Here is a 72,089-nt window from a genome sequence, read left to right as displayed (position 1 = left end):
TGTGCGAGCATTGATTCGAAAAAACTTCATTTGTACGGTCGGTTTTCCCTTCTGGAACGAATGGATGGTTCAGATCATTCATATGAGCTCATCTTGATGGCCCACCAATCATTATAGCATCCGCAAGGTGCGGACACTGCCTGTTTGCAAAAAACACTTGGGTCAAGCGTGTTTGATCGGAACGGCTGGCCCGATGCACGTCCAGCGCACGTACGCACTGGGCACGCTCAAGTGCATGTGGGATCCATGTGATGTATATACGGAATCCGCTCCGTCCATTCATTTATTCACATAATTTAAGGTATTGAGACCGAAATTGAAGCATTTCTAGATACCAGGCGAGCCCCAAATCAGGATTTTAAGGCTGATCTGTCAATTTTGCCACTTTCATGGGAATCCAAGAGTTGAAATTTGACATGTACGGTTAATTTATGGTCCTCAGGCCAGATATGAAGTTTCAAGTCGAGCAGATGGTGGGAACCCTATGATCTTGCATTCTGGCTAATTTTCAGGCTTCTTGAGCTTTAGTTTCTCAGTTTTCTTAGATCTTTGGCATGCAAATCCGTCAATCTTGGTCTCCTGGGGTCCGTCCCATACTTTGGTGAATTCTGAGCACTAAATCTCAGCTTTTAGCACCTTGTTTTGATCCAAGCTCGCATATGTACCTTGCATCACAAACACGATGAAAATAGGCCATTAAACAGTATCATGTTCGTAAACCCAGGTAATAACTGGGGTCTGATATGCAATATTTGACCCTCAACACTATTCATCTTAGCGACCGAGGTCCTGAGTAGGGGCTTTAAACATCTTATGTTAGGAGGAATTTGTCTACCATTTAAGACCTGTAGAGATTACCCTCTGATCTCTCATCTCCTCTTCGCTGACGATACGATTCTATTTCCGAATGGTAACGGTGAATCATTGAAGGCTATATATCCATGTTTCTCAGGCGTTATGAGAGGGAATTAAGCCAGAAAATCAACAAGGATAAGAGTTTCTTCATTCCTTCTTCATCGATATCAGAGGCTCCCACCAGATCTGCCAGAAGAATCATAGGCTTTCGTGAGGAGGTAGCCCCATTCACATATCTTGGCATCCTGATCTTCCAAGGTAGGGTGAAGAAAGTGTACTTTCAAAGTTTGGTTGAAAAAATTCAACAAAAAAATGCAGATTAGAAGAGAAGAATTATTTCCCAGGCAGGTAGGCTGACCTTAATAAATCATGTCCTATCTAGTGTGCCGGTTCATACCTTAGCAGCCATGGACGTTCTAGCTAGCATTCTCGACGATCTTGAGAGGGCGTTCTCGGATTTTTTTGGGGGATGGGAAGGAAATAGAAAGAAATGTAACTGGCTCAGCTGGAAAAAGTTGTCCCTCCCAAAATCTGAAGGAGGGCTGGGAGTTAGAAATCTAAAATAGGTTCTTCAGACTTTCAGGATGAAGTTTGTCTAGATGGTCAGGTTTAGGGGCATTCATAGTTGCTGGTGTCAATTTGAGAGAGCAAAGTATAATGTGGACGTTAGCTCTTCTATTTCGAAGTCCAGCCATCTTGTTTCAGCATCCCCATTCTGGAAACAGGTGAGCAGAGTTGTCCTTGCAGTGGCTGAGTGCACAAGGTGGCTTATCGGCAGAGGTAATATCAGGTTTTGGGAAGATGATTGGTCAAGGCTGGGCCCCCTCAACACGTATAACTTGCGTCTGGTTCCTGTAGGGCACGCTGCTGCTGAGGTTAAAGATTTCATCGAGCCATCTGGTTGGAAGTCTCTAGAAGTTGTTAAGAGTATTCTCCCTCAGCGGGTGATGGAACACATTTTGAAGGAAGGCTTTTATAAATCCTCCACAGATTCAAATAATGGAGAACTAGCTGTGGGTTAAGTGTGGTAGTCCATAAGGCTAAGAGTGGACAAGAAAATCTGGGCTAAATGGGTTAGGCATGCTAAGCTTTCGCCTAAAATATCCTTATTATCCTAGATGATTCTCTATGGCGTTGTCCCGGTTGAGGTGGCTATGAAGAAAAAAGGAGTCAGCCTAGCATCAAGGTGTGTTTGTTGCCCTCTTTCCCCACTACTCAAATCGGTGGACCACCTTTTTACAAATAGTCAGATGGCTATCCAAGTTTGGGGCTTCTTCAATAGGGCCTGTAACGTACGTGCTATGGGGCCAACCTCCTCCCCTTCCATTGCTACTCATTGGTGGGCATCCTCGCCAAGATCGAGGTCTCTCCCCCACCTTAAAGGGCTGATCCCGTCCTTCATCCTCTAGGAGTTGTGCATAGCTAGAAACAAGGATCGTTTTGATGATCAAGGAATGTTGGTGTCCAGGATCATCAGAAACGTGCTCCAATGGATCAGGCTTACAGCAGATGGCCTCCCGAGGAAAAAATCCTTAATTCTACCTATGCACTTCTCGCTCGAGATTCTTGGGATCAACATCCCCATGCCCAAATAGCCCGCTCCTTCTATTGCCAAGTGGTAGAGGCCTCCTCGGGGTTAGGTCAAGTGAACATTGATGGATCGGTGAGGGGGAACCTAGAACCTTCTAGGGGAGGTGGAGTGGGAAGAGACTGTAATGGAGATTTCCTTTCTATGTTCGCTTTTAAGTATGAGAGCAGTTCTAACACAAAGGCAGAGCTTAGGGCGATTCTGTATGGCATATAATAGTGTGCCCACTTTAGGTACTCGAGAGTAGAGATATCCTGTAAGACTCGTATCCTAGACCGTACCGTTCCGTAGACTTCCGCGGTCTTTCCGGTCAAATTTTGGCAACCTTAGACCCTTAACCGGTATTTACGCGTGACCCTGAGTTACACGCCTTCAACCCCAGTCGACTTAACCCAAGACTTGTACCCTAGCGACCACACCATCGCCACAGTTCCGATGCCGCGTCTCGCGCGCCGAGGCGATACCCAAGCCAGGAGATGTGAGCCCGCATTCGATTTGAGGAAAACGTCGCGCATTACAAAACCCAAGAGAATCTCTACAACATGTCACCTCAATCCATCAATCAATCCCATCAAGGGTTAAGTACATGTCAAGTACACATCACCTCTCACCCTTCCCCAAGCAACCCCCTAAAGTCAAAAGTTTCTTACACACCCCATACGCATCTTACACAAAATACCACAAAAGTCAAAAAGTCTCTTACACATCCATCACCCATCTTTCTCTCTTTACAACCCTCTCTCTCTCATTTTCATTTCTCATACTCTCTTTCCCAAGCAAGAAAACACCACACATCCAAGCTCTTTCTCCTCCAAGAGAGCTTTGTGTATGGCCCACTTCCCACCCTCTCATCTCCCATCTCAACCATCCAAACTCCATCTCCTCCGTTAGGATCGGAGCTAAGGAGCAAAGGAAGCCAAGAGAGCAAGAAGAAGGCAGTGGATGATCTTGGATTTTTGTCTTTCATTTTTTTTAATTTAAGGGTCCATATATGTGGGACCCACCTTGATGTATGCTTTGTAACATGAGGAGCCCATAGTGGCGGAGCCCCTCCACCACCACCGATATCTCTCTATCTCTCTCTCTCTCCCTTATTTCTCCCTCTTTCTCATGTATTATGGCCCCCACTGTGATGTATGATCCACGCCATCCCATCCATAGGGCTCACCTTGCTGACCGTCTATGTGTGGGCCTGGAAGTGGGAGAAACACAAATATCATATTGATCCAAATCTGGTGGGCCACATCCAAGTGAGACCCACCATGATGCCTATGTTCTATCCACACTATCCAGCGTCCAGGGACGCTAGACGTGTGTTAGAGAGAAGTGTGAACTGACGGTTTGTGTACCGTCCAACCACTGAAAACACAAATATCACTTTGAATGTAAACTTTATGGTGGGTTGCTCATGCAGGCCCCACCTTAAGGGATGGTTTTGATCCACTCCGTCCATCTTGTTTCCCACCTCATTTTAGGCGTTGAGCCGAAAAATGAGGCCAAAACGACTTACTGGTGGGCCATAGCATAGCAATTGTGTCCTTGCCATTGAAAACCATCTTGATGTTTCTGTACCTTGAAACATGCTCAATATTGGGCTCATTGTTTTTGTTATGGGCTGTAGGATCTAATGGGTGGGGTGAATTTTACTAATGTGGACCCCACCTAAGAAAAACCACAAGAAAACTTCTTTTCAAATATATATATATATATATATATATATAAACATAGCAGCTGACATTGCTGCTGTCAGAAGCGCAGGTAGCGCTTGCTGAGTGCGACGGGCAGACGGACGGGCAGTGGCCCACGGGCCCAGCCATGGGCCCCACCATGATGTGGTTTTGATATCCACATCGTGCATTTGGTAGGGCCCCTTAGGGCAGAGGGTCACCCGAAAAATTAGCCTAATCCGAAGCTCAGGTGGCCCACACGGCAAGAAACAGTGGGATTGAGTGGCTGCCATTGAAACCCTTTTTGAGTTCTCATTCTCAGCAGATTAGATGGAAAATAAACATTACGGTGGGCCCCATGTGGGGCTACACCTGATATGGGTGCTGTTCAGGCCGTCTAGGGCCTGGACATGGATATACTATATTATATTATATATAGTATACATTATATTATATTTATATATTATATTATACAATATATACATGATGGTGGGCCCTACGTGGGATCCATCTCTACCTTTCTATGTAGCAACTGCATGTATAATAGTTATACAGCAGCCCCTTCTTGACGGCAGCAAGCCTGCAGGCCCCACATTAATGTATGTATTTTACACCATTCATTGTTTGAATGGTGGGGTCCACCATGATGCATACATTGTATCCAAACCATCCAACCACATTGAGCTATCATTTTCATGGCATGAGCAAAAGGTTAGGTTAGATCTAAAGTTCAAAGTGCACCGTGACATCCACCGTTCAACTTCTAAGGGCAACAATAGTTTCCAATTTAGTTGATATTTGTTTTCATTTCATCTATCTCTATGTTAACTTGTGAATAGGTCGGATCCCAAAAATATATGAGGGTGGGCTCGATTTGATATACATGAGGCCCATTTGACTTGGCCCAATTGATTCAACCCATTTAATCGGCTCATTTGATGTATATGAGGCCCAATGAGACGTATGTGAGGCCTTTGTGTGGGTCGAGTGCAATTTATATGAGGCCTAGTGCGACGTGAGATTCTACCATGATGTGTGTGATGATGTTTTTTTATGGTCATGCCTTGGGAGCAATGATGGTTTGACGTCCACATTGTAAGAGGGAGCAATGATGGTTTGACGTCCACATTGTAAGAGTAATGTGGTTAAATGTCCGCATTATAACTCTCCCGAGGGCCCATTGTTAGGCCTATACTTGTAGTGTGTAGGCCATCTAGGCCCATCTTCGTTGTGAACAGAGTCCATCACCATATATAACATGTTTAGAATAGTTCCATGATTCATGATCATACGCATCATATGTATGCTTGATATGAGGAGTGACTGATCATAGCATATGCCTTCAGGTAATTTGTTTATGGGCTCCCAGATAGGCAGTGATGCCCCACATGAGTGCACGATACACGCAGGATTACTACATGACTGGATAGTGTGATCCATGCATTTCACATTGTGTGACATGGTTACTATATACCCTAGTGACATCAGGGTCGTAACCTCCACAGGAGTATCGTGGTTGGCAGGATTGGATACTGAAAATCTTGTTCTACATGGGGTGCTATAGATATCCCTAGGTGAAAGTCCCTAAACCCTAATGGTACCAGGAGATTGCTCTAATGTCTAGACCGAGTGGTGCATGATCATCGAGTGCCGATTACCAGAAGGCTACGCTTTCCACTGTGTTGTGGTCGGTTGGAGGGAGGTGCGGCCTTACCTGCCCGAGATGAGGGGGCAAAGCTAGGCTGAGTTTGACCAGTTTAAGGAATGGGTCCGCTATCGACGAGCCTAGTCCAATATTAGCAGGTGGATAGTGAGGTCTTTTCCACTCACCTTGTTGCGTGTGATGGGGCGGTAATCTGGTTGGAATGTACCAAACCCCGATGATATTTCAGATTTAAACTGTATTGATATATGGACTCAGATGAGGATTTGTATGCTTGGGTTGCATCTTGCATCACATGGCCTTGGTTTGGCCAACATCATTCATGCTTTGCTTCGCATAGCCTTGGTACGGCTCATGGTATTCATGAATTCATCAGCATATTCCGCATTACTCTGATACTACATAACTGTATTACTACCTTGCGCACATACTTTCATCACCATCTAAGCTTTCTATAAGTTTATGCACGACCGTTGCGTGTAGGTGACGTTGGACCGCAATAGCACTAAGGCAGGAGCGCATAGCAGATCATCTTAGAGCTTTTGTCTACTATTATTATATTTCCCTTTATGTTTATTGTACTTATAAAGTTTTTAATCATAGTGGAAATGTGATGGAGTTTTTTGTTATTGTTTGTGAGTTATGCCTTTGGTTATGCTTATTATGAATCAAACTAACGTTGAAAATCCTCCTCGTAGCACCTAGGATCAGAACCTGGCGAATGGCGTTGGGAGCCAAGAATGGGGTACTATAGAGGCTGTTGGTGTCGGATTCGGCGATCGGGAATTTTGTGAGCTCAGTTTTCGAGTTTGGGACGTGACATATCCAGCGACTCAAGTACGGCGGTTGCGGCCCTCACTAAGGAGGTGATTGGGTCTTGGGCTTTATAGTACTAGAGGAGAAGAATTGATGCTCTTAGATCTACATTGGAGGTTCGTATCTGCCACATGCCTAGGAAAGCCAACATGGTGGCGGATGGTCTAGGGAGTGAGTCCCAATTAGGGACGATTTTAAGATCCAAGGAGTCCCTTCCCACTACCATCAAGGGTAACATGTTTCTCGATAGAGTAGGTTTGGGCTACCTAAGGGAGGTCTAGTCCTCTCAGGTTGTCATTTCTTTCATTTGCTCACAGGATAGGCAGGCCTTCCCCTTTTTGTCGATGGCTTGGCCCAAATTAGTTCTAGCACTGTATAGCCTTGGGGTTTTGTTGATATGCAATACAAGCTTTCCTTATTGAAAAAAAAAAAAAGAGCTCCAAGGGGACATCTTCTTTAGGTAGGTGTTGGATCTCCCTCCCCATATTAGAGGGCTATTTTTGTTAGATAAAGTGGGGCTAGGATATATTAGAGAATCTCTCATAGGGAAGTAACCTTTTTTTTATGGCTCGGCCCTCATCGCTATGTATAGGGTTCCGAAAAGATAGGCCGCACTTGGGTCAGCCCGAATGTATATTGTATTCTATAGTTTTCCCCCATGATCTGAAAATCTATTTAAAAAAAAAAAAAAAAAAAAAAAAAAAAAACAGAGAGAGAGAGAGAGAGAGATCATTCCACCTATTTTATGGCTTCAAATCACCAGCACATCTCCCCATGGCACTAATACACAATGGTGCTCAGTATGATAGGTGGACCTACTTCATTTTGTTAGCCTTTTTTTTTTTGTTCAATGTTTTTCTTTGCTTTTATGATAGGTGTGCCTGCTTCATTTTATTAATGGGCCAATCAAAATTAGCTTGTTGTATGGCTTCTTTTTGAAATGGAAAGTTACAAATTTATTAATTAAAAAAAAAAAAGTTGAGTTAAGAAAAAAAGAAACAAAAAAATGGTGCTCAGTAAATCACGAACGTCCATCCTATGGGCAATATTTTGGATGGCCCATTGTTCAGTAATCATTGTGAAAGAACATGATCCTAACCATTGATTTGTTGAGTCAAATGGGAGCCATCATAAATTTTCTTTTTGATGGTCCACGATCACATATACATACAATGATTAGAAGGGTTCATTCAAGATGAGTTTCCTACCGTATCGCATTTTTGGTAGCATCCAAAATATGGTTGGTTCTGATCATCCAGCCAAATTTTCATGGGGCCACAATAAAGCGACACATGTTGTGGTTTTTTAGTCCTAATGTACGCAAAATGAAACAAGGTGTCACTACAACAAAGTTGGGCATTCCCAACATTTGGGGAGACCCTTTGCCGACGCTACCTAAAACCGAGCACTGGCAGCGGGTCTATATAAAAGCAAAAAACAAAAAAAACAAAAAAACAAAAAAAGAACTATTCATCTCATTCGACCCTTTCCCTCTCCCCACCGCCGACTCTCTCTCTCTCTCTCTCTCTCTCTCTCTCTGCGCCTCTCCCTCTTTGCTCGAGCTATCTCTCTACGCCTCTCTCTCTCCCTCTCTCTCTACACCTCTCCCTCTCTGCTCGATCTACCTCTCAGCCTCTCCCTCTCTGCTCGATCTCTCTCTCTCTCTCCCTCTTCACTCTCGAACCCTCCCCTCTCCCTCTCTACTCGATCTACCTCTCCCTCTCTCTCCCTCTTTTATTTCTTCTTTTCTTTGGTCGAGCAGATTAAGGATCGTTATGCCATATCAGGTCTCTCTCTCTCTCTCTCTCTCTCTCTCCCATCTATTCATATCAATTTGGGGATATTTTTGGCACTTTCTAATCCTTAAAGTAACATTGTGTAATGATTTGTGTTTTAGGAATTTTTGAGTTTCAAATCCCTAATTAGGGATTTGTAGTGTTGATTCCCTAATTATGGATTATAGAGTTAAAATAAAATAAAATAAAAAAACTGAAAATCCCTAATTAGTGGAATTTTCTTTAGAACTATGAAATGTTGTGTTTACCTCAAGAGTAGCTAGATTGGGAAAATACTGAAACCATTAGCTTCTATGCGATTTCCCCAAGCACATGCATTAGTGTGCGCATACAGCTTACAAGAATAGCCCTTGAGTGTGACCAGTGAATCTGGACCAGCTAGACCCTTAACAAATCCTATCAGGACACAATCAGGTGGGCCATCACAAATCCCATTAGGACCAACATGCATGTAAAACAACAGTCAATTGAGAACGTAGAGACGGGCTTCTATTACATCTGTATAACTGGGTCGTTTATACTTTTGAGGCAATTTACAACAGAGTGATTACAATGACAAGAACAAATACACTAGCTGCAACAACAGCAACAAACAACAAACAACAAACAAACGACACAGATTACAGATTCTCAATCACCCATTACGATCGCATCACCGCCTTCATAAGAATGTGGAATTTAGAAGGAAAAAAAAGAGAAAAAGAATAGATAATCCTCCTGTAAAAGGTTGAGAATGAGGGAAATGTCATGCCCTTAAATAATAGTACATAAGCAACCCTTCTTCAACATCTCATCCAGGTCCTTATCTGTGCTCATTAAGAAGAAAAAAAAAGGGTTACATCAGTAGATAAATTAGAATGTGACTGCATAATTGCTGTGAGTGCCTCGAAAGAATAAGAGAAAACTTCGGTACTCTGGCAGAGTGTGATGGATGATACACAGGTACTTAGATATTACTTATACATAGCATAAGTGGCATAAAATGAATTCAAATTAAGCTGCCCAAATTATGGGCTCTAGTTCAGATGCATCAAGAACAAAAATGACACCCATCTGAGTATCCGAAAATGAAATTTGTGGACATCTATTGGATGGTAAAAGAATTTGTGGACATCTATTGGATGGTAAAAGGGACCGGTGACTTTACAGGTAGTGCTACTGTTGTTACGACAGACCCAAGTAAGCCCAGAAGAGTATACCCACCTAACCTTTCTTCGATGTAAAGAAAATTAGAGAATTAACACATTTTTCTCTATTTCTTCTTGGGTTGTTTACAGGCCCTCCAGGCACCTCTTGTGTCTTTCCATCAAGTGGCAGGTATGTTTGTTAGTCTCCTTTTCTTTGGTGAGTTAGGTGTTCCATTTCTATTTATTTAATTTTTGGAGAGTAAGCATTTCCCCTTTCTTTCTGATTGAAAAATGGCCTTTTGTGAGATGAAATTGCTAGATCTTCAATCTTCTATAAAGTCATATTTCATACAACAACAGCCTGCCAAGTGGGAGCTGTAGATACTAGAAGACCCTGTGGCCAGGTAATCTCACAGGTGGCCTATTGGGTTTGTCACGACAGGATTTGTTCGTGGAAGGTTTGCATTTCCTTCTGGTGTCATTCCTTCCGAATTCCTTATTATGAACTCGAGTTACTAGAAATAATTTTTGTATTCTTGTTTAAACATCTTAATATTATGCCATGTGCATCTATTGTATGTGGCTGCAGCACCAAGCCAGTGGCGAAAGCCTTCTGTGAGGCGACATTGCTTGCTCAGCTGAGAGGAGAGCGGTGGAGTGAGATGCAAGAGAAGGGCCGGGAGGCCTGAGATTTTTGTGTTGGTAAAGAATATGAGGTATGCCGCCTATCGGCTTGCCCTTGCAACCATTGTAGTGGAATAGCAAGCGAAAGACATGGAGTTCACGTAAGCTATTGCATCTCTATTTATCCAAGTCCCTAGTTCATATCCTAATTTAGAGAACATTCTTATATCGTTTAGATGGGAAAATATCTTAAAATCACTGTACTGATTGGTTCGGGTGGATATGGCCAGACCTCTTCAGATGGTGCAGAGAGGTCTAACATTTTTGGAGCGGGTTAGGAACTATTTCTGGGTTCTGCTTGCTTCTACAGGCCATGTTTCATAGCCATGTTTATGAAACACAAATGGAGGTGCATTTGTGAGTAATTTCATTTACTTCATTTTGTGGCATGAAGCCCTTAAATCTCAGTCAGAATGATTGACTCTTTACAACTCATCCTATCCTGATTTGTAGATGTTGGAAACATTGAGAACCCGACAAAATTCCAGCATTTTTTTTTTCCAAAAATGGTGATTTCATTCATATATGAAATGGATTTACAACCTACACCTCTCTGGAAGACATTCCATCCCCCCCCCTCCCTACAAAATAATCAAGGGGACCTATCGTAAGGGGTCTCACCTATATACAAGAGAGGCTTGAAGAGCAAAAGAAACCTTCACATAGAAAGTTACCACTACAAGAAAACCTACTTTTACCGATGAAAATTTTCATCGCTAAAAGTGATTTTTTCGTAGGTAAAATGTTTTACCGATGAAAATTTTTGTCGGTAAATTTGTTGATAAAACGATGAAAATTTCAATCGTCGGAAATGGCAAGATTTTTACCAACAAATTTTTTCATCGGTGAAAAATAAATAAAAAACTTTTACCGATGATCTTTTTTGTAGTTAAAAATATTTACAAAACTTTTACTGACGAATTTTTCATTGGTAAAAAATAAATGTAAAACTTTTATCGACGATTTTTTTCGTAAGTAAAACTATTTACAAACCTTTTATCGATGAATTTTTTCGTTGCGAAAAAATAAGTGTAAAACTTTTACCAATGATTTTTTTTCGTAGGTAAAAATATTTACAAAACTTTTACCAACGATTTTTTTCGTCGATAAAAGTTAAGTAAAAAACTTTTACCGACGATATTTTTCGTAGGAAAAAATATTTTAAAAACTTTTACCAACGAAATTGTTCGTCGGTAAAAAATAATTGAAAAACTTTTCCCGATGATCATTTTCATAGGTAAAAATATTTTAATAACTTATACCGATGAATTGTTTCGTCGGTAAAAAAATAGCTGAAAAACTGTTACCTACGAAAATCTTCGTAGGTAAAAATATTTACAAAAATTTTACCTACGAAAATTTTTGTAAGTAAAAGTCTTTTTTTTCACTATTCCAACACAAAATTCCTGATATACTCTTGTTACAATATATTTCATCATATTCTTCCTGATATACACCTGTTATCATATTCACATTCACATTCGTCTAAACCCAAACTAGTAAATTCATCCAAACATAAACTACATTCATTCAAACACAAACAATCTTATCCACATCACAATCATTCACGCATAAATACATATAAGTTTAACATCATAAATAAAAATACAAAAAATCACAAAGATGAAGGCGGAGGTGGTGGGGCATCAGTGGGTAAGTGTTGAGGGTCAAATATTGCATATCAAACCTCAGTTATTCCCTAGATTTACGAACATAATACTGTTTAACGGCCTGTTTTAATCGTGTTTATGTTGCAAGGTGGATTTATAAGTGTGGACTGAAAAGGGTGGTAAAAGTATGGATTTAACATTTCGTCATCACCAAGGCAAAGGATGGACCCCAGGGGACTGAGATTGAAGAATTTACATGCCAATGATCCGAGGAAATCACACCATTCACGTTAAACAGGCCTAAAAACTGTCCAGAATGTAAGATCATAAGGTTCTCACCATCTGTTCGGCTCAAAACTTTATATATGGCATGAGAGCTATAATTTAACCATACAAATTAAATTTCATCCATTGGATCCTTGTGGAAGTTCCCCAACGGATAGATCAGCCTACAAATCAATGATTTGGGGCCCACATGATATCTGGATATACTTCAATTTTGGTCTCAACCCCTTAAATGAGGTGGTAAAATGGATGGATGGAGAAAATTTCATATATACATCACGAGTGGACCCCAATGGCAGCGCCAGTGCACAGTGCACAAGTGCACTCGATGTGCATTGGACCAAGATAACCGGTCAGCGCCCGCTCACCCAATCCGTCTCACACACGGAGATAGCGGATGGACACTGTCTGTCCGGTATTGTGTAGTGGGCCTCACCCTTCTCATATTTCAATGATCTAAACCGTTCATTCATCCCGGGAGGAGGCCTCAACGCTCTCTAAGGTGATTTTTTGACCAATTAAAATGTACAAATGTGTTAACTGCGATCACACGTAAGATGGACGGTAGAATGAAATATCTTGTGGGCCACACCAAAATCAACCCAGTCTCGCCCTTACCAGAAGGTCTTTCATTGGGAATCTAATGGTCGGCGTGGATTTATCCATCACCATCAATCTGGGACCCACCGACCATCACAGCGCGAAGCCAGAAGCTCTGTTCGCAAACGGAATCTGTGGACGAGCCTGGTGGGCCACCATCAAGGTCTCACGTGTCTGATCCGGACTGTCTATCTTGTTTGGGGCATATTTCAATACAAAACCACAAGTTTTGGAGAATTCATGCAAGATGCAGCGTGCACAGGATAAATCGCAAGGGAAACCGATTCCTTTTGAAACTGGAGGATCTTGGTTGTTCTGTGATCAGCGGGCCACTTTCTGGTGTGATCAAGATCGTGAAAGCTTATCCCAGGGGACAACCGACCAAGACCAAGAAGCCTGACTGGTCGGATCATGCATCGAGTTCTCTGTTTGCCAAGATAAAACTTTGCACTCTAGTCGAGTGCGTTTCTGTCTGCTGCGTAAGTTGTTTCGCACTGACCCTCACCACCGCCTCTAGACTCCTATAAAAGAAAGAGGGAACGTGAGATCAGGGGGGAGATCCAATCTCGGCGGAGAGCATCAGATCTGCTTGGAGCGTGGGAAGAAAGAGAGAGAGATAGGTGGTTTCTTCATTTTCTTTATGTTTAATTGAGATTAGCCTCATTATGTTTATGTGTGGCTAAACCTCTTAGCTAGGGTTAAGAGGTGAAGCTTGTAACATGATGGGAGACTTTACTTTATGCCTTTGATTTAATTTGTGAACCAAACTTGATATTAGTTTGATTATTAAGGGAATTTTTTTTAGTTTTTAATGGTCTATTGTGACTAAAATTACAATGGGTCTGCGATAACTTTGATCACGTTCCTTTCCTTTTTATGTTTATGACGTCGGGAAGCTCTGTTGTTCACCATCGTTTCCTAGGCATGGTCGGATGATGGTACCCTTCCTAACCTTCATATCATGTTGATTGGTTTTTAATTAGTTTAATTCTGTTGTTTACTTTGTCTCCTGGGCATGGTTTGGTGATGGAATCCATTCTAATTCATATACCTTTCATCTCTTGAAAACTATATCAAAGGAAGTTCAGTTAATTTTCATGGTTATACCCTTCAACTGGATGAAGATGAGACTCTAAGTCTAGTTGAGTTCTTAAAATAGGCATAAGATCTCTCTAATCTCTACAAGTAGATCCTTTGAATCCCTAGTTTCCTACATCTAAATTTCTTAAGTTTTACATTAATATTTCACCATTATTCCTCAAATTATAATCAATTTAGATTTCATTTTAGTCTAGTTCTAATTCTACCTAGTTTCAGATAACGTACAAGTATCAGTCCCTTGGGATTCGACCTCAGTCTTACCGAGTTTATTACTACATCACAACCCTATACTTGGGGAGTGAACAAGTTTTTGGCGCCGTTGTTGGGGATTGACGGTTATGTTTTCTGAGATTAATTAGTTTTAGAATTAGGTTCAGATAGTTAAAGTTTTTTTAATTTTATTTTTAGAAACTAACTTGTTTTCCTGTTTTGTAGGATCCTGACATAAACTTCTAAATTGGTAATCCCTTTCTAATTCGTCTACTTTTTCTATTTTTAGAATTAGGGTTTGAGTTTTAGAAATTTTCTAATTCTAGTATTTTTCTATTTTTAGGAAATAGTTTATTTTTAGAAACTTTCTTCTTTGTTTTTAGAAACTAGGTTAGTTAGTTCTCTTTTAATAATTTACTTTCTAGTTTAGGACTTTTCTAATTTATTTTAGAAATTTCCACTTTCTTTCAGGAATTTCTTCTTTTAGAAACTAGTTTACTTCTATCTATCTTTTTAAGGATTTTCTAAACCTTCTCTTCAGAAACTGACTTATTTGTTTTCTTTTGCAGGTTTTTAACTTAAGGATTCCAATTTGGTAACTTCTTTCCAACCCTCCCTTTCTTTCTAGAGTTTTTTTTTTTTCCTTTCTTAGGATTAGGTTTCGAATTTGATTGAGGGCTGCGAGTGTTTCATGCCCAAGTGGGCCCGTGACAATACTCGACGTCTCTTGACTGAAGGAGGATTGGTTGAGGGGTTAACTATCCATCACAGGACTAAACACCACTCGAAATCCCCTGAGTTAATTGAAGTGATGGCTGAGAACCAACCTCTTCTACCTCAACCCAGGGTGGAAGACATTCAGGATGAGAATGAGGTGCATCAAGCACCCCCGCCTCGTACTTTACGAGATTATTTACAACCAGCGGGGGTGAGTACACCCTCATGCATGATTTTTCTTAAAAATACAGGACATATGGACATCAAGCCAAGGGTTATCCAACTCCTTCCTAAGTTTCATGGGCTTGAATCTGAAGAACCATATCTACATTTGAAAGAGTTTGATGAGATCATAGCCACTTTATATTTTCAAAATGTGTCTGAGGACACAGTCAGGCTGAAACTCTTTCCTTTTTCCTTGAAGGAGAAGGCTAAGACGTGGTTACATTCACTGCGTCCTAGATCCATTGGCACATGGAATGATATGCAGAGGGAATTCATAAAGAAATTTTTTCTACATCATAAAACGATTACCCTTAGAAAAGCAATCATGAACTTCACCCAAAAGGAGGATGAAACATTTTACCAATGTTGGGAAAGGTTCAAGGATTTGGTCAGTTCATGCCCACAACACGGCTTTGAAACATGGCGCATTACAAATTTTTTATATGATGGACTGACATCTTCCACGTGTCAAATGGTCGAGACAATGTGTAATGGAGAATTCATTAATAAAAATGTTGACAAGGTATGGGATTACCTCGATAGTCTTGCTGAAAAAACACAATCATGGGACTATTACCCAAAATCGAATACCACGTCTAGGTTGACTTAATGTAAGGAGAAAGGTGGATTGTATCTCTTGAAAGAAGAGGATGATCTCAAGTATAAAGTGACTACGCTCATAAGAAAAGTTGAGGCCATGGAAGGAAAGAAGGATAAGGTTAATGAAAGTGTTTGCGGCATCTGTGATTGTAACATTCATACAACTGAAAATTGTCCTACGATACCCGCCTTTCGAGAAGTGTTGAATGAACAATCCAATGCCGTAAATACTTATCAAAGACCTTTCAATGGACCGACCTCTAATACGTACAATCCTGGTTGGAAAAATCATCCAAACTTTAGTTGGAGAAATGGACAAACTGCTACCCCTCAAAGTTTCTTCAATCAAAATCCAAATCAGGGGAAACCTCAAGAAGAACCGGTTCAAAATTTCATGCAAGAGCTGGCCCAGGCAATGCGAGATTTTATGTAAAAGATGGATTCACATATGATGGTTATAGAAACGGGGATGCTTCCTGCACAACCGCTCCCCAATCCTAAATCGCAATACGAGATAAGTAATCCCAGCTCTTCAAATCAAATGAAGCACGCTAAATCCATCACCACTCTTAGGAGTAGGAAGATCATTGATAAAACCCTTCCGGTTAGGCCCGAAAAGCCTCAAGAACCAGAAGAGGACAACAATGATGGATCTAGTGAGGCCCCACAAAAATTAGAACCGGAACTTCTAGAAAAGCCAGTTGCTCCATTTCCCCAACGGTTGGTCACACCAAAACCTCTCTCTAACTCTCAGGATATCCTAGAGGTGTTGAAACAAGTGAAAGTCAACATTCCTCTACTTGATGTCGTAAAACAGATACCTTCATATGCCAAATTCCTGAAAGACTTATGCACGACCAAACGACGGCAGAGTATTCAAAAGAAGATCTTCTTGATCGAGAAAGTGAGTGCCATCCTAAAGCAAGACGTGCCACAGAAATTTAAAGATCCCGGTAGCCCAACCATATCATGTGTAATCAGGGACCATCGAATTGATCATGCACTTCTTGACTTAGGAGCGAGCGTCAATCTAATTCCCTACTCGGTATACAGACAGTTAGGTTTGGGGGAATTAAAACCCACCCTAACCACACTACAACTTGCCGATTGCTCTATTCGTGTACCAAGAGGGATAATTGAGGATATGTTCGTCTAAGTTGATAGATTTTACTACCCTATAGATTTTATCATCCTGGACACGAACTCATCAATAACATGAACACTCAGATTCCTATCATTCTTGGTCGCCCATTCCTTGCCACTTCAAATGCAATTATCAATTGCAGGAATGGTGTCAAGACTATGTCTTTTAGGAATATGACATTGGAGTCAAACATCTTTTTCAATAACGGCAGAAACTTAGAGGATTTCCATGACATTAACATAATTGACTCTTTTGTGGAAAATACGACACCTCTAACCTTATCCTCGACCCTCTAAAGACGTGCTTGGCCCACTCTCATGATTTTGATGATGACATGATTAGGAGACGGTGTGCCTTGCTTGATACTGCACCGGTACTTGAAGTTAACCGGTGGAGGCCACAATTTGAAGAGTTGCCCCAAACTGATGTAGTGCCTCTACCGTCTAACCTCAAGCCGCTGAAGCTTGACCTAAAACCTTTGCCCTCTGATATGAAATATGTCTATTTAGGTCAAGATGAGACATACTCGGTGGTGATCTCTACCCACCTGGAGAAACAACAGGAGAGTATGTTTATATCTACTCTCATTGAGCATAAGGGAGCCATTAGATGGACGATAGCAGACCTCAAAGGAATCAACCCCTCGATTTGTACTCACCGCATATATCTTGAGGATAATGCAAAAACCGCTCAGCAATCACAACGTAAACTAAATCCAAACATGAGGGAAGTGGTTAAAGCCGAGGTTCTTAAACTATTGGATATGGGTATCATATACCCCATATCCGATAGTCAATGGGTGAGTCTAACTCAGGTGGTTCCTAAGAAGTTCGGGATCACCATCGTAACCAATGCCAATAATGAACTCGTGCCAACTAGAGTTACTACTGGTTGGAGAATGTACATTGACTACAGGAAGCTGAATACTGTCACGAGGAAGGACCACTTTCCTTTGCCCTTCATTGATCAAATCTTGGAAAGGCTAGCTGGTCATTCCTATTACTGTTTTCTTGACGGGTATTCGGGCTACAATCAGATTGAAATCACCCCTGAGGATCAGGAAAAGACTACATTTATATGTCCCTACGACACTCTTGCCTACAGAAGGATGCCATTCGGATTATGTAATACCACTGCCACCTTTCAGCGATGTATGATGAGTATCTTTTCTGACATGGTGGGAAAATATCTAGAGGTCTTCATGGACGATTTCTCTGTTTCGGTTCATCTTTCAGTAAGTGTTTAGAAAGTCTTAAATGTGTGCTGAAAAGATGTGAAGAGAAGAACTTGGTACTTAATTGGGAGAAGTGTCATTTCATGGTTCATAAGGGAATTGTCCTTGGACATATTATCTCGTCCAAAGGAATCGAGGTGGATAAGGTAAAAATTGATCTTATCTCTAACCTACCTCCACCCAAGAACATACGGGACGTGCGATCCTTCTTAGGACACACTGGGTTTTACAGAAGATTCATAAAGGACTTTAGTCTCATCTCTCGTCTTTTATATAATCTACTTCAAAAGGATGCACCATACGAGTGAACTGAGCCAGGTCAAGAAGCTTTCACTAAGCTTAAGGGCAAGTTGACTAGTGTAACCATCATACAACCACCCGACTGGAGCCTTCCTTTTGAGCTTATGTGCGACGCTTTTGATTATGCTCTTAGAGCAGTTCTAGGTCAGAGAAAAGATAAGAGGCCTTACGTCATTCATTATGCGAGTAGGACTCTAAATCCTGCCCAAGTGAACTACTCGACTACGGAAAAGGAACTCTTAGCCGTAGTGTTTGCCTTGGACAAATTTAGGTCCTACCTGATCGGATCCAAGATCATTATCTACACAGATCATGCGGCACTCAAGTATCTTCTTTCTAAGAATGATTCTAAGCCCCGCCTGATAAGATGGATCCTTCTACTCCAAGAATTTGATTTGAAAATTAAAGATAAAAAGGGAGTAGAGAACATAGTGGCCGATCACCTTTCTCGCCTTAATACCTCTGATTCCCTTGAGCTGACACCGATAAACGACATGTTCCTTGACGAACAATTGTTTAAACTCTCCCAATTACCTTGGTTTGTTGACATTGCAAATTATATTGCCACAGGTTTCACACCATAATATTAGATTGTGCAAGATAAGAAAAAATTCTTCGCCGAGGTACGATAGTTTTTCTAGGATGATCCTTATCTATTTAAATATTGCCTATACCAAATTCCAAGGAGATGTGTGTCAGACAATGTACATCAGAGTGTCATCTCCTTTTGTCATTCTCAGGCCTATAGTGGTCACTTTTCTATTAAAAAGACCACGGCCAAAATTTTGCAGTGTGGCTTTGACTGGTCCATGATGTTCAAAGATACTCATAAGTTTTCCAAAGCTTCTAAGCATTGTCAGAAATTGGGGGCATTGTCTCGTCGTAAGATGATCCCTTTGAATCTCATCCTTATTATTGAAGCCTTTGATTGTTGGGGCATTGATTTCATGGGACCATTCCCCCAATCCTTTGGAAATTTGTATATTTTGCTCACTGTAGATTATGTCACTAAATGGGTCGAAGCAATTCCGTGCCGAAACAATGACCATCTCACGGTCATTAAATTTTTAAAAGAGAACATCCTTTCGCGGTTCGGAATGCCTCGATCCATCATTAGTGATGGGGGCTCACACTTTTGTAATAGACCATTCGAGAGCCTAATGAAGAAATACGGTATCTCTCATAAGGTGAGTACCCCATACCATCCACAGACAAGTGGACAAGCTGAGATTTCCAATAGGGAGATCAAACATATCCTGGATAAAACGGTTAATCTTGATCGTAAGGATTGGTCAACCCGATTGACCGATGCCTTATGGGCGTACCGTACTACATTTAAAACCCCTATTGGAACGTCTCCCTTTAAACTTGTTTATAGGAAGGCTTGTCACTTGCCTGTGGAGTTGGAACATAAAGCGTACTGGGTGATCAAAAATCTGAATTTCAATCTGGACAACGCTGGTTCATTACGCAAACTTCAGTTGAATGAACTTGAAGAAATTCGGAATGATGCATACGAGAACTCGAGAATTTACAAGGATAGGATGAAGGTGTTTCATGATTAACATATTCTACAGAAATCATTTACACTAGGTCGGAAAGTTCTTTTGTATGACTCTCAACTACATCTCTTTCTAGGTAAGCTTCGATCTCATTGGACCAGACCTTACATTGTTGTTACTGCTTATCCTCATGGGGCCGTTGAGATAAGAGATCCCGACAATGACAAGGAGTTTAAAGTAAATGAACATCGATTAAAACCATTTGTCGAGAAATTTGATTCAGAGGACATGTCGATGCCTCTGACTGCTCCTGTTTCCAGGATTGATCACCTAGTCTGATGGAGGTATAGGTAGGTTTATCGCTTTCATAGGACTAGGATAGTTTGCTTTATACATTGTTTTAGAATAGTTTGCTTTTGTTGGTTTCTCTCTTGTACTAACCTGCTCTGATATCTTTGGAAAGCCTTGTGATTCTTTCATCTAGGTACCATCTTTCCATCACTCCTCTTTTACTTTCATTGTCCCATGTGCACAGCATGCTTACTTCCTTTACATTGAGGACAATATAGATTTTAGGTTGGGGGTAGGAGATTAGGTTGCCTAATCAGTATTTTCTTGGTCTTGAGCAAAAATTGTGAAAATTTTTAACTTTTTTTGGAATTTCTTATAAATTCGATGCAATTTTGACGGCCATCTTTGATTTAGAATTACAAGACACGTGATGTTGGTAATTTATGACTCTTGAATTCAGTTATCTATTAGATTTCATAGTTAAGTTTGAAGTGTTAATCCAAAATTAGAAGTTGTAAACATTGATTGAGTCATAATTTCACATGTCACATCTTGCTTTCATATAAAGGTTTCAGTTTGATATGGAAGGGTTAATTTGGTAATCACTAAGCATGTAAGGAACCAGCCTGAAAATTTTGCTCGTCATGATCAATTGAAGAAAAAGAAAATGCCTAGAAAAAAAAACCAGATACCTTTGTAAAGGGTTGTGCAAATAATCTTCACCATAGGTTTGCTCCCTATAGGTGTAGATTTAATTCCCCATGGATGATATGTGAAAAGGATTGGGTGTACAGTCTTCACCATAGGTTTGCTCCCTATAGGTGAGGATTTGATTCCCCTTCTTGGTGTTACTTTTAGTGGAAAAATCGAAAGCTGAAAGAATGAAAGAATGATCTATGAGACATGTTTAGTTTTTAAGTGTCCTGAATGCTCTTGTTGGTTACCAATGGTATCATGAAATAGCGAGATGAATTTTAATGATGATAAGCCGAGATTACACTCTACACTCATGGAACTCAATGTTTAGAATTTTTCTAATTGATGGATTAATACTTTGAACTTGATTATGAAGTTTACCGTGCGCTTGATTCCAGGAGACAGTATTGCCCAACATTCATGAATCTCAGATTTCTAGTATCTTGATTATTTTCAAAAATCGCTCGAGTTTTTAGAGATTGTCCTATATTTCTCAACTTATTTTTCGCATACTTTGCTCGAGACTAGCAAGATGCTGGTTGGGGGTTGTGTTGAGGGTCAAATATTGTATATTAGACCTCAGTTATTACTGGATTTTATGAGCATGATACTGTTTAACGGTCCGATTTAATCATGTTTGTAATGCAAGGTGGATTTATAAGTGTGGACTGAAAAGGGTGGTAAAAGTATGGATTTAACATTTCGTCATCACCAAGGCAAAGGATGGACCCCAGGGGACTGAGATTGAAGAATTTACATGCCAATGATCCGAGGAAATCACACCATTCACGTTAAACAGGCCTAAAAACTGTCCAGAATGTAAGATCATAAGGTTCTCACCATCTGTTCGGCTCAAAACTTTATATATGGCATGAGAGCTATAATTTAACCATACAAATTAAATTTCATCCATTGGATCCTTGTGGAAGTTCCCCAACGGATAGATCAGCCTACAAATCAATGATTTGGGGCCCACATGATATCTGGATATACTTCAATTTTGGTCTCAACCCCTTAAATGAGGTGGTAAAATGGATGGATGGAGAAAATTTCATATATACATCACGAGTGGACCCCAATGGCAGCGCCAGTGCACAGTGCACAAGTGCACTCGATGTGCACTGGACCTAGACAACCGGTCAGCGCCCGCTGACCCGATCCATCTCACACACGGAGATAGAGGACAGACACTGTCCGTCCGTTATTGTGTAGTGGGCCTCACCCTTCTCATATTCAATGATCTAAACTATTCATTCGTCCCGGGAGGAGGCCTCAACGCTCTCTAAGGTGATTTTTTGACCAATTAAAATGTACAAATGTGTTAACTGCGATCACACGTAAGATGGACGGTAGAATGAAATATCTTGTGGGCCACACCAAAATCAACCCAGTCTCGCCCTTACCAGAAGGTCTTTCATTGGGAATCTAATGGTCGGCGTGGATTTATCCATCACCATCAATCTGGGACCCACCGACCATCACAGCGCGAAGCCAGAAGCTCTGTTCGCAAACGAGCCTGGTGGGCCACCATCAAGGTCTCAAGTGTCTGATCCGAACTGTCTACCTTGTTTAGGGCATAGTTCAATACAAAATCGCAAGTTTTAAAGAATTCATACAAGATACAGCGTGCACAGGCTAAATCGCAAGGGAAACCGACTCCTTGTGAAACTAGGGGACCTTGGTTGTTCTGTGATCAGCGGGCCACTCTCTGATGCGATCAGGACTGTGAAAGCTCATCCCAGGGGACAACTGACCACGACTAAGAAGCCTGACCGGTCGAATCATGCATCGGGTTCTCTGTTCGCCAAGACAAAATTCTGCGCGCAAGTCAAGTGCGGTTCTATCCGCTGCGTAAGTTGTTTCGCACTGACCCTCTCCACCGCCTCTAGACTCTTATAAAAGAAAGAGGGAAACATGAGATCTGGGGAGGAAAAAGCAGGAAAAAATCATCATTCTTGGAGCGTGGGAAGAAAGAGAGAGAGATAGGTGGTTTCTTTATTTTCTTTATGTTTAATTGAGATTAGCCTCATTATGTTTATGTGTGGCTAAACCTCTTAGCTAGGGCTAAGAGGTGAAGCTTGTAACGTGATGAGAGACTTTACTTTATGCCTTTAATTTAATTTGTGAACTGAACTTGATATTAGTTTGATTATTAAGGGAATGTTTTTTAGTTTTTAATAGTCTGTTGTGACTAAAATTACAATGGGTCTACGATAGCTTTGAGCATGTTCCTTTCCTTTTTATGTTTATGACGTCAAGAAGCCCTGTTGTTCACCATCGTCTCCTAGGCATGGTCGGATGATGATACCCTTCCTAACCTTCATACCATGTTGATTGGTTTTTAATTAGTTTAATTCTGTTGTTTACTTTGTCTCCTGGGCATGGTTTGGTGATGGAATCCATTCTAATTCATATACCTTTCATCTCTTGAAAACTATATCAAAGGAAGTTCAGTTAATTTTCATGGTTATACCCTTCAACTGGATGAAGATGAGACTCTAAGTCTAGTTGAGTTCTTAAAATAGGCATAAGATCTCTCTAATCTCTACAAGTAGATCCTTTGAATCCCTAGTTTCCTACATCTAAATTTCTTAAGTTTTACATTAATATTTCACCATTATTCCTCAAATTATAATCAATTTAGATTTCATTTTAGTCTAGTTCTAATTCTACCTAGTTTCAGATAACGTACAGGTTTCAATCCCTTAGGATTCGACCTCGGTCTTACCGAGTTTATTACTACATCACAACCCTATACTTGGGGAGTGAATAGTAAGCATGCAGCGAGAGCCTGAAACATCTCCATCATCCATCGCTCATGTTCCACCCACATCTCCTCCTCTCCTGCTCCTCCCTCTGCCTCGTCAACTCCTCTATCTTCCTCTCCTACTCATCCCTCTACCTCGCCAGCTCCTCCATCCTCCTCTCTTGCTCCTCCCTCTACCTCTGCAGCTGCTCACTCTGCCTCTCCAGCTACTCTTTGATGTCATAGACGACGACCCGTACCTGTCACACCCTGAACTCGGAAACCGGGCTCACAAAATTTCCGATCACCGAATCCGGCGCCGACAGCCTCCGTAGATGCCATGAGCTTGGCACCATGGCTAAGCCCACGCACATATCCAGAACGGGTGCCAAGCACCTCACTCAGGATCTCTAGCTCACTATACTGAGTACCATCGGGAGTGGGCTGACTGCGTAAGGTGTCCATCACCGCCTGTAATGAAAACACATGAATTTTCATAACAAATGACATTATTATAATTCAATACGATTAAATTTTACAATGTAACAATTTTTACCCAATTCTCACTGGCTGTAGGATGTACCTAAGATCCCGTCGCTTGTCGACAGTGAGTCCCTCTGTAGAGGTATATTGGTCCGGGCTCCTGGCCAGTGACGGAATCTTGCTGCGCAATCGAAAGGACAATAAAGTTAATATAAATGCATGGAAAGAATATATCAACTTATTAATTACCAGTAATTTCTTACCATGTCGTGACGAAGTCATACAAATGACTTTGAACCAGCTACGTGGTTCACTTCTAACTTTCCCATGTTGTTAGAATTTATTTTGCTCCTCTTCTGAACACATTATTGATAATACATTGTTATTAATTGTGAATTTAATTATTACCTTAATATATCGTAAATATGTAAATATTACCTGAAAAGACTCAGACGAAAATCTCTCGCAAAGTATCCGCTAGTCGTCATGGGTCACGTGCAGCAGTGCGGACTGTATGCCCTCCTCGTGGCTCACGCATCGCTTGTACCACTTGTGTAAGTCACTGCGGTACTCCTTGAACCGCTCCTTGACCATGTCGTCGATGGCATGGGGAAATGTGCGGAACACTCAAATCCAAGTCAAATTTATCCTATAGTTTCGTAAATATAGATTAAAACAATAAACTTATTAACAAAATAACTTAACCGTAAATGAACTTTTATAAAATAAATTTTAATTTACTAAAATTTACCTGAAGGCGCTTACAGATGAGCTGTCACACATCATCTGTCACGTTCGCCCAACAAGGGGTGGTGGGGGGATCAGAGATTGGCATAAGACACCGATCTCCGATGTAAACAACCTGACATTGTTCCCAACAGGTCAAATGCAATCCTGTGAGAACTCTACCGTCACTTTACCCTCACGCGTAAGTCGCTTTAAAAGCAACCCACGCGTGGGTCCACGTCCTCGTCGGCTGGTCAACGATGTTGTTGCAAAAGAAATATGTAAGTCTAAATATAAACAAAAATCATTAAAAGAAATATATGTTTAGACTTACATGCAATGTCCAGTGTATGCGCGACTGAGGGATCAGACGCCTGCGATGCAACATGTGACAGTGATGCTATTCCCGTTGCATCATGGTTAGAAGGGGTAGATCCAATGCACGAACGACGTGGTCTCCCACCTAATGCCATCACTGAATATGTGCGAGCTACGAACTTATAAATTTAAACAATGTCAATACAAATGGAATATACTAAAACATTATACAAGTAGTGTTGATGGTACAATGCATTTGTGCTTATGCTTAGAGAGATGATTAAAATATGATTAGACCATTACACTATAATGCAAGCAGAATATAATAAAACTATAAACTTTAATCTATAACCCTTGAAAATTCCATTACACATTTTTGTTCTATATTAAATACACGTATTTCATTATAATATGACATGTAAATCATGTGTACATTTAATAATTGTCATCTATATCACTATTGCTTAGGACTATTTCTTCTTCAACATCATGAACTCTTGAACCTCTTGTTTATACTCTGGACCAAATCTGTTCTTAGCTCACATCCAACTCTTATCCATCTATATAATGAAAAGACTAGAGTTAGTTTATGGAAATATGTTTAAGATTAGGCTAGGTTATAGGTTTAGGTTATATGTTTAGGTTTAGGGAATTGAGAATAGGTATAAGTTTAGGTTTAGGTTTAGGTTAGGGAGTTGAGATTAGGATTAGGTTTATGTTTAGGTTTATGGATTTGAGAATACATTAAGGTTTAGGTTAAGGTTATAGGTTTCAGGTTCAGAATTGGGTTTACGTTCGGGTTTTAGGTTTAGGTTTAGGTTATAGGTTATAAGTGTAGGTTTAGGTTTAGGTTATAGGTTTATGTTATAAGTTATAGGTTTAGGTTATAGGTTTATGTTATAAGTTATAGGTTTAGGTTATAAGTGTAGGTTATAGGTTTAGGTTATAGGTTATAGGTTATAGGTTAAGGTTTAGGGAATTGAGTTTAGGTTATAGGTTAAGGTTATAAGTTTAGGTTAAGGTTTAGGTTTAGGTTATAAGTTTAAGTTTAGGTTAAGGTTTAGGTTTAAGGTTATAGGTTTTGGGATTTGAGAATAGGTTTAGGTTAAGGTTACAAGTTTAGGTTTAGGAAATCGGGTTCGGGTTCGGGATTGGGTTTACGTTTGGGTTTTCAAGTTTAGGTTTAGGTTTAGGAAATTGGGTTCAGGTTCGAGATCGGGGTTACATTTGGGTTTTAGGTTTAGGTTTTGGTTATAGGTTTAGGTTATAGGTTATAAGTGTAGGTTTAGGTTTAGATTTAAGGTTTAGGTTATAGGTTATAAGTGTAGGTTTAGGTTTAGATTTAAGGTTTAAGTTATAGGTTTTGGGATTTGAGAATAGGTTTAGGTTATAAGTATAAGTTTAGTTTAATGTTGTAGGTTATAGTAGGGAATTGAGAATACATTTATGTTTTAGGTTTAGGTTTAGATTCTATGTTTTAGGTTAAGGTTATAAGTTTAGGTTTAGGGTTTAGGTGTAGGTTATAAGTGTAGGTTATAGGTTTAGGTTTGGGTTAGGTTATAGGTTAAGGTTTAGGGAATTGAGTTTAGGTTATAGGTTTAGGTTATAGGTTAAGGCTATAGGTTTAGGTTATAGGTTTAGGTTTATGTTATAGGTTTTGGGATTTAAGAATAGGTTTAGGTTATAAGAATAGGTTTAGATTATAAGTATAAGTTTAGGTTTAGATTTTATATTTAGGTTAAGGTTATAGGTTTAGGTTTAGGTCATAAGTGTAGGTTATAGGTTTAGGTTTAGGTTAGGTTATAGGTTAAGGTTTAGGGAATTGAGTTTAGGTTATATGTTTAGGTTATAGGTTAAGGTTATAGGTTTAGGTTTAGGTTATATGTTTTGGGATTTGAGAATAGGTTTAGGTTATAAGAATAGGTTTAGGTTATAAGTATAGGTTTAGGTTAAGGTTATAGGTTTAGGTTATAGGTTTAAGTTTAGGTATGGTTATAGGTTAAGGTTTAGGGAATTGAGTTTAGGTTATATAGGTTTAGGTTCAGGTTTAGGTTTAGGTTTAGGTTTAGGTTTAAGTTTAGGTTATAGGTTTAAGTTATAGGTTATAGGTTATAGGTTTAAGTTATAGGTTTAGGTTTTAGGTTTAGGTATAGGCTTAGGTTATAGGTTATATGTTTAGGTTTAGGTTTAGGAATTCGGGTTCGGGTTCGAGTTTGGGTTCGGGTTTATGTTCGGGTTTAGGTTATAAGTTTAGGTTTAGGTTATAGGTTATAAGTTTAGGTTAAGGTTTAGGTTTAGGTTTGGTTATAGGTTTTGGGATTTGAGAATAGGTTTAGGTTATAAGTATAGGTTTAGGTTAATGTTGTAGGTTATAGGTTATAAGTATAGGTTTAGGTTATAGGTTTATAATAATGTTGTAGGTTATAGATTTAGGTTAAGGTTTAGGTTTAGGTTATAAGTGTAGGTTATAGGTTTAGGTTATAAGTGTAGGTTATAGGTAGTTTAAGTTATAGGTTATAAGTTTAGGTTATAGGTTATAGGTTTAGGTTTAGGTTATATAGGTTTAGGTTTAGGTATAAGTTTAGGTTATAGGTTTAGGTTTAGGTTATAGGTTAAAGTTTAGGGAATTGAGTTTAGGTTATATGTTTAGGTTATAGGTTAAGGTTATAGGTTTAAGTTTAGTTTTAGGTTATAGGTTTTGGGATTTGAGAATAGGTTTAGGTTACAAGTATAGGTTTAGGCTTAGGTTTTATGTTTACATTAAGGTTATAGGTTTAGGTTTAGGTATGGTTATAGGCTAAGGTTTAGGGAATTGAGTTTAGGTTATATAGTTTAGGTTTAGGTTTAGGTTTAGGTTTAAGTTTAGGTTATTAGTTTAAGTTATAGGTTATAGGTTTAGGTTTAAGTTATAAGTTTAGGTTTAGGTTTAGGTTTTAGGTTTAGGTATAGGCTTAGGTTATTGGTTATATGTTTATGTTTAGGTTTAGGAATTCGGGTTCGGGTTCGGATTTGGGTTCGGGTTTATATTCGAGTTTAGGTTATAGGTTTAGGTTTAGGTTATAGTTTATAGGTTTACGTTAAGGTTTAGGTTTAGGTTATAGGTTTTGGGATTTGAGAATAGGTTTAGGTTATAAGTATAGGTTTAGGTTAATGTTGTAGCTTATAGGTTATAAGTATAGGTTTAGGTTATAGGTTTATGTTAATATTGTAGGTTATAAGTTTAAGTTAAGGTTTAGGTTTAGGTTATAAGTGTAGGTTATAGGTTTAGGTTATAAGTGTAGGTTATAGGTAATTTAAGTTATAGGTTATAAGTTTAGGTTTAGGTTTAGGTTATAGGTTATAGGTTTAGGTTTAGGTTTAGGTTTAGGTTATATAGGTTTAGGTTCAGGTTTAGGTTTAGGTATAAGTTTAGGTTATAGGTTTAGATTTAGGTTATAGGTTAAGGTTTAGGGAATTGAGTTTAGGTTATATGTTAACGTGATAGGTTTAGGTTATAGTTTTGGGATTTGAGAATAGGCTTAGGTTATAAGTATAGGTTTAGGTTATAAGAATAGGTTTAGGTTTAGGTTTTATGTTTAGGTTAAGGTTATAGGTTTAGGTTTAGGTTAGGTTATAGGTTAAGGTTTAGGGAATTGAGTTTAGGTATAGGTTTAGGTTAAGGTTATAGGTTTAGGTTATAAGTTTAGGTTAAGGTTTAAGTTTAGGTTATAGGTGGAAATTCAATCACTACTTTTTTCCAAATTTTGTGGTCCACCCGCGACTTAGATCTACCTCATTTTTGGGATAAAGCCCTAAAATTTATTTATTACTCGGCCTGCTCCAACAAATTTGAGCTAATACATAAACACAACCTGTCCAACTGGCCAAGTCATTCCAATGTTGTTCATAGGAAATGATTTTCTTCATCATGGTCATAACAGCAGTTCTCACCTTCCAAAGACCCCTTCTCAACATCCGGATAGCTCCGACGCACATCCGGGTCTGCTCCATCAATTTTGAGCTAATACATAAACACAGGCCTGTCCAAATGGTCAGGCCACCCATATTACTGTCCATAGGATATGGACAGCTACTCATCATGGTCATAACAGCAGTTCCCACCTTCTACGGACCCCCACTCAATTAAATCCTAAATTATTTACCCATCCAAGGTTGGATAGATTGTAATATTTTCATATTCCCATTTGTTAGTCCACACCGAAAATCCGGGAGCATCTCCCCATGCTTCTCCAAATAAGTTGATCTTACATTACATTCCAATGCCAAATATCTGAAGCAATATAAAGATATTTAGCATTGGATATGGAACGGAAGAAATATATCTAGAGAGAAATAAGAAGATGGACCGCAGATCAGGCATGAACATTTAAATAGATTATATGAAAGCATACTATCCATCTAACCTTGAATTGTCCAAAATGGGACAATTTGAGCGATTTCTATGCCACCAAAAGTACACCATATCTATGTATGGCCCCATAGAAATTCTCAAACAGGTAACTAATTATCTAACTTACAAATCACAATTATAAGTCACAACTATAAACAAACTAATCACAATAATAATTTAAGATAAAAACATTAATAGAGTGTGGCCCATTGACACCCCCACATACGCAAGTTCAATGATCACATATGAATATTTATAACCCAACGACATATATGATTGTCTATATTTACCAGTTAACACATAACCTTCCCAAAACGGCATTTGATAATGTAGACCGTCAAAAAAGATATTTGATTTCTAAGCATCATTCTACAATACATATAAATCAATATGACCGTAACCATCCATAAAAGCATTCCAAATTTTACTGTAACAAGAAAACATTTTATAGTCTATCTTACAAAAATTTAACTGAGATTCCATAGAATCATGAAAAGAAACTTAAAATTAAGAACTAAATTAGATGTGGTGGAAATATACACATGAGTGCACACTTGCCCATGAAAAGAAACACTTATACATACAGAAGAAAATTAATATCCACCTCAATGGTCTTATTGTCAGCCTAGACCACCCATGCCAACATGCCATTTGTATACAACATTGGGTCCATCCAAAAGGTGGGATCCACCATGACAAACACCTGGAACAAAAATCAGGCCAGTCCACTCATTTCGTATAGGGTGGATTGCATGATGAGCGTCTTGATTTTTGGCCAAAATGATACTCATGATGTGGCCCATCTTTTAAGTGTCAAGGAGCAATTCACCATTGAACTTTTGCTAAACAATCCAAAGATGTAGAAGTCAAGTGTTTCACCATCCATCCATGACATGGTATACTACAATAAACCCCACAAACTTTAACACAGCACAAGTATGAAACTGTGGGCCAGTGTAGAACATTTTAGTGGTGTCTAAGGTGGTACCTAACATGAAAATGGCCATATAGAAAATCAGGATGATCCACTCAACCATTAGACCACCCTCGTACAAAAAGAGAGAATGATTTTGATTAAGTATCTAACAGTCCAAATGCAACTTGTATGCATACACAACATGATGAGTGAACCAAGGATTTTTTTGTATATGATCATTTTCACAATGGGAGCTAGCCTATGCACTGCTCACTGCTCAGATGCTCACTGTTAGGATGGTATGCATGCTCTACTCCTTCAGCATGATTTTTTGGGTGAGAACATCTTAACAACTGGACCAATCTAATGGGGCTTTGATATTGCATTGTCTGCCATGGTGGCACATGTGATGCCATTAGAAGGTAGGCCTTGTACATGGGCTTAACAAACCTCTAGCAGACCTTATTTCATCATACATGAGATTGGATTTCAAAAATCCAAAGATGAATGTCTGCTAGAATACATCCATGTACCCACACATGCCAAAGAACAGCCACCCGCAAGAGGCACCACTTGGATCTCAACTTGCCCTTCCATCTTTCTACAAATCAGGATGGAAAATGCCATCGATTGAAGCCGGCATCACCCAGGGAGTGTTGAAGGAGTAGAGCATGCTGCCCCAAATTTCCCCAAGCAGGAAACACTTCTAAGTACCATATGATTGCAACCGGATCATGTTAAGAACACCTCCCATTCCGAATCGAGGGGGTTCAAATCCACGCTCCCAAACAGTCCCTTAGGGTCAATTGGCACCATGGATTCTAATCATGGGGGTTTCGAATCCAGGGGGTTTCCAATCATGAGGGCTCCGAATCCAGGGGGTTTCCAATCATGGGAGTTCCGAATCCAGGGGGTTTCCAATTATGGGGCCCACTGCCAAACATGGAGTGGAATTGGCACAGGACCAAATGCAATTCCATCCCACATACTCCCTTCTAATTCCACTGCCCAAACACGCCCTAAATCCCCAAATCCCCAAATCCATAAATCCCAAAATCCCTAAATCAATATTGAGATTGAGAGAGATTGAGAAAGAGAGAAAGAGATACCTCACTGTCGTGAATGACCTTCAACCGAGCTTTAGAGAGAGAGAGAGAGGGCATGCGTGGGTACGACGTTCGGCAATGAACCACAAGAGAGATCAGAGAGAGACAGAGAGAGAGGAGGGAGAGGATGCGAGAGAGTCAGAGAGAGGACAGGGTGGAGAGATTAGAGAGAGAGGAAGAGATAGTTAGAGAGCAAGAGGAGGGAGAGGGTGTGAGACATGGAGAGAGAGAGAGAGAGAGAGAGAGAGAGAGAGAGAGAGACTGCTGTAGTCTCTCTCATATGCGGCTTACATACAGGTTGAGTAGCGTGTTGGCTACTGAAGTGATGTCACCAAGTTATGTGGGCCCCACTGTGATGTATGTGTTGTATCCACACTATCCCTCTAGGTGGAAATATTATTTTAGGGCATGAGCCAAAGAATGAGGCAGATAAAAAGATGTAGTGGACCTCACCACAGAAAATAGTGGGGAGAGTGATTCCCACCGTTGAAACTATCCTAAGGTCCACCATAATTTTTATTTGAAATCCAACCTATTCAAAAGTTAAAAAAGACATGAAATAAGGTAAAACACAAATATCAACTTGATCTAAAACTTTCGTGGCCCTTAAACAGTTTTTAATGGTGGGTGTCACTATCCCCACTGTTTTCTGTGTTGAGGTCTACTGGAGCTTTGGATTTATCTTTAGATATTGCCCTAAAATGATCTCTCCAAATGGATGGAAGGTGTGGATATAAAACATACATCATAGTGGGGCCCAAAATTGAGAGGTATATAAATATCAGGTGGGCCACACCACATGATAACAATAGTGATTGGATACCCATCATTAAAATCCAATGTAAGGCCCACTATACTCTTTATTTGGCATCCAATCTGTTTATTAGGTCATACAGGCTTAGATGAAGGGGAAAAACAAAAATCATCTCAATTCAAAACTTTTATGGCCCCAGAATGTTTTAAATGGTTGACGGTCATTCAACACTATTTCTTGTAATGTGGTCCATTTCAAATTGGGATATGCCTCATTTTTGGTCTCATACCATAAGATGATCTTTAAAAATAGTTGGACGGCATGTATTAAACACATACATCATGGTGGGGCCCACACAGCACCAACCACCAGCCATTGGATGGTGTAAGGGGATGAGCCAATCCGTTCACCTTATTTGTGGTGTGGTCTATTTAATCTTTCGATATGATTCATTTTTTGGATAATTCTATAAAATGATTCTATAAAATAATCTTTGGATATGATTCATGGTGGGGCCCACACAGCACCAACCACCAAGTGCTTTTATATTTTTTAGGATGTCTTCAATTAGTTTTAGATGGTATGGCCCACTTGAGTTTCGTATACAGATGATTTTTGAGATATCTCATAACCTAAAGGGGACACATCAAATCCACGGTGTTGATGTTCGACACATATCATGATGGGGCCCACAAAACTTACTAACATCAAATCTTAAGTTCTCATGAGGTCAATAAGTTGGGTCACAATTTTGACCAGAATATTTGGCCCATTTTACATGTTTGGTCCATTCACTCTATTTTACTGATCATTACCCTCAAATTGACTAGTTACTTGCCCCGATCATGCTACATATGAGAAAGATATTGGGCAAACAAGATTGATCAACAATTTAAGTGAATTTTGATTTAAACATCTGAAGTTATTTACTCTTCAATCTGGACTGATCAAATTGTCCAAAAATGGTTAAAGGTTGTTCATAATATCAAAAATATATGAATGAATTGAAAACACAAACATCAGCTTGATCCAAAACTTCTATGGTCTCCAAGAAATTTTAAATGGTAGAGGTTCAATCACACTATTTCCTGTGGTGTGGTCCACTTGAGCTTTGGATATGCTTCCTTTTTGTTCTTTAGACCTTAAATTATCTGTTAACATGGATGAATGGAGTGGATAAAATAAATAAATAACGGTGGACCCCACAAAGTTTACTCTGGTAAGGGTAACGAGTAACTCACCTAAATGTAGTGGAGAAGGGTTTCCTTAAAACATTCATGATCATGTATTGGGCTTGCCTAAATGTGATTAACATATCCAACCCACTCATTATGTGTGTCCCACTTGGATGAGGGGTCAAACCAAGTTTCAACCACATCCAAAACTCATGTGCGCCCCGCCAAGTGCATTATATTTTTTAGGATGTCTTCACATAGTTTTAGATGGTATGGCCCACTTGAGTTTCGTATACAGATGATTTTTGAGATATCTCATAACCTAAAGGGGACACATCAAATCCACAGTGTTGATGTTTGACACATATCATGATGGGGCCCACAAAACTTACTAACATCAATTCTTAGGTTCTCATGAGGTCAATAAGTTGGGTCACAATTTTGACCAGAATATTTGGCCCATTTTACATGTTTGGTCCATTCACTCTATTTTACTGATCATTACCCTCAAATTGACTAGTTACTCGCCCCGATCATGCTACATATGAGAAAGATATTAGGCAAACAAGATTGATCAACAATTTGAGTGAATTTTGATTTAAACATCTGAAGTTATTTACTCCTCAATCTGTACTGATCAGATTGTCCAAAAATGGTTAAAGGTTGTTCATAATATCAAAAATATATGAATGAATTGAAAACACAAACATCAGCTTGATCTAAAACTTCCATGGCCTCCAAGAAATTTTAAATGGTAGAGGTTCAATCACACTATTTCTTATGGTGTGGTCCACTTGAGCTTTGGATATGCTTCCTTTTTGTTCTTTGTACCTCAAATTATCTGTTAACATGGATGAATGGAGTGGATAAAATAAATAAATAACGGTGGACCCCACAGAGTTTACTCTGGTAAGGGTAACGAGTAACTCACCTAAATGTAGTGGAGAAGGGTTTCCTTAAAACATTCATGATCATGTATTGGGCTTGCCTAAATGTGATTAACATATCCAACCCACTCATTATGTGTGTCCCACTTGGACGAGGGGTCAAACCAAGTTTCAACCACATCCAAAACTCATGTGGGCCCCGCCAAGTGCATTTATATTCTTTAGGATGTCTTCACATAGTTTTAGATGGTATGGCCCACTTGAGTTTCGTATACAGATGATTTTTGAGATATCTCATAACCTAAAGGGGACACATCAAATCCACAGTGTTGATGTTTGACACATATCATGATGGGGCCCACAAAACTTACTAACATCAATTCTTAGGTTCTCATGAGGTCAATAAGTTGGGTCACAATTTTGACCAGAATATTTGGCCCATTTTACATGTTTGGTCCATTCACTCTATTTTACTGATCATTACCCTCAAATTGACTAGTTACTCGCCCCGATCATGCTACATATGAGAAAGATATTAGGCAAACAAGATTGATCAACAATTTGAGTGAATTTTGATTTAAACATCTGAAGTTATTTACTCCTCAATCTGTACTGATCAGATTGTCCAAAAATGGTTAAAGGTTGTTCATAATATCAAAAATATATGAATGAATTGAAAACACAAACATCAGCTTGATCTAAAACTTCCATGGCCTCCAAGAAATTTTAAATGGTAGAGGTTCAATCACACTATTTCTTATGGTGTGGTCCACTTGAGCTTTGGATATGCTTCCTTTTTGTTCTTTGTACCTCAAATTATCTGTTAACATGGATGAATGGAGTGGATAAAATAAATAAATAACGGTGGACCCCACAGAGTTTACTCTGGTAAGAGTAATGAGTAACTCACCTAAATGTAGTAGAGAAGGGTTTCCTTAAAACATTCATGATCATATATTGGGCCTACCTAAATGTGATTCACATATTCAACCCACTCATTATGTGTGTCCCACTTGGACGAGGGGTCAAACCAAGTTTCAACTGCATCCAAAACTCATGTGGGCCCCACCAAGTGCATTTATATTTTTTAAGATGTCTTCACATAGTTTTAGATGGTATGGCAGTTTTAGATGGTATGGCCCACTAGAGTTTCGTATACAGATGATTTTTGAAATATCTCATAACCTAAATGGGACACATTAAATCCATGGTGTTGATGTTCGACACACATCATGATGGGGCCCACAAAACTTACTAACATCAATTCTTAGGTTCTCACGAGGTCAGTAAGTTGGGTCACAATTTTGACCAGAATATTTGGCCCATTTTACATGTCTGGTCCATTCACTCTATTTTACTGATCAATACTCTCAATTTGACTAGTTACTCGCCTCAATCAGGCTACATATGAGAAAGATATTGGGCATACAAGATTGATCAACAATTTCAGTGAAATTTGATTTAAACATCTGAAGTTATTTACTCTTCAATCTGAACTGATTAGATTGTCCAAAAATGATTAAAGGTTCAATTAGTGGATGTGCCTAATAATTTAGTAATTTTATTTTTCACAGATAAATTTCAATTTCCATTTAAAAATAACATTTTTTTTTTCAAAATGTATATTTTTTTACTATTTTAACAAAATATCATTTTTATTATAAAATATTTCAAAAAAAATTTAAAATACAAATTCTGAATTTTTATTTTCAAAATCTTAAAAATTTATCTCACACTACAAAAAAGAGGGTTTTTACCGACAAAACTTTTAGCGACAAAATTTTTTTTTTGTCGCTAAAAGTCACTTTTAGCGACGAAATTTTTTTTCGTCACTGAAAATCACTTTTAGCGACAAAAATATTTGTCGCTAAAGGGTGTTTTGAATTTTTGAAAAAAACAAAAGGTCAATAAGTTTCCTTTTAGCGACGAAATTAATTTCGTACCTAAAGGTGGCTTTTAGCGACGAAATTAATTCCGTAGCCAAAGGTGGCTTTTAGCGACGAAAATATACATCATTAAAGGGTGATTTGAATTTTTGCACCTTTAGTGACAAAACATTTCGTCCCTAAAGGATTTTTTGAATTTAGCCACCTTTAGCGATGAAAATTTTCGTCACTAAAGGTTGTTTTGAATTTTTCAAAAGTTTCCTTTTAGTGATGAAATTAATTTTGTAGCTAAAGGTGTCTTTTAGCGGAGAAAATATTCATCGCTAAAGGGTGAGTTGAATTTTGCACCTTTAGTGACGAAAATTTTCGTCGCTAAAGGATGTTTTGAATTTGGCCACCTTTAGGTTGTTTTAAATTTTTGAAAAGTTTCCTTTTAGCGACGAAATTAATTTCATAGCTAAAGGTGTCTTTTAGTGACGAAAATATTTGTCGCTAAAGGGTGATTTGAATTTTGCACCTTCAGTGACGAAAAATTTCGTCGCTAAAGGGTGTTTTGAATTTTAGCTAAAAGTCACCTTTAGCGACAAACATTTTCATCGCTAAAGGGTGTTTTGAAAAGTTTCTCTTTAGCGACGAAATTCATTTCGTAGCTAAAGGTGTCTTTTAGCAAAGAAAATTGTCATCGCTAAAGGATGTTTTGAATTTTTGAAAAAAAAAAGTCGATAAGTTTCCTTTTAGCAACAAAATTAATTTCGTAGCTAAAGGTGGCTTTTCACGATGAAAATATTCGTCGCTAAAGGATGTTTTGAAATTTAACTAAAAGCCACCTCTAGTGATGAAAATTTTCATCGCCAAAGAGTGTTTTGAATTTTTAAAAAGTTTCCTTTTAGCGAAGAAATTATTTTCGTAGCTAAAGGTGTCTTTTAGCGACGAAATTATTTGTCACCAAAGGGTGATTTGAATTTTTGCACCTTTAGCGACGAAAATTTTCGTCGCTAAAGGGTGTTTTGAATTTTAGCTAAAAGTCACCTTTAGCAACAAAACTTTTCGTCGCTAAAGGGTGTTTCGAATTTTTGAAAAGTTTCCTTTTAGTGATGAAATTATTTTTGTAGCTAAAGGTGTCTTTTAGATATGAAAATATTTGTCGCCAAAGGGTGATTTGAATTTTTGCACCTTTAACGACGAAAATTGTCGTCGCTAAAGGGTGTTTTAAATTTTAGCTAAACGTCACCTTTAGCGACGAAAATTTTCGTCGCTAAAAGGTGTTTTGAATTTTTGAAAAGTTTCCTTTTAGCAACGAAATTCATTTCGTAGCTAAAGGTGTCTTTTAGTGACGAAAATATTCGTCGCTAAAGGATGATTTGTATTTTGTTTTGAATTTTAACTAAAAGCCACCTTTAGCAATGAAAATTTTCGTCGCTAAAGGGTGTTTTGAATTTTTGAAAAGCTTCCTTTTAGCGACGAAATTAATTTCGTAGGTAAAGGTTTCTTTTAATGACGAAAATAGTCGTCGCTAAAGGCTGTTTTGAATTTTCACAAAAAAATTTCCCGTTGTCTTGCAAATGTTCGCGGTAAGACTTTTACCAACGAAAATTTTCGTCAATAAAAGTGTTTTTCTTAAATATTTTTCAATAATGTAAAAATGTTTTACTTTTTTAAAAAATTTCTCAGTAAATATATATATATATATATATATATAATTAAAAGGTAATATTTAAATGATTTATAATATCACATGAAAAAGAATACTGAGAAGTTTAGAAATTTTAACAATGTTTGAGAAAAATTTTGAGAACAAAATGATGCTTTTGAAGAAAAAAATCGACAATTTGAAATTTTTGAAAAATTAAAATATGAGAAAATTATTGAGATTTTGTGAATAAAAAATCAGAATTTGTATTTTAAATATTTTTTAAAATATTTTTTAATAAAAATGATATTTTGTAAAAAGAGAAAAAATATACATTTTGAAAAAAAAAGTTATTTTTAAAAGGAAATTGAAATTTATTTGTGAAAAATAAAATTACTAAATTATTATGCACATCCACTAATTGAACCTTTAACTGTTTTTGGACAATTTAATCAGTCTAGATTGAAGAGTAAATAACTTCAGATGTTTAAATCAAAATTCACTCAAATTGTTGATCAATTTTGTTTGTCCAATATCTTTCTCATATGTAGCATGATCGGGGCAAGTAACTAGTCAAAATTCACATATCCACCATGATGCATGTCACTTATCCACATTGATCATCCATTATGCCAGATGAATTTATGGCATGAGCAAAAAATGAGGCATATCCAAAGCTCTAGTGGACCACGCCACAGAAAAAAAGGTGAATCAAGTACTTGTCATTAAGAACTTCTTAGGGCCATTGTTTCTTTTGGTGTGGGCCACTTGAGTGTTGGATCTACATAATTTTTCAGCTCATGTCTCAAAATGTTGTGGTAAAACAAATGGACAGAATAGATATGTCATATATGTCACAGTGAGGTCCAAAAATTCCAACTAGCACTTTTGAACAGTTTCCTAGGCAGGAATTTCCAAATGGGTGAAAGGGTCATAATTACCCATTCACCCGGTATTTACACTTGCAATGAGAAATCAAACAGGCCCTTAGGTGAGTTACTCATTAGCCTTACTATAGTAAACTATGTGGGGTCCACTTTTTTTTTACTAGAGTAAATAGATAATTTGAGGTATAAAGAAGGAATAGAAAGCATATCAAAAGCCCAAGTGGACCACACCACAGGAAATAGTGTGATTGGACATCTACCATTGAAAAATTCTTAGAGGCCATATAAGTTTTAGATCAAGCTGATGTGTTTGTGTTTTCTCTTCATTCATATCTTTTTGATATTATGAACATGTTGGATGTCAAATAAAATTACTGTGGACCCATGGAAGGTATCAGCAGTTGAAATCATTATTCCACATTGTTTCAAGTGGCATGGTCCACTTGACTTTCGGATTTACCGAAAATTCGGGATCAACCCACGCCGTTCATCCATTTATCGAGATCATTTTAGAGAATTTTCCAAAAAATGAATCATATCCAAAGATTAAATGGACCACACCACAAATAAGGGGAGCAGATTGGCTACTCCCCCTTACAAAATATTCAATTGTGGAGATTAGATCCGATCTGTCCAATGACTCCACAAAGGTTATAATACATTATTTAATCCCTAAGATTTCATCCGATCATGTGATCCATTCGGATCAGATTCCACACATCAAGGTATCTCGCACAAATCTCTACGCCAAGAAGATGTGCATAAAATGGTGTCTTTTTATTGCATAACACAATTTTGAGTGGGTTGGAGCATGTTTCATTCTTAACGATCTTTTTTCATTGCCACTGATCGATACTATTTTGGGTCTATGTTCCATCAAAGATGGTCCACAGATTTGGGCCCTCTCGATTGACATACATGTGTGCCACTCGTGGGGTGATTGGTTTACCACCATCTAAAAATTGGCACACTGTAAAAGAGATAAAAGAGGGTGTACGTGTAAGGTACAACTTAAAATAATAGTACCATCAAAAATGTAATAACAATAATTAATTATTCAATTATTTAATTAAAGAAATGCTCCAGTGCTTTGAAAGCACAACAAGTCATAGTGCCCCTACTTGCATTATAACACTTGGACAGTCCAATTGATTGATCTGAACTGTCCATTAGGTTCATAACACATTTCATAGTCCATAATGGAAAATAATAAAATACACCGATAAGGTGATCTAATCCATCATTAATTTGGTCTTATTTTTTGTAGCGATACATATCCAAAGCCATGGATGGATGGTTATAATTGGCTAACAAATGTGATTCTTTACAATTATAAGCAACCCACGATAATCCTAACAAATGGATGAATCGAAATGTTGATTGGACCTATTTTTGTGTAAATGATCTTGACTGTCCATTTTTAATTCCATTTACCGAATGGTCAAATTTACTAAATCAGTGTGATATTTTCATGGTAGTTCTTGAAATATGGATTAGACCTGATGAACCATATTGATCAATGGTTTGGACCATCTAGGTTCTGAATAAAAATGGGAGCACTATAACTAATTGTGTTCATAGGCACTAGAGCATTTCTAAATAAATAAATAAAAGAGTTCTTGTGGAGCAACAACATTCATGGGAGATGTGCCGGTGTTCCCTCACATTAAAAAAAAAAAAAAAATTAAAGGAAAAAAAATGAGGGCTTGATATCAAAAATGAGAGGGATATAAATCTCAGGTGGACTACACATGAAAATAATAGTGATTGGATATCCACCAATAAAACCCTCTTAAGGCGCACTGTACTTTTTATTTGACATCAAATCTATTGATTAGGTCATACAGGCCTAGATGAAGGGAAAAAATATCATATTGATCCAAAACTGTATATGGCCCCCAAAAGGTTTTTAATGGTCGACGCTCATTCAACATTGTTTCCTATAATGTGGTCCAGTTGAGATTGGGATATACCTCATTTTTTGTCTCATATCATAAAATGATATGGAAAAATAGATGGACGGCAGGGATGAAACACATACATCATGGTGGGGTCCACACAGCACCAACCACCAGCCACGAGCGCTGGTGTCAACGTGAGTAGAGAGAGAGAGCCAATCTCTCACTCTCTCAACCTCTCTCAGTCTCTCACTCTCTCAACCTCACTCTCTCAACCTCTCTCAGTCTCTCTCTCTCTCTCTCTCTCTCTCTCTCTCTCTCTCTCTCTCTCAGTCCCTCTCTCAACCGCTCCCTCTCTCTCTGTCTCTCTATCTCTCTCGGTGCTCTCTCTCTCTCATGCATCCTCTCTCTCTCTTTGTCTCTCTCGGTGGACCATGATTGGGGCTCTAACTCAAACAGGTATCTCTCTCTCTCTCTCTCTCAATCTCTATCAATATCAATACCGATTAAAACGATTTGGGGATTTACGGATTTTGGGATTTAGGGATTTGGGGATTTGGGGATTTAGGGATTTAGGGATTTGGGGATTTAGGTGGGCATTTCTATCTCCACTGTTTCATGTGGTGCAGTCCACTTTAGCTTTGGATCTGCCTCATTTTTTGCTATTATGTCTTAAAATAAGCTGGACAAACTGGTGGACAAGGTGAATTTCTCATGAAATCTTGGTGGATCTCACATGAGGCCAGGCAACTTGCATCCTGATGGATGACCTGGATTGGTTACTCAGTAACTCAGTGGGGCCCACTTATATATCACACAAAGATGTAATATATTTTCCTACTAGTGGTGGCATGAATAATGTCATGAAAAGCATCTCAGAATGTGAATTTTCAAATGCCATTTTGAGGTGCATGTGAAAGACACTCAACTCCAACATCTATTAGAAAAGATCCAAGTGCTCTTACCTTGCAGAAATAGGGAACCATTAAGTTGATTATATCCCAAATCCAAAACCTCTAGTTTGCACAAGTTGGCCAATTCTATCAAGATTTAAACAATTTTAAAAAATAACATTAAAGTAGGAATTTGGAGAAGGCATGACCATTAAATAAAGTTCAAAATATTATCTAAACTAATATTTGAAAAGGCCAAGCTATATGTCCTAGAGGGGGGTGAATAGGACAATGCCAAATTAAAAATTATAACAGCGGAATTAAAATGAATATGATAGCCAAAGTAAATCACAATGCAGTAAATTAAAATAACCTCAAAATTCAGATCTTGAGAGGTTGATACAAACGTTGTTCTAAGGACAACCGTACACCAAAAACAGAGTTTATGGTAGGACAACCTTATTTCTAGAAAGATCTTTGTATCAAGTCTCAAATCGAAGAGGAATACAAAAAATAAATACAAACTGAACTGAAATAACTTGTAATCAAAAATGTATTGTTCTAGGGACAGCCATACACCATAAAAATGGCAGGGCAACCTTGCTGGAACAACTTTCAAATAAAATTGAAAATCAAGCTGATAAAGGAATAGCAGAAAATAAATTCTAAACTATTACAACATTCTCACAAAGCTTGAATTAAATGATTACAACATTCACCACCATACATACATCCCACAAAAGAATAAAAAATTAGAAGAATAAAACAATCAACCATAACACAAGGGTTTATAGTGGTTCGCCTGTGTGTTCACCAACTGTTATACAACAGCCACACAAAATGCTACTCCACTCCTAATATCCTCACACAGGGGATATTAGCGTTCACTAAAAATAGGTTTTCCCAGGTTCACCCAAAACCCTTACAATTGTGTCTTTGTCTGTGGGCTTACACAATTAAAAAAACCCCACTTCTGAGTTTTCCTGGCTCTCCTAAGAAAACCAATACAACAAGATTTTTCTGGCAAATCTTGAAAGAAACCAAAATAGAAAAGGATTTACAATTAAATGTAAAATACCTGATTATCTCCTTCGTTGTAGCAGCCCGGTAGAACCAAATTAGAGTAGATGATTGAATGTTCAAGTTCAATGTCCAGTACTCGATTACAATGGTTCTAATTCTAATAGATTTTAAATTAAACCAAATAGGGCTTGCCTTAATTGATTTTGATTCCAAAGAAAGGGAATAATAATTCCTCTTTATCAAATCAGATTGGAATAACAGAAATAAAATCAATTAAAATAAAGCTAAGGAAAGAGAATATTAAATAAGCACACTTAGCTTAGATGGAGCACAGAATTATCTCTCAGAAGTTCAACGAAGATTGGCTTGAATACTTTAATTAATTCGATGATTTCTTCTGAGATTCAAGTGAGAAGATCGGGTCTTCGACTGGTCTAGAGTGCTCTTCGACTAGTCGAAACACTAACAGATATTTGAAAAATTCGGCGGGATATGCTTTGACCGTTCTACGACTGGTCGAAGCTCTCCTACGACTGGTCGTAGGTCACCTACGACTGGTCGTAGGTTTACTTCGACTGGTCGTAGGTCCTGAAAAACTTTGCTAGATTTTGAGTTGAAGATTTTCGACTGGTCGTAGATGCAGTCTACACTGTTCCTACGACTGGTCGAATAGATTCCTGGACTAGTCGAAGGCTAACGGATTTTATTCAGAATTTATAACAAACTCACGACTGGTCGAGGAATTTCTTAGACTGGTCGAAGCAAGTCTAGGACTAGTCGAAGAACAGACCAATCACATGAAAAATAAACATTCGGTTTATGTATCCGAAATGACCTACTTCTAAGGTCAACCTATGGTCAATCAAACCTCAATCATGAAGTATGGACATTGAAACATTAGGAACAAGAGACCTTGAAGTATGAGCCTTAAAGTCTTGATGTAGATCAATCTTGAAATCTTGATGTAGCTCAGTCTTGAAATCTTGATGTAGCTCAATCTTGAAAGGGTCTTGAGTTCTTTACCAACTGCCTTGTATTCTTCAGCTTGAGTCTTGTCTTGTGAGCTTTGCTTGTTGTGAGCTTAGCTTATTCATGAATGTTGATCCTTGAGAGAGCTTCACTTATGCAAGTTATATATAACATAACAGTGATTTTGGCACCACAAATTTGACAACAGACAGGGATATAAACTATAGCACTTACAATCTCCCCCTTTGTCAAATTGGTGACAAAACACGTAACAAAGATAAACAAAAGTAAAACAACTGGTTAATACCTGCAAATCAATATTCAATATTCAACATTCAACCAGTTTCAACATTCAACCAGTTTCATTCAACAAGATCAAACATACTCAAGATCAAACATATACTCCCCTTAACTCCCCACTCCCCCGGAGTAACACAACCAAAGCTACTCCTCTCATAATCACATTAAGAACAAACCATTCTCCCCCCTTTTGTCACAATATGACAAAGGAGAACTAAATAAAGGAATTCATGAGAGTAAGAGAGTATAGCAAAAGAGTGATAGCATGACATAACAGAAATATCCAGCATTAAACATAGATAGAATCCAAATCAAAATCAGCCAAGTGCTAAGATATAAACTTATTACAGACCAAAAGTCTCATAAAAACTAGTCAGAACTAGAACTTGAAGACGGAGCAGGAATAGAGGGATCAAGTTGGTGCATGCCTTTGTTCAAGCGCCTAAGATATTTGCGCATGTACTTGAATTGCAAATCATAAGCAACAGACATGTTTTCCAACTTAACATTTATATCCTCAACTTTACCCTCTAATGCACTCAGACGTGCATCAACATCAGATGGTACAAAATCTGGATCATTAGCTGAGTCAGAATCCAGTTCCTTAAAAATGTCATCCATATTAATGACAACACCAACTTCTTCATGACCACCACCACCACCACCACCTTGTTCAGGAAGCAGATCCAACTTCATCTTATTGATATTAGTATTGTTGAAGATCAGATGATGGATTGGTGCCTCATCAACAGGCATATCGACTAACATATGTGTAGCTAATACAATCATAAAATAAGCAAAAGGAATGTCACTAGGACCAGGATGGAGTCGAAACTGAAGAATGAAATGACAGATTAAGGATGGTAAACAAATCTGAGTACCATTAGAAATAGCATGGATAACACGAACCATAAATGAAGTCAAGTCAGATTTATTACCCGAACGAGGATACAGATTAGACACAAAGATTCTGTGGAGAATTCTGTACTTGGGTAACAAATACCTTGCGGGGAGCGCATTCCCTTTTTGAGTCCAATGAACATCCATGTTGCACAAGTCTCTAGTTAGCATGCATTTTTCAGCCATTGAGGGTTTATCAGTTAAATTATGGATAGGAATACCCTCATCATTCACAGGAATTTCCATAAGGGCTGAAATTAAATGACGATCAACGTCAATAGGCCCTTCTCTAGTAGAAATTTGAAAAGTTAAATTATCCTGTGAAAAAGCACTAATACATGTAAACATGGATTGGGCAATGGACCGGTATGCAGGCCCACCCCAATGCAATAAATTAACCCAACCTACAGCTTCAAGCATAGGAAGGATATCAAAAGGTGCAATATGATTAACATCTACAGGATGTTCAACGATAACATTACGTGATCTAATGTCCCTAACATATGATGGATCATCATTAGGAATAAGAAAATGACGTTTAGAGATAGCGGTCGATCTGGAGGAAGAAGATGGACCACGGGAAGTAGTTTTTCTACCTCTAGAAGCCATTTGCAACAAGGATTTCAAGAAAATAGGAAGTTGCAAAGGATTGAGAAGTGGGTTTGCTCAAAACAGATTTTTTAAAATCTAAACCTCAAATCTCAATGAAATCCAAAATAGAAAGCTTTAAGAGAGAAAAGGAAACAATCTAGACACAAATTTGCAAGAAAAAGGGATTTGAAACACTAACCTTGAAGAACTTGAAGGATGGGTTCGACAAGTCGAAGTTCAGCTCCAAGGAGAAGAAAGAAGAAATGAGGAAGAAAGTGAAAAATCCCCAATTTGAAGTGAAACCCGTGTTCCACGACTGGTCGTGAGTATCTACGACCGGTCGTAGGACGACTGGTCGTGTATACTCACGACTGGTCGAATAAACCCCAAAAATTCAAATTACTTGCAAATTATATAAAAATTGGAATTCAATCTAGCAAATATATACAATATAATACAAGAAGGCATAAATTATCAATTTAAAATGCACATGCCAAGATCAAATTTCATCTTTTTGAACCTGCTTTTATCGAGAGGTTTTGTGAAAATGTCAGCTCATTGATCTTCAGAAGGAATATATTCTAGAGATATAACTTTTTCTTTTACTAATTCCCTTATATAATGAAATCTAATGTCAATGTTCTTAGTACGAGAATGCTGAATAGGATTTTTTGAATATTTATCGCACTAGAATTATCATAATGTAATAACATAGAATCCTGTTTAATTCCATAATCACTTAGCATTCGTTGCATCCAAACAAGCTGTGTACATGCATTACCAGCTGCGATATACTCAGCTTCAGCTGTTGAAAGTGATATAGAATTTTATTTCTTACTAAACCAGGAAACTAGACAATTTCCAATGTAAAAACAACCACCACTGGTTGATTTTCTATCATCTAGATTACCAGCCCAGTCAGCATCCGAGTACCCAGCTAATTGAACATTGGTTTCATGAGGATACCAGAGACCGAGATTTACAGTACTTGCGACATATCTAATAATTCGCTTGACAGCAATCAAGTGAGATTCTTTTGGATCAGATTGATATCTTACGCAAATACCAACACTTAGAGAAATATCAGGTCTACTAGCAGTTAAATATAACAAACTATCAATCATACTCTGATAAAGTTTTGAGTCAACATTTTTACCATTAGAGTCTTTTGATAGTTTCAGGGTAGTACTCATAGGAGTCTCGAAATTTTTGCCATTCTCAAATCCAAATCTCTTGATTAGATTCAAAGCATACTTAGATTGAGAAATGAATATTCCTTCAGGTTGTTGCTTTACTTGCAATCCAAGGAAATAAGTCAATTCCCCAACCATGCTCATTTCGAACTGTGATTTCATCAAATCTGCAAACTCAGTAGTCAAGTCAGTACAAGTTGATCCATAAATGATATCATCAACATAAATCTGCACCATTAAGATATGATCATTATATTTCTTAACAAACAGAGTTTTATCAACAGATCCCATTTGAAAATTATGACTTAAAAGAAATTTCGTTAATTTCTCATACCATGCCCTAGGAGCTTGTTTTAATCCATAAAGTGTCTTTTTAAGCCGATATACATTATCAGTATTTTTGGAATCTTCAAATCCCATTGGTTGTTTAACATAGACTTCTTCATGTAAATCGCCATTTAGAAAAGCACTTTTCACATCCATCTGATAGATCTTTATCTTTTTAAAACATGCAATGGATATAAATAGTCTGATAGATTCAAGACGCGCTACTGGTGCAAAGGTTTCATCAAAATCAATCCCTTCAATTTGAGTATAACCTTGTACCACTAGTCTAGCCTTGTTTCTAATTATATTTCCACATTCGTCAGACTTATTTTTGAAAATCCATTTTGTTCCAATGATGTGTTTATCTTTAGGTCTTGGTACGAGATACCAAACATCATTTCTTACGAATTGGTTGAGTTCATCTTGCATCGCAACAATCCAGTTCTTATCAGCAAGAGCTTCTTTTACGTTAGATGGTTCAATTTGGGATGTAAAACATACATAATTACATATATCCTCAAGTTGTCTATGGGTGCAAACACCGGTGAGAGGGTTTCCAAGAATTTGTGTGGTTGGATGATCTTTAACAGTCCTTAACTCAAAATCAGTCTGATTCGATGAAGTATCGGGTTTATCAATGATTAGTACTTCATCATTATCTGAATTAGAAATTGGTGTGTTTAAGTGATCATCAATGACAACATTAATGGATTCTTGAATCACACCAGTCCTTTTGTTCAGAACTTTATAAGCTCGACTATTTAAAGAATATCCTAGAAAAATACCTTCATCACTCTTCTTATCGAATTTTTCCAAATTTTCACGATCACGTAAAATATAGCACTTGCTGCCAAAAACTCGAAAGTATTTAACAGTAGGCTTTCTATTGAACCACAATTCGTAAGCCGTTTTATTATTATGTTTGCTTGTGTAGACTCGGTTAATAATATAGCAAGCTGTGTTGACTGATTCAGCCTAAAGATTTTTAGAGAGCTTCATGCTATTCAACATGACATTAACCATTTCTTGAAGCACCCTATTCTTTCTTTCAACAATTCCATTTTGTTGTGGAGTTTTGGGAGCAGAGAATTCATGTAATATTCCTTGGTCGGTACAGAACTTCTCAAAATTGCTATTCTCAAATTCAGATCCATGATCACTACGAATTTTACTGATTTGAGAAGATTTTTCAGTTTGAATCCTTTTGAGAACTTTTCTTACTTCTTCAAGGGTTTCAGATTTATCCCTTAAGAAGACTACCTAAGTGAATCTGGTAAAGTCATCAACTATTACCAAGATATACTTTTTATCACCTCGACTTTCTGTTCTGGTAGGTCCTATCAGATCCATGTGGAGAAGTTCGAGTGGTCTTGATGTGGTATTTGAATTCACCTTTTTGTGTGAGTTCTTTATTTGTTTGCCTATCTGGCACTCACCACATATTTTATCTAATTTCTGAAGTTTCGGTAAACCTCTTACAAGTTCTCGTTTGCTCAATCGATATAAATTTCGATAATGTACATGTCTAAGACGTTTGTGCCATAAATCAGTCTCGTCTGTATGGACCATGTAACATGTTTGATTAGATGAGCTGGATTCACTAATAATATAGCAATTTTCAGACGTTCTACATCCAGTTAATATTACAGAACCCTTATTGTTTAGAATCTCACAACTTTGATTAGAAAACCGAACATTATGGTTATTATCACATATTTGTGATATACTAAGTAAGTTATGTTTTAAGCCTTCAACATATAAAACATTTTTAAACACAGGAAGATTAAAAAGTTAAACCGTACCTTGGCCTATAATCTTGCAATTGCTACCATCACCAAATGTGACTGAACCATCAGTCATATCTTTCAGATCCGTGAATAAAGCTTTGTCACCTGTCATATGCCTGGAGCATCCACTGTCTAGGTACCACTTTGAATGACTTGTTGCTTTGAAAGCAGTGTGAGCAACCAAGCAGGTAACTTTAGGAACCCATTTCATAATTGTTTTGGGTTTAGGAACATAGTTGGTCTTCTTTTGTGTATATTTGTAGGAATGACCTATAGAGTTAGATTTTAAGAGCTCCTTGAGTAAATCAACTATCTTTTCAGCTAGTGGATTTCGTTTCTGATTAAAGTTGACATGGCTGCTTCTAGGTTTTTGAAAAGTTTTTGAATTTTTAGAAAAATCTTGATAAGTACTTTTCCCTTTTGAGTTTGAGGACTCTCCTTTAACAAACATAGGTGGAGTATACTTTTGTTTAGGAGGTAAATTTTTATCATAGCCCAACCCGGATCGATCGCCACATTTTTTAGATCCGGATAAAAGTTTCTCTAACTTTGGATCACTTTGGGCATATTTCCATGTGTCCTTTAAACTCAGAAGAGAAGATACTTCAGTTTTAAGTTTCTCAATTTCAGATTTTAAATCAACAATTAGGGAGTTTTTGAATTCCAAATCGCATTTTGATTTTTCAAAACAATCTGAAATTTGTGATTTTTCTAGGACAAGTGATTCAAAACAATTTTTGAGTTTAGAAAACTTTTCTTTTTGAAGTTTAAGTTTGACAGCAATTTTACAACTTTCCTTATATAGGGCATTGTAAGCGTCTTGAAGATCATCTTCATTTTCACATTCACTAATCAGATTTTCTTCACTTGTAGAGTCATTACCTGAAAATGTGAATTTGGCTAGAGTCATAAGAGCTTTAACCTCATTGCCCGACTCAGTTTCAGAATCTTCTGATTCAGAAGAACCTTCAGATTCAGATGATTCATCCCATGTAGCCAACATACCCTTCTTCTTGGGTTTGTCCATTTTAGGACATTTATTTGCTAAGTGCCCATAATCTTGACAGTTGTAACATTGACTATCTTTCAAAGATTTTCAAATTTTGGGTCTAAACTTCTTTTTGTCATTTGATTTTTGAAAATCAACCCTTTTCTTGCTTTTGAAAATCTTGTAAAATTTTTTAGCTAAAAGAGCCATATCATCTTCTGAATCAGAATTTTCTTCTGAATTACATTTAGAAGATTTTAATGCGATAGATTTACCTTTAGGAGCTTTAAAGTTTAACTCGTAGGTTTGAAGTGAACCAACTAGTTCTTCTACCCTCATATTATCCATATCACGAAGTTCCTGGATCGCGATTACTTTAGAATTGAACCGTTCAGGAAGTGAGCGTAATATTTTTGCACACACTTTACTTTTTGGGATTTTATCGCCAAGACCCCACATTGAGTTTACAATGTCATTCAATCTAGTGTAAAAGTCCATAAACATTTCATTTTCCTCCATATGAATTTCTTCAAATCTGGTTGTGAGGAGTTGGAGTTTAGATTTTTTGACAATTGTAGTACCCTCGTGTGTCATTTCTAATATATCCCAAGCTTGCTTTGCAGTATCACAGGAAATGATTCTTTTGAACTCATCCAGTGATAGTGCGCAAGTAATTGCATTTAGTGCTTTAGCATTTGCACTACTCTCACTTTTCTGAAGAGTGGTCCATTGGTAATATGGTGTGGTTTTCATAGATTTTGAACCATCAACCCCAGTAACTTCCATGATAGGAGGATTCCATTCAGTTAGTGTGGCTTGCCACACATTTTCATCCATTGATTTGAGGAAGATCCTCATTCTGGCTTTCCAATAGGCATAGTTAGAGCCATCAAAGGGTGGAGGCCTTGTGACTGAAAGGCTATCAAAAATTGACATCTTAAATAGCTTAAATCGTTAGCTCAGGAATTAAATCCAAGAATTAAAAAGGAGCTATTAGGCTCTGATACCACTTGAAAAGGCCAAGCTATATGTCCTAGAGAGGGGGTGAATAGGACAATGCCAAATTAAAAATTATAACAGCGGAATTAAAATGAATATGATAGCCAAAGTAAATCACAATGCAGTAAATTAAAATAACCTCAAAATTCAGATCTTGAGAGGTTGATACAAACGTTGTTCTAAGGACAACCTTACACCAAAAACAGAGTTTATGGTAGGACAACCTTATTTCTAGAAAGATCTTTGTATCAAGTCTCAAATCGAAGAGGAATACAAAAAATAAATACAAAATGAATTGAAATAACTTGTAATAAAAAATGTATTGTTCTAGGGACAGCCATACACCATAAAAATGGTAGGGCAACCTTGCTGGAACAACTTTCAAATGAAATTGAAAATCAAGCTGATAAAGGAATAGCAGAAAATAAATTCTAAACTATTACAACATTCTCACAAAGCTTGAATTAAATGATTACAACATTCACTACCATACATACATCCCACAAAAGAATAAAAAATTAGAAGAATAAAACAATCAACCACAACACAAGGGTTTATAGTGGTTCGCCTGTGTGTTCACCAACTGTTATACAACAGCCACACAAAATGCTACTCCACTCCTAATATCCTCACACAGGGGATATTAGCGTTCACTAAAAATAGGTTTTCCCAGGTTTACCCAAAACCCTTACAATTGTGTCTTTGTCTGTGGGCTTACACAATTAAAAAAACCCCACTTCTGAGTTTTCCTAGCTCTCCTCAGAAAACCAATACAATAAGATTTTTCTGGCAAATCTTGAAAGAAACCAAAATAGAAAAGGATTTACAATTAAATGTGAAATACCTGATTATCTCCTTCGTTGTAGCAGCCCGGTAGAACCAAATCAGAGTAGATGATTGAATGTCCAAGTTCAATGTCCAGTACTTAATTACAATGGTTCTAATTCTAATAGATTTTAAATTAAACCAAATAGGGCTTGCCTTAATTGATTTTGATTCCAAAGAAAGGGAATAATAATTCCTCTTTATCAAATCAGATTGGAATAGCAGAAACAAAATCAATTAAAATAAAGCTAAGGAAAGAGAATATTAAATAAGCACACTTAGCTTAGTTGGAGCACAGAATTATCTCTCAGAAGTTCGATGAAGATTGGCTTGAATACTTTAATTAATTCGATGATTTCTTCTGAGATTCGTGCACTATTTATAAGTGAGAAGATCGGGTCTTCGACTGGTCTAGAGTGCTCTTCGACTAGTCGAAACACTAACAGATATTTGAAAAATTCGGCGGGATATGCTTTGACCGTTCTACGACTGGTCGAAGCTCTCCTACAACTGGTCATAGGTCACCTACGACTGGTCGTAGGTTTACTTCGACTGGTCGTAGGTCCTGAAAAACTTCGCTGGATTTTGAGTTGAAGATTTTTGACTGGTCGTAGATGCAGTCTACACTGTTCCTACGACTGGTCGAACAAATTCCTGGACTAGTCGAAGGCTAACAGATTTTATCCGGAATTTGTAACAAACTCACGACTGGTCGAGGAATTTCTTAGACTGGTCGAAGCAAGTCTAGGACTAGTCGAAGAAGACCTATGACTAGTCGAAGAACAGACCAATCACATGAAAAATAAACATTCGGTTTATGTATCCGAAATGACCTACTTCTAAGGTCAACCTATGGTCAATCAAACCTCAATCATGAAGTATGGACATTGAAACATTAGGAACAAGAGACCTTGAAGTATGAGCCTTGAAGTCTTGATATAGATCAATCTTGAAATCTTGATGTAGCTCAGTCTTGAAATCTTGATGTAGCTTAATCTTGAAAGGGTCTTGAGTTCTTTACCAACTACCTTGTATTCTTCAGCTTGAGTCTTGTCTTGTGAGCTTTGCTTATTGTGAGCTTAGCTTGCTCATGAATGTTGATCCTTGAGAGAGCTTCACTTATGCAAGTTATATATAACATAATAGTGATTTTGGCACCACAAATTTGAGAACAGACAGGGATATAAACTATAGCACTTACAATATTATCAATTATGGTTTAATTTCTTTACAGTTAATCAACTTACCTTTTGAGGGGAAGCATCCTTCCAAATTATTCCAACTTAGATCAAGGCTCTTGAGGGAGGAGAGTGTGCCCAAATATGGTAGAATGCTTCTATTTAACCGATTCCAACTTAGGTCTAGCTGCTCTAGGTTGCCCAATCTTGACAACATTTCAAAACTTGAATACTCCACTTCAATACCTCTGTCTGGAAGTCCAAATTGATTGTTGTGCACCCCCTAAGCTGTGTGGGCTCATTTATGTATTGCATCCATGCCATTTATTTATATCACCAATTCATTTTAGGGCACAACGAGGCATGTTGCAAGCTTAAGTGGATGCGTATTTCCTGTAAAGCCTTTCCCAGGATGTTCCTGTGCAAGGATGCTGGGTGGGGCCCACCACCATGTTTGTGGGAAATATATTCTATTCATCTATTTGGGGAGCTCATTTCAGGACATGAAAAAAAATGAGGTGGATCCAAAATTCAAATGGGCAACACAAGAGGGATAATTGGGGAAAGAAATAACTATAGTTGAAACCTTCCTATGCTGGACCTTGATGTTTATATGTCATCCAAACTGTTTATGAGGTCATTACCACAGGAATAAAGTGAAAATATAAAAAATTTAGCCTGAAATTTCGTGGCCATAAGAATGTTTCAACGGTTCTCACTGAATCCCTACTATTTCCAATCGTGTGGCCCACTTGAGTTTTGGATCATCTCATTTTTGGCTAATTGTCCAAAAATGAGCTCTTTAAATAGATGAACGAAGTATATTTCCCACAAACATGGTGGTGGCCCCACCTAGCATCCTTGTGCAAGAACTTCCTGCCAAAGGCTTTCGCAGGAATTCGCGGCCAGCTTAAGTAGACCATATCACGAGAAATAGTTGACAAACAATGCTCACCGTTGAATCCTAGGGCCAACCATGATGTTTATTTGAAGGGAAAACACAAGCATCAACTTGATCCAAAACTTATGTGGGCCCAGAATTTTATTTGAAGGGAAAACGCAATCTGCGTCCTCTCACGTGATGGTGATGCTGACACAGCATAGTGGTGTGGGCCCCACAGTGGATACTTCACAAGCCGATCGAACGGAGTTGTTTGATTCCCTGGTGGAATATGACACCCATACTCATATACTCCAATTGTACATGTGGCATAACATATAAACACAAATTAACCACAACTGCCTAATAAAAATTTAGTGTCATGCATGCATTAGATGTACAAATATTGAATGCTTAATAACTAACTTAGCATTTGCGTTTGGCATGAGATATGTTTTCTAATACTGACTTGTGACGTAGTTCGAAATTGATTCTTTAATTTGACTAATATGGATTTGCCTTCCATCTAAATTTGAATTTACATTATTTTTCATTATGCTATTGTTGATATGACGAATGTATTTCTTGTAGCAGAATATTTTTAGGATAAATTATTCATATGTCATTTTTTATCATAAATTATTCATATTACAGTTTATAGTTGTGACTTGTAATTTATAGATTTGTAAGTTAGATAATTAGTTACTCGTTTGAGGATTTCTATGGGGCCATACATAGATATGGTGTATTTTTGGTGGCATAGAAATCGCTTAAATTGTCCCATTTTGGGCAATTCAAGGTTAAATGAATAGTATGCTTTCATATAATCTATTTAAATGCTCATGCCTAATCTACAGTCCATCTCCTCGTTTCTCTCTAGATATGTTTCTTCCATTCCATATCCAATACCAAATATCTTTATATTGTTTTAGATATTTGGCATCAGAATGTAACGTAAGATCAACTTATCTAGAGAGGCATGGGGAGATGCTACCAGATTTTCGACGTGGATGTTTAAATGGGAATATGAAAGTATTACAATCTATCCAACCTTGGATGAGTAACTAATTTAAGATTTAATTGTATTATCTTAGAATTGATGAAGCAGACCCAGATGTGCGTCGGAGCTATTCGAATGTTAAGCGGGGGTCCCTGGAAAATGCGAACCGCTATGATGACCATGATGAATTTGTCCATTTCCTATGAACAGCATTGGAAGGGCCTGACCATTTGGACAGGCTGTGTTTATGTATTTGCTCAAAATTAATGGAGCAGACCCGGATGTGCGTCGGAGCTATCCGGATGAGTGGGAGTCCTTGAAAGGTGGGAACCTCTATTATGACCATCATGAAGTTATCCATTTCCTTTGGACAGCATTGGAGGGGTCTGACCATTTAGATAGGCCGTGTTTATATTTATATTTACAGGGACCATACCCTTAACCTAAACCACACCTTAAACCTATAACCTAAACCTATTCTCAATTCCCTAAAGCTATAACCTTAACTTAAACCTAACCCTAAACCAAAACCTATAACCTAAACCTATAACCTATACTTATAACCTTAACCTAAACTATAACCTTAACCTATAACCTATACTTATAACCCTAACCTAAACTTATAACCTTAACCTAAATCTATTCTCAAATCCCAAAACCTAGACTTATAACATAAACCTAAACCTAAACCTATAACCTACAACCTAAAACCTAAACCCAAACCTAAACCCGATCCCGAACCCGAACCTAATTTCCTAAACCTAAACATTAACCAATAACCTATACTTATAACCTTAACCTAAACCTATTCTCAAATCCCAAAACCTATACCTATAACCTAAACCTAGACCTTAACCTAAACATAAACCTATACTTATAACCTATAACCTAAACCTATAACCTATACTTATAACCTTAACCTAAACCTATTCTCAAATCCCAAAACCTATACCTATAACCTAAACCTAGACCTTAACCTAAACATAAACCTATACTTATAACCTATAACCTAAACCTTAACCTAAACCTATAACCTATACTTATAACCTTAACCTAAACCTATTTTCAAATTCCAAAACCTATACCTATAACCTAAACCTAAACCTTAACTTATAACCTAAACCTATACTTATAGCCTAAACCTAAACTTATAACCTTAACCTAAACCTATTCTCAAATCCCAAAACCTACACTTATAGCCGAAACCTAAGCTTTAACCTTAACCTATAACCTATACTTACAAACTTAACATAAACTTACAACCTTAACCTAAACCTATTCTCAAATCCCAAAACTTATAACCTAAACCTAGACCTTAACCTTAACCTATAACTTATACTTATAACCTTAACCTAAACTTACAACCTTAATCTAAACCTATTCTCAAATCCCAAAACTTATACTTATAACCTAAACCTAAACCTTAACCTTAACCTATAACCTAATCCTAAACCTAACCTGTAACCTAAACCTAAACCTTAACTTATAACCCAACCTAAACCTATACTTATAACCTAAAAGTATTCTCAAATCCCAAAACCTATAACCTAAACCTAACATTTCCCTAAACCTACACTTATAACCTAAACCTAAATCTATAACCTAAACCTAAACCTAAAACGTAAACCTATTCTCAATTCACTAAACCTAAACATATAACCTAAAACTATAACCTAGCCTAATCTTAAAGCTATTTCCGTAAACTGACTTTAGTCTTTTCATTGTAGACTTGGATAAAAGTTGGATGCGAACTAAGAACAGGTTTGGCCCAGAGTATAAACAAGGGGTTCAAGAATTCATGAAATTTGCGCGAAATCGGACAGATTTAAGGAATAGGATTAGGTGTCCATGTCGAAAATGCAAGAACATGATATATAAGACTTTAGACAAAGTAGATGACGATTTGTTCATAGTTGGGATTGACCAGGGTTATACATGGTGGATCTATCATGGTGAAAATATGACCCATAGAGTTAAGCCCACTGAAGTCCTTGCTGACCCAATTGTGCCGGATGACGAGGATGAAGACGTTGACGAAATGCAAGATATCATCGGGGAAGTGTTCAGGGGAACAGCTGCGGATACTGATTTTGCAATGACAAGCAGTAGCCAAGATATTCTTCCAATGGGTGATGTCGAATCAAAAAAGTTTAGTAGGTTGTTGAGGGATGCGCAACGTCCACTTTGTCCGGGATGTGAGAACTTCTCCAAGTTGAATTTTCTTATAAAGTTACTTCATTTGAAGACAATAAATCGTTGGAGTAACAAATCATTCGACATGTTGCTTGAGTTGTTGAAAGAAGTATTACTGGACGATGAGACATTGCCTAAGTCTCATTATGAGACAAAATCCTTGATGCGAGACTTAGGCCTTGGTTATGAACTCATACATGCATGTATAAATGATTGTTTATTATATCGAAAAAAGCATGATAAGGCTGAAGAGTATCAAGAATGTGGAGAGTTTAGGTGGAAGAATGACAGAGCCAGGGGTAAGAAAATCTCACGAAAGGTGTTAAGGTATTTCCCATTGAAACCTAGATTGTAAAGATTGTTTATGTCTCGTAAGACTGCTAAAGATATGAGGTGGCATAAGGAGAAACGCGTTCATGATGATAATACACTGAGGCACCCTGCGGACTCCGAAGCCTGGCAAAATTTTGACAAGCAACATGACTGGTTTGCAGAGAATTCTGGCAATGTTCGACTAGGTCTTGCAAGTGATGGTTTTAATCCATTTGGTAATATGAGTAGCTCGTACAGTATGTGGCCAGTGGTACTTATGCGCTATAATTTACCTCCTTGGTTGTATATGAAAGAGTCATTTTTCATGATATCATTACTTATTCCTGGACCCAGGTCACCTGAGAATGACATTGATATTTACGGCCGTTAGTAGATGAGTTAAACGAGTTGTAGAGTCAAGGTGTACAAACGTATGATACATTTGTAGGAAAGACATTTTGATTACATGCAGTGGTCTTATGACAATAAATGACTATCTCGTGTATGAAAATTTATCAAGGTGGAGCACGAAGGGCAAGTTGGCTTGTCCTACATATGGTATTGAGACTTGTTCATTGTCATTGAAGCATGGTAGAAAAACGTGTTATATGGGCCATCATCGCTTCCTTTCGAGTGATCATAGTTGGCGTAGGAAGACGATGATCTTTGATGGCAAACAAGATCATAGGCCACCCCCGAAAGAACTATCTGGAGAAGATGTGATGCAACAACTGAGTAACATTGGAGAAGTTAGATTTGGTAAGGCATTGTACTTGAAGAAGAGAAAACGTACAGTATTGGACTATAACTGGAGGAAGAAGAGCATCTTGTTTTAGTTACCCTATTGGAGTGATCTAAAATTGCGACACAACTTAGATATCATATATATTGAGAAAAATATATGTGACAATGTCTTTGGAACATTGATGAATATAGAGAAGAAAATAAAAGACAGTTTCAAGGCTCGATTGGATCTATAAGAAATGGGTTTAAAGAAAGAGTTGCACTTGCAACCACATGGAAATTTGTATACTATACCAGCAGCCTGCTACACGTTGACAAAACTAGAGAGAAAGCATTTATGTGAATGGTTAAGATCGGTGAAGTTTCTCGATGGGTATGCGTCAAATATATATCGACGCATAAACATTACAGACTGTAAGGTAACAGGAATGAAAAATCATGATTGTCACGTCCTTCTTCAACGCCTACTGCTGGTTGCGATTCGTGGATTCCTGAGTAAGGATATTAGTGCGGCGCTAATTGAGTTGGGGATATTCTTTAAGGATTTGTGTTCGAAATCGTTGAAAATAGATGTTATTAAACGACTAGAGAGGGACATTGCCATAATCATTTGCAAACTTGAAAGAATATTTTCACCTACATTTTTCGATGTCATGATACACCTAGCTATTCACTTACCACATGAGGCGAAGCTTGAAGGTCCAGTACAATATCATTGGATGTGTCTGATCGAAAGGTGGCAGAACCTATTAAAAATTTTATTCATTCCATAAACTACATATATCCATGTTTTCATATCTATAACATAGTGGTTTTGTGTACAGATACCTTCACAAACTCAAACGATTTATGAGGAATAAGGCACGACCGGAGGGGTCGATAGCTAAAGCGTACATTGATAATGAGTACCTTACATTTTGCTCCATGTATCTTCGTGGCATAGAGACTAGATTCAAATGAAAAGATCGGAATGCCGATGAAGGGCAGGAGCATGAATAAGGAATCATATCTATATTTGCACATAACGCTCATCTTTTAAGATCCCCGACGCTTCAGGATATGGACCTTAGGGATCTAGCAAAGGCGCGGTGGTATGTGTTCCATAATTGTGAAGAAATAGAGTCGTACTTAGATTAAGTCTTCCCACGATTATTATTTTCTCTACATAATATGATCTTAATGTTTCTTGCTGATAACATGTCATTTATGTGTAGCGAACACATAGACGAGATGAAGTCCAAATTCTCCACAATTATGATCGAATGCATCAGGATCAGTTTCCAAAATGGTTCGCCAAACATGTAAGATTTTACATTGTATCTCACCACACTTAGAATTTTCATTGTATTCCACATTATTTCAACCTAAGAAAATCCCTAAATAATTATATTATGTACATGATAATAGATGAAGACGTTGCGCACGAGCAACTCTGCTGATGCGTCTAATGCACTATACTCACTGGCGTGTGGCCCTGATAGATGTGTATCTAGATATACAGGTTGTATTGTAAATGGGATTCGGTTCCATACCGAAGAATGTGAGAAGTATAGGACCACACAAAATAGTAGGGTGTTTGTTAAGGGAACAAATGAGGAGGATGAAATTGACTTTTATGGCATTTTGACGGATATCATTAAGCTGAGTTATTATATGAGAAAGTGGGTGTACTTATTTAAATGTGATTAGTGGGACATTGGAAATAAGAAGTTGGGAATACAGACTGACAATTACTTTACGAGTGTAAATTTTATCTCGGAAGTGGTTCAAGCACAACCCATTTGTCCTTGCCAGCCAAGCCGAACAAGTATTTTACCTCGCTGACACCAAGTTAGGTGGCTCTTAGCACGTGGTACAGAAAATAAAGCCCAGGAACGTATTTGATGTTCCCTTACCAGAAGTTAAAGATAGCGAGGATGGGGGAAATGACACGTCTAGGGTTGAACAAGCATATCAAGAAGACATGCCATCTAAGGATACAGGGACTGATTCAAGTGTTGATATTGATGTAGTGCAATTAGATAGAGATGATGTGCCACCTAATCATGTTTATACCTCAATAATACATGGCATTATTAGAGATGATAGCAGTTTCATTGATGACGACGTTGCAGACAATAAGGAGGAAATACTAATCAGTGATAGTGATAGTGAAGAAGAAATAGCCCTAAGCGATAGTGATACAGACGACGATTATTAAATGTACACACGATTTACATGTCATTTTTCAATTCGAATAATTTATGTATTCCATGTATACGTGAAAATTACAAGTCATGATTAATTCCTTTTATTGACTTGTTTATAATCCACATTTGCAGTTGAGTCAATTTCTGATCATGTCCTCCTCAAACCGGAGCACAGCAGAAGCACGCAACATACTTCATCAACTGTTGCAGATGGACGTTTCGGTCCTATCTTCTTCTAGTAGGGCCATAGAGATACCCGGTCTGGTCGATGAGTATAGAGCGGAATATATCGACGACGACTCAGAGGAAAGATTATACTATCTAAAAGAAATTTCGGGGCTGATGGAGATATATAACATCGGGAAACGAGATATGGAAGATGTGACTCTCTCACTTGCATATCTGAATAGAGTCCCGAGAGACCAGATTTCTTCTATTGTGACTGGCATGTTGGCTATAAAAATGTCGAGTGCTTCACACAACATGACATATGCTTCTAAGTGAACGATAACTTACGCAGGGAATACTTCGGATAGTTTATCTCAAAGTTGTTTCGTATTACAACGAAATATGTGTATTTAATATAGAATGACAATGTGTAATAGAATTTTTAATGGTTATAGATTAAAGTTTACAGTTTTATTATATTCTGCTTGCATTATAGTGTAATGGTCTAATTATATTTTAATCATCTCTCTAAGCATAAGCACAAATGCATTGTACCGTCAACACTACTTATATAATGTTTTAGTGTATTCCACTTGTATTAAAATTGTTTAAATTTATAAGTTCATAGGTCGCACAGGTGAGAGAGTACGTCGTTCGCGCACTGAATCTACCCCTTCTACCCATGATGCGACGGAACCAGCATCGTTGTCACATGTTACATCGTAAGCGTCTGATCCCTCAGTCACGCATACACTGGGCACTGCATGTAAGTCTAAACATATATTTCTTTTAATGATTTCTGTTTATGTTTAGACTTACATATTTCTTTTACAATAGCATCGTCGGCCAGCCGACGAGAACGTAGACCACGCGTGGATTACTTTTAGAGCGACTTACGCGTGAGGGTAGGGTGACGGTAGAGTTCCTACAAGACTGCATTAGACTTGTTGGGAACAATGTTATGTTATTTACGTCACTGCATGTAATTCTAGACATATATTTCTTTTAATGATTTCTGTTTATGTTTAGACTTACATATTTCTTTTACAATAACGTCGTCGGCCAGCCGACAAGAACGTAGACCCACGCGTGGATTACTTTTAGAGTGACTTACGCATGAGGGTAGGGTGATGGTAGAGTTCCTACAGGACTGCATTAGACCTGTTGGGAACAATGTCATGTTTTTTATGTCAGAGGTTAGTGTCTTATGCCGATCTTTGATCCCCCCACCACCCCCCATTGGGGAGACAGATGATGTGCGGCAGCTCATCCGTCAGCGCCTTCAGGTAAATTTTAGTAAATTAAAATTTATTTGATAAAAGTTCATTTACGGTTAAGTTATTTTCTTAATAAATTTATTACCTTAATCTATTTGAGTGTTCCACACATCTCCCATGCCATTGACGACATGATCAAGGAGTAGTTCAAGGATTACTGCGGTAAGTTACACCAGCGGTACAAGCGATGCGCGAGCTACAAGGAGGCCGTACAGTCCGCACCAGCACACGTGACCGATGAGGACTGGCGGATACTCTACGATAGGTTTTTGTCTGATTCTTTTCAGGTAATATTTATATATTTACGATATTTTAACGTAATAATTAAATTCACAATTAATAACAATGTATTATGAATAATGTGTTTAGAAGAGGAGCAAAATAAATTCTGAGAACAGGGAAAAGTTAGAAGTGAACCACGTAGCTGGTTCAAATCATTTGTATAACTTCGTCACGACATGGTAAGAAAGTACTGGTAATTATTACGTTTATATATTCTTTCCATACATTTATATTAACTCTATTGTCCTTTTGATTCCTCAGCAAGATTTCGTCGCTGGCCAGGAGCCCGAACCAGTAGACTTCTACAGAGGGACTCACTATCGGCTGGCGACGGGATCTTGGGTACATCCTAGAGCCAACGAGATTTGGGTAAAAATCCTTACATTATAAAATTTAATTGCATTAAATTATAATAATGTCATTTATTATGAAAATTCATATGTTTTCATTACAAGAGGAGATAGACACATTACACAGTCAGCCCACTCCCGATGGTACTCAACGGAGTGACCAGAGATCTTGAGTCAGGTGTTTGGTACCCATTCTGGATATGTGCGTGGGCTTGGCCATGGTGCCAAGCTCATGGCACCCTCTAGATCTGCCTCCAGCTGATCCATCGTCGTTGGCGACAGCGTCGTATGCTGAGCTGATACTAAAAAGAGAGAGAGGTTCAGCAACTACAAGTCGTCATCGATGACATCAGAGATTAGCTGAACAGGTAAAGGGAGGAGCAGGAGAGGAAGATGATGGATCAGCTAGCGAGGTAGAGGGAGGAGCTGGACAGGAGGATGAAGGAGGAGCTGGCGAGGCAGAGGGAGGAGCAGAAGAGGAGGATGGACGAGATACGGGTGGAGTATGAGTGATGGATGACGGAGATGTTTCAGGCACTTACTACACACTTACCCACCGATGCCCCACCACCTCCGCCTTCATCTTTGTGATTTTTATATATTTGTTTATGATGTTAAGTTTATATGTATTTATGCATGAATGAATGTGATATGGATAAGATTGTTTGTGTTTGAATGAATGTAGTTTATATTTGGATGGATTTACTAGTTTGGGTTTAGATGGATGTGAATGTGAATATGATGAAATATATTATATAACAAGTGTATATCATGATGAATATGATGAAATATATTGTTAACAGGTGTATATCAGGAATTTTGTGCAGAATTTTGTGTTGGAATATATTTTTTTAAACAAAAAAAGACTTTTAGCGATGAAAATTTTTGTAGCTAAAAGTTTTGTAAATATTTTTTTAGTTTTGTAATTATCTTTAGCGACGAAAATTTTCGTAGCTAAAAGTTTTGTTAATATTTTTTAGCGACGAAATTTTTCGTTGCTAAAAGTTTTGTAATTATTTTTAGCGACGAAAATTTGCGTAGCTAAAAGTTTTGAAAATATTTTTTAGCAAGGAAAATATACGTCGCTAAAAGTTTTGTAATTATTTTTAACGACGAAAATTTTCGTAGCTAAAAGGTTTACAAATATTTTTTAGCGACGAAAATTTTCGTCGCTAAAAGTTTTTATGTATTTTTTAGCAACGACAACTATCGTCGCTAAAAGTTGTGTAAATATATTTTTACCTACGAATAAATTTTCGTTCGGTAGAAGGTTTTTAGTGACAAAAGAATTCGTCGCTAAAAAGTTGCCTTTGCCGACAATTCATATTTTTCGTCGATAGAAACCTCTTATGTCTGTCTTTTAGCGACGAATTTAGCGATGAAAATTTTCGTTACTAAAAGTTTTTAGCTACAAAATTTTGACTTTTAGCGATGAAAATTTTCGTCGATAAAGGTGGGATTTCTTATAGTGTCAAAAGCATTATTTTTTTTCTCCAAAATTTTCTCAAACATAGTTAAAATTTCAAAACTTTTTCAATATTCTTTTCCATCTGATATTATAAATCATTTAAATATTATCTTTTAATTATATATATTAAAAAATTTGCACTAATATGATATAAAAACTATATATATATATATATATATATATATATATATATATATATATATATATATATACAAAAACTAAATATATATAAATAATGTTTTTCTTTGTCGGTAAAAAATATTACCGACAGTTTTCATCCGTCGGAAAATTATTCCCGACAACTTTGGATCGTCGGTAAAACTTTTACCGCGAAACTTTTCAAGGCAGCGATAAAATTTTTGTAAGTTAAAATTCTATCATTATTCCCAATGAAAATTTTCGTTGGTAAAACATAAGTTATACCGACAAAAGTTTTCGTCGGTAAAACATAAGTTATACAAACGAAATTGATTTTGTCGGAAATATCATTATTCCCGACGGTTTTGGTTCGTCAGTAAAACTCTTACCGCAATATTTTTCAAGGCAGCAGGAAAATTTTCTAAGTTAAAAAAATATAACTTTTTACTAATGAAAATTTTCATCGGTAAAGACATTATTCCCAACGATTTTAGTTCGTCGGTAAAACTCCTCGCGAAAATTTTCTAACTTAAAATTTTAACATTTTTACTGACGAAAATCTTTGTCGGTAAAAGTTTTTTAAGTGTTTTTTAGCGACGAAAGGTTTCGTCGGTAAAACTCAGAGCGAAATTCTTTTATCTGAAAAATATAGCATTTTTACAGACGAACATTATTCCCAACGGTTTTAGTTCGTCGGTAAAACTGAGGGTGAAAATTTTCGAAGTGCAAAACATAAGACTTTTACCGACGAAAAGTTTCATCGGTAAAACCATTATTCTCGACGGTTTTAGTTCGTCGGTAAAATTCAGGGCGAAAATTTCTACGTTAAAAACATAACACTTTTACCGATGAAAATTTTTGTCGGTAAAAGTGGTTTTGTGCTTTTTACCGACGAAAATTTTTGTCAGTAAAAGTCTTACCGCGAAATTTTCAAAAGAGCGTGAAAGTTTTCTTTCTTGGAGATTAAAATACTTTTACCAATGAAAATTTTCGTCAGTAAAAATATTATTATTGATGAAAAAGATCATCGGTAAAAGTGCAGTTTTACCAACGAAAAAAAAATTCATTGGTAAAAACGTACTTTTACCGATGAAATTTTTTTCGTTAGTAAAAGCATTGTTTCTTGTAGTGCATGAGACGGTTCTGAGCGACCCTAACCCCACCTTATCCAGGAAGATCAGACCACGAACCTGAAGCAGGAGCAAAACTAAGTGAAGGTGCAGCGAAACCGATTGATTTTGTCTCCCTTCCTGGGCCATCCCATCAGTGGGACCATTGCCTTCCCTAAGAATATGAGTAAAGGAGAAGTTACCCGGGTGTTTTAAATAGTTTATTCTAGCCACCCAAGGTCTCCACTTCCACAAAATCTTAGACTAATCTGAGAGGATGTCATTCACCATTCTAGAGTCAGATTCTACCATGACCTTGGTTAGCCCCCTCTCAATACAAAACACCATACCGTCGTGGATCGTACGTAATTCCGCCAGATTATTGGAGCCTTCACCATTTCCAGTGGAGAAACTAAAAACAAAGGCCCCGTTGTCACTTCTAAAAATGCCACCTCCACCCAAGGGGCTTGGATTACCTCTTGCTGACCCATCTACATTAAGTTTGACCTAACCAGGGGTCAGCTGTCTCCGTTTGACGAGGACTGGGCTGGGATGCCACTGATTAATTGCTGGCTATCTGGGACTGTTTTTGCGATCATCAAAAGAGAGACCGTCTACATAGTCGATGCCAATAACAAGCTTGGCCCACCATCTGATTCGGGCTATGGATCCCCTGACGTTCATCGGTTTATCTTCATACATAGCTTCGTTTCTAGAGTGCCAAAGTTCCCAGAGAATAAGAATAGGCAGTAGATATCTGCTTGGAGATGGGGCGCAACCTGGGGCTGCCGCACTCCTCCGTTGGAGGAGTCTACCTTCAACAATGAAATGAGGCAGGGAGGTTACTCCACATAGCGTACCAAAAAAGTTCCATATGGACTCCGCCTGATGTCCAGAGAGGAAAAAATGAGAAATCGATTCTGTGTCCATGCGAGCATGGTTGTCCCGTGTAGTAGCAACATTTGGACAGCAACGCCACTCCTTTTACCTAGATCCTATCATCTACTGGGGTTAACTCCTACAGCAATCTCCACATGAAGACAGAGATTTTCAGAGGGAGAGAGTTGTGCCAAATCCATTTGGCTCACCGCAATGTTGGGGAAGAACCTCTGGTAAACCTCCAATCTGATTTTAGGGAAAACGCCCCTGAAGGCTCATGGGGCCAGAAACATTCGGCACAATCGCCACAAGTTGCAAAGCCACCATGGAAAAGCTCATCAATGATCTCTTAGGGAAGGAGGGTATACACCCCTAAAGGAGGGAGAGGGCTAGAATTTCCCAGCAAATCCCTGACTTTTAGGTCTTTCAACTCCATTGGACCTATCTACAAGATGCTGGAGGGGGCCCCTGCCCATCTAATTATCCTTCAAGAGATTTAGCTCGCCTCGACCGACATGCCACTGAGCGTTCTCTGCCAGAACCGGGAGGAATTCCCTGATCCTCTTCCAGAAAGGGGAAGAATTAAGATTAGCAGCCAATGGGACCTCTGAGTTGAGTTCCCTAAAGTGTTTAATGCACATGAGGGTGACCCATGGTCCCATGAAAACACTGAATTTTACAGCCCATACCAACTTCATACGTTGGGCGTCCATAACTTCCTTCAAGCTTCTTATTCCCAGACCTCCTTCCTCAACCAGTTTGGCAATTTTCTTCCAAGCAAGCCAATGCAATTTTCTTTTACCTTCAGCCCAACCCCAAAACCATCTACAAAATTGTTCTCTAACTTAACAATCACCTGGTGAGGGATATGCATCGCTGACATGATGTGAATCGGGAAACTCCCCAAAACGTGTCGGATAAGTGTGGCTCTGCCCGCTTGTGAAATCTATCTGGCCGCCCACCCAATGGTCTTTCTGTTCAACTTATCGACCAAGAATTGGAATGCTGCTGATCTGATCCTACCTTTAGAATGAGGGGCTCCCAAATATTGGATAGTTTATGTGGCTTTGCCGAAGCCTAAGAGCCATTCAGTGGATCTAGTTCTCCCTGTTCGTAAGGATTTAGAGCAAATGAAACAGCTTTTACTGTTGTTGATTCTTTGACCCATTGCAGCTTGAAAGAGAAGCAGGAAATTTCTGACTGTTATAAGGGATGGTCGGCTACCATTGAGGAAGACTAGCATATCATCAGCGTACAACAAATGAGAGATCATGTGGCAACCACATTGCAGAGTGTAAGGTTGGCAGCTGCCACCAGGAATCAGGAGCTTAAGATTTGCAGAGAATGCTTCCATTGTAATAATGAACAATGCTGGAGAGAGGGGGTCACCTTGCCTTAGACCTCTTGATGATTTAAAGAACCACGTTGCCTCGCCATTAATGAGAATCGAGAACCAATTTTTTCCCCAGCAAGCTTCTAAAATCTAAACACATCTGCTTCTGGAGCCAAATTTGAGGACTTACTTAAGGAACTCTCAATTCACCCTCTTGTATGCTTTCTCTAGGCCTAGCTTGAGAATAAGGTTGCCACCCCAGACTTTTCTGTTGATCTCTCGCATTGCCTCCTGAGCTAGCGCAATGTTCTTCGCTATAGATCTCCCTTGGACGAAAGCACCTTGTTCCTATGAAATTAGTTTAGGTAACAAAGAGCCTAACATTTAACTAGCAATATCGCAAGAATTTTATAAATGACGTTACATAGACTAATGGGCCAGTATTCAGAAAATCTGGCAGTTGACGGGGACTTAAGGATTAGGGAGATTAGTGTTGAAGTAAAAGCTCTCGGGAGAGGGGCCCCTGACAACATGTCCAACGCAGCTCTATGGATATTGCTGCCCACTGTCCTAACAATTGGTGTAGAAGGCCACCAAGAATCCGTCGGGACCAGCGGCCCCATCCTTAGGAATGGACAGCAAAGCTGATTGGACTTCCTCAATCAAGGGCAGAAGCAAAAGCGCATCATTGTCCAACTGGTTAAGGATCTAGGGGACAGCCTGGATGAAATCTACGTTCGAATTTACTGACTCTTGAAAAGGCCTAGCTATATGTCCTAGAGGGGGGGTGAATAGGACAATGCCAAATAAAACTTATAACAGCGGAATTAAAAAGAATACGATATCCAAAATAAATCACAATGAAAGAAAGTAAAATAACCTCAAAATTCAGATCTTGAGAGGTTGATACAAATGTTGTTCTAAGAACAACCTTACACCAAAAACCAGAGTTTATGGTAGGACAACCTTATTTCTAAAAAGATCTTTGTATCAAATCTCAAACCAAAGAGGAATACATAAATAAATACAAACTGAATTGAAATAAATTATAATCACAAATATATTGTTCTAGGGACAGCCATACACCATAAAAATAGCAGGGCAACCTTGCTGGAACAACTTTTAAAGGAAATTGAATATCAAGCTGATAAAGGAATAACAGAAAATAAATTCTAAACTATTACAAAATTCTCACAATGCTTGAATTAAATGATTACAACATTCACCACCATACATACATCCCACAAAAGAATAATTAAAGATCAGAAGTATAAATCATTCAACCACAACACAAGGGATTATAGTGGTTCGCCTGTGTGTTCACCAACTGTTAAACAACAGCCACACAGAATGCTACTCCACTCCTCATATCCTCACACAGGGGATATTAGCGTTCACTAACAAAATAGGTTTTCCTAGGTTCACCCAAAATCTTTACAATTGTGTCTTTGTCTGTGGGCTTACACAATTAAAAAACCTCACTTCTGAGTTTTTCTGGCTTTCCTCAGATAACCAATACAACAAGATTTTTCTGGCAAATCTTGAAAGAAACCAAAACAGAAAGGAATTTACAATTAAATGTAAAATACCTGATTATCTCCTTCATTGTAGCAGCCCAGTAGAACCAAATCAGAGTAGATAATTGAATGTCCAAGTTCAATGTCCAGTACTCAATTACAATGGTTCTAATTCTAATAGATTTTAAATTAAACCAAATAGGGCTTGCCTTAATTGATTTTGTTTCCGAAGAAAGGGAATAACAATTCCTCTTATCAAAAATAGCAGAAACAAAATCAATTAAATAAAGCTAAGAAAAGAGAATATTAAATAAGCACACTTAGCTTAGATGGAGCACAGAATTATCTCTCAGAAGTTCGACGAAGATTGGCTTGAATGGATTAATTAATTCGATTTATGTATCCAAAGTGACCTACTTCTAAGGTCAACCTAAGGTCAGTCAAACCTCAACCATGAAGTAAGGACATTGAAACATTAGGAACTAGTAACCTTGAAGTATGAGCCTTGAAGTCTTGATGTAGTTCAATCTTGAAATTTTGATGTAGCTCAATTTTGAAAGTGTCTTGAGTTCTTTACAAACTGCCTTGTACTCTTCTTGAAGTCTTGCAGCTTGAGTCTTGTCTTGTGAGTAGTTCTTGCATTCAAGATTGATCCTTGTACTTATGAGCTTTGCTTGTTGTGAGCTTAGCTTGTTTATGAATGTTGATTCTTGAGAGAGCTTCACTTATGCAAGTTATATATAACAGTGATTTTGGCACCACAAATTTGACAACAGACAGGGATATAAACTATAGCACTTACAATCTCCCCCTTTGTCAAATTAGTGACAAAACACATAACAGTTGTTCAAAACATAAAGTAAAACAACTGGTTTAAAGAGTTATGAACCAAGTCATATAAACTGGCTTACCTGCAAATCAATATTCAATATTCAACATTTAACATTATGAACCAGGTCATATAAACTGGCTTACCTGCAAATCAATATTCAATTTTCAACATTCAACATTCAACCAGTTTCATTCAACTATTTCAAACATACTCCCCCTGAGTAACATAACCAATGCTACTCCTCTCACAATCACATCGTTAAGAACAAACCATTCTCTCCCTTTTTGATGACAAAGGAAACAACAATAAAGGAGAACTAAATAAAGGGATATATGATAGTAAACATGAGGAGTTATGAGAGTATAGCAAAACAGTGATAGAGATACTCAGCATAGCTTCACATAGAATAAATATCCAGCATAAAACATAGATAGTATCCAACTCAAAATCAGTCAACCAAGTGCTAAGTTCTAAAGTTATTACAGACCAGAAGTCTCATATAAACTAGTCAGAACTAGAACCAGATGACGGAGCAGGAATAGAGGGATCAAGTTGGTGCATGCCTTTGTTTAATCGCCTAAGATATTTGCGTATGTACTTGAATTGTAAATCATGAGCAACAGACATGTTTTCCATCTTTACATTTATATTCTCAACTTTATCCTCTAATACACTCAGACGAGCATCAACATCAGATGGTTCAAAATCTGGATCATTTGTTGAGTCAGAATCCAGTTCCTCAAAAATGTCATCCATATTAATGTCATCACCAGCTTCTTCATGACCACCACCACCTTGTTCAGGAAGTAGATCCAGCTTCATCATATTGATATTAGAATTGTTGAAGATCAGATGATGGATTGGTGCCTCATCAACTGGCATATTGACTAACATATGTGTAGCCAATACAGTCATTAAATAGGCAAAAGGAATGTCACTATGACCAGGATGGAGTCTAAACTGAAGAATGAAATGATAGATTAAGGATGGTAAACAAATCTGAGTACCATTAGAAATAGCATGGATAACACAAACCATAAACGAAGTCAAGTCAGTTTTATTACCCGAACGAGGATACAGATTAGACACAAAGATTTTGTGGAGAATTCTGTACTTGGGTAACAAATACCTTGCGGGAAGCGCATTCCCTTTTTGTGTCCATTGAACATTCATGTTGCACAAGTCTCTAGTGAGCATGCATTTTTCAGACATTGAGGGTTTATCAGATAAGTTATGGATAAGAATACCCTCATCATTCACAGGAATGTCCATAAGGGCTGAAATTAAATGACGATCAATGTCAAAAGGCCCTTCTCTAGTAGATATTTTAAAAGTTAAATTATCCTGTGAGAAAACGCTAATACATGTAAACATGGATTGGGCAATGGACCGGTATGCAGGCCCACCACAATGTAATAAGTTAACCCAACCTACAGCTTCAAGCATAGGAAGGATGTCAAAAGGTGCAATATGATTAACATCAACAGGATGTTCAACAATAACATTACGTAATCTAATGTCCCTAACATATGATGGATCATCATTGGGAACAAGAAGATGATGCTCAGAGATAATGGACGATCTGGAGGAAGAAGAAGGACCACGTGAAGTAGTTTTTCTACCTCTAGAAGCCATTTGCAACAAGGATATCAAAGAATTAAGAAGTTACAAAGGATTGAGAAGTGGGTTTACTCAAAACAAATTTTTCAAAATCCAAAACCCCAAATCTCAATGAAATCCAAAATAGAAAGCTTCAAGCTAAAAAAGTAAACAATCTACACACAAATCTGCAAGAAAAACATAATTGGAACACTAACCTTGAAGAACATGATCAGTGGGTTCGACAAGTCGAAGCTCAGCTCCTTAGAGAGAAAAAAACGGAATGAGGAAGAAAGCAAAAATCTCCAAATTTTAAGTGATTCCCGAGTTCTACGACTGGTCGTGGATATCTACGACCGATCTAAGGTCGACTGGTCGAGTATACTCACGACTGGTCGAAGAATGTCCAAAAATTCATATTTCTTGCAAATTATACAAAAAATAGAATTCAATCTAGCAAATATATACACTATAATACAAGTAGGCATAAATAATCATTTTAAAATGCACATGCCAAGATCAAATTTTATCTTTTTGAACCTACTTTTATCGAGAGGTTTTGTGAAAATGTCAGCTCGTTGATCTTCGGTAGGAATATATTCTAGAGATATAACTTTTTCTTCTACTAATTCCCTTATATAATGAAATCTAATGTCAATGTGCTTAGTATGAGAATGCTGAATTGGATTTTTTGAAATATTTATCGCACTGGAATTATCACAATGTAATAACATAGAATCCTGTTTAATTCCATAATCACTTAGCATTCGTTGCATCCAAACAAGCTGTGTACATGCATTACCAGCTGCGATATTCAATTGTTGAAAGTGATATAGAATTTTATTTCTTACTAAACCAGAAACTAGACAATTTTCAATGTAAAAACAACCACCACCTGGTTGATTTTCTATCATCTAGATTACAGGCCCAGTCAGATCCGAGTACCCAGCTAATTTGACATTGGTCTCATGAGGATACCGAGACCGAGATTAACAAGTAATTGCGACATATCTAATAATTCTCTCACAGGAATCAAGTGAGATTCTTTTGGATCAGATTGATATCTTGCACAAATACCAACACTTAGAGAAATATCAGGTCTACTAGCAGTTAAATATAACAAACTACCAATCATACTCCGATAAAGTTTTGAGTCAACATTTTTACCATTAGAGTCTTTTGAGAGTTTCAGGGTAGTACTCATAGGAGTCTCGAAATTCTTGCCATTCTCAAATCCAAATCTCTTGATTAGATTCAAAGCATACTTAGATTGAGAAATGAATATTCCTTTAGGTTGTTGCTTTACTTGCAATTCAAGGAAATAAGTCAATTC

General features: G+C 37.8%; 2 long non-coding RNA genes and 1 other non-coding gene across 3 annotated transcripts; all 3 read right to left on the bottom strand.

The window, feature by feature from the left end:
- Positions 1–15,251: 15,251 nt before the first annotated feature.
- On the bottom strand, positions 15,252–15,358 carry LOC131232049 (small nucleolar RNA R71). The gene has a single exon (XR_009164654.1). It is a non-coding gene; the product is annotated as a small nucleolar RNA R71 (small nucleolar RNA).
- An 8,441-nt stretch (positions 15,359–23,799) lies between these two features.
- LOC131231591 (uncharacterized) lies at positions 23,800–24,366 on the bottom strand. The gene is made up of 3 exons (XR_009164451.1): positions 24,204–24,366; positions 24,014–24,121; positions 23,800–23,928 (listed from the first exon to the last, which is right to left on the bottom strand). It is a non-coding gene; the product is annotated as an uncharacterized LOC131231591 (long non-coding RNA).
- Positions 24,367–41,328: 16,962 nt separating this feature from the next.
- On the bottom strand, positions 41,329–52,732 carry LOC131231870 (uncharacterized). The gene is made up of 2 exons (XR_009164542.1): positions 52,556–52,732; positions 41,329–41,553 (listed from the first exon to the last, which is right to left on the bottom strand). It is a non-coding gene; the product is annotated as an uncharacterized LOC131231870 (long non-coding RNA).
- Between the last annotated feature and the right edge of the window lie 19,357 nt (positions 52,733–72,089).

Source organism: Magnolia sinica, chromosome 17 (assembly GCF_029962835.1).
Source record: "Magnolia sinica isolate HGM2019 chromosome 17, MsV1, whole genome shotgun sequence".
NCBI lineage: Eukaryota > Viridiplantae > Streptophyta > Magnoliopsida > Magnoliales > Magnoliaceae > Magnolia > Magnolia sinica.
This window is presented reverse-complemented; position numbering and strand designations above follow the sequence as displayed.